This window comes from Salmo salar, chromosome ssa09 (assembly GCF_905237065.1).
Source record: "Salmo salar chromosome ssa09, Ssal_v3.1, whole genome shotgun sequence".
In the NCBI taxonomy this organism is placed as follows: Eukaryota; Metazoa; Chordata; class Actinopteri; order Salmoniformes; family Salmonidae; genus Salmo; species Salmo salar.
The window spans coordinates 58,541,024-58,613,112 of NC_059450.1; the positions used below are offsets into that span (position 1 = coordinate 58,541,024).

The window sequence follows — 72,089 nt, forward strand, 5'->3', positions numbered from 1 at the left end:
CAATGGCGTTCACTATGGTCCTTCTTCACTTCTACCGTGAGACCTGAATCAGAGCCAGCAACCTGTACACAGCATCCAGTCGAAGCTATCAACTGCCTTTTCTCTCATGCCTTTTCTCTCAGGAGTGCGACATGGGTCCATGTGGAGTGAGCATGGAGAGAGATCCCGTCCAAACTTCTCTCATGCTGCTGGTGTACTGGTAGGAAAATGGAAAATACATAATGGACTGTAAAACACAGCTGTGGCTCAGGTGAGAGAAATCGGGACATTATCAAGGGCCATCCACCTTGAACATGTGCCATTGGGAGGACGAACTGAAACGCCAGAAGAATGAATGCTGGGAGGGAGGAGGGTGGTCAACCATGCCCGTAATTAATTTAGGCTTATCCAAAATTGTTCATTTGGGGTATCAGGTTAATTGTGGAGGTCTGCACACTGCGAAATGTATATTACTTTAAACTAGAACTACATTGAGATACCAATCTTGCATTAATATGCCACTTGCGACAAAAGCTCCAGCTGAAATGTCATTGCCAGAATCCATAAATGAAATTGTGTAATGAAGCATATATGTAACTGTATGAAGTGAAGGTCTAAAGCCATGGTTTTACAAGAAGGATTGTACAACCCAGAATGGTTTGAAATAATGAAGTGTCTGGTTTTGTGTTGATTTCCCTTACTTTAATAAGCGTACAGAACCTTTTGATAGAAGCTATAATCTAATGTTTAACTTAAAATGTAATGATAATTATTACAGATTGAGTGATACATTTTATTTTTTTATGTTTGTGCTTTTCTAATAACCAATTTCTGTGTTCATGCAAGTGACTGATTGCAGATACCGATGGTGTGGATTCGTTCAATTTGGCAGTACGCCCATACCCTTGTTTTGAGAACGAAATATCTGTTTCAAGGGCTCAGCTTAGGGAGAAGAAGCCTTGTGCGGTATTGGTCTGTCATATGCATGAACTAGTATCGGTCGGTCACATGAATGAAGCAAACGTTAATGATGAATAAGCTAAATCATACAAATAATAACTTGTCTGCAGAATATAAGAGAACTAAAGGGACTGCCCCGGTAGAGCTTCTGACAGACGTTCAATGGTGCATCAAGTTTCTTGGAACCTCTCCAGTTAACTGTTAATAAAAAATGTATCATTTAAGATTGACTTTGAGTGTCCCATATGTAGAATTTCCACGACAGAACGTTCAAAACAATATTGTGACGAAACATGCAACCCATGAATAGGAGGACGGGCTCATTGTAATGGCTGGAATGGAATAAATGGAAGTATCAAACAAACATAGAAACCACTTTTGGCTCCGTTCCATCTATTCCATTCCAACCATTACAATGAGCCCATCCTGCTATAAATCCCCCCACCAGTCTCCACTGATGTATAGCCTACTTCACTGTGGAAAAGGGGCCACAATACATGTCATGTTATGATTTTCAGTTTGCTTCCTTCCATGACTGGTTTTTTCATTCTTCTCCAAGGATCATAAGGAAAAATCTAAAACAATTGCTATGTGTATTTACAATCCCCTTCTCCAAAAGGATCGCTCATTCACCTAGCGCTTATCAATTTATAAATTACAGTGCATGGATATTCTATCAGAAAATATAAAGTAGAAGCTTTTTCCACTTGGAACCGTAAGGTTCACTCGACCTTGGGCTCTATTCAATCTGCAAAGCTGCTTACAGATTCCACCATAGAAATGTAAAGGTCATTTCCGATTGAGCCGACATATGCAGTATTTACCGTGAATGCAGTCTCTGCTAAAGCAGGTACATTGCCATTAAATTTCAGCCCCTTATTCCTGGTTTCCTCACGCATAAAGGTGGTGGAATTATTAGGGAATTAAGTCCAGGTCAGAATATATCGTAGCTGTAGCCATACCTCTGCTACACCTTCATTTCTTAGATATCCACTCCAAACAAATGGCGGGTGAATAGTAACTGAGATAGGGACCAGAGGGTCAATCTTGCTGATGTCCTTGTCAAAGAATGTCTATTTATAGCCCTGGTTACACCTTGCATTAACATGTGGTTTTCATGATCTGATCAAGATGATCCAATTACTATCTGTTCAAGGTTCTGGGTCTACTCATGGTTGTTAAATGTCTCTTATCCCTCCACTGTGTCTGTATTGTGACCAGATTTCCTGGTCCCTCCATGTATGCAAATTATTTGACAGATATTATTTGGCAGTCAGCAGTCAAAATCCTTTCCATGCAATAATTCAGAGACAAGATGATTAATAACAATGACAATATCATTCAATTACCAGACATGTCAATCAATCATGTAAAAAGAAGTGAGAAATATCATGAAATATACATAATCACAATGTTATTACTAAACAAAGTGAACATAAATAGTATTCCATCAGTGGTATTGTATCTACTGTATACTGTATTATGTACGGTGTTATGTAGATCAGAGCATTCAGATCGGAGACCCTCGTCACGCACTTTTCACATTATAAATCAAAATCATACATCCAAACATTGAGAGAAAAAAAGTCCAAACTTCCCAAGTCATTGTATAGACTATTACTATATGCCCATAGCGATAACATTAATAGTACAAGGGTCCAATTCGTTCAATTATCTTTCAACCAGCTTAAACTTTAACATGAACATTCCCTTTTTCATTTGTTAATCACAAATCACCAATACGGTCACACTTTCCATTGACAGCAATGCAGCTGCACAGTTATCTACTGAGAGAGAATTTTTACAACTGGCTAGAACAGAATACTATTCAGGGGGAAAAAAACAAATCAACTTAAATTGATAGGTCTACCCTCAAACCAATCCTAACAACTGCTCCGAAAGACAAAAATAGATTAAAAAAGAAAATGAATACATTTCCTGAAAGGCCTTCTCAATACACACACATAAATTCAGGAAATACTGTACACCACTATTTGATTAAAACATCCATTTGTTGTCCATTTCACAAGGCGGCTTACATTCTCAGCAGCTCCGGGGTAAAACTTCCCCTAGGTACAGCTCTATAGTAGGATTGACTTCCCCTCCCCCAATCCTAACCTTAAAGGGATACTTTTGGGATTTTGTCAATGAAGACCTTTATCTACTTCCCTAGAGTCAGAAGAACTCATGGATAGCATTTGTGTGTCTCTGCGTGCAGTTTGAAGGAAGTTGCTAACTCTAGTTAGCATTGCTTAGCGAAACTACCTCCAACTTCATTCATACTGAACGCAGAGACCATTGGTGGGGAAAATTCTAAACCGACCCTGACCCAGACCAGCGTCTAGGGGCAACAGCACAAGTGTCCTTCCAGAATCTGTAGACTACGCAAGTGAATATGGATTTGGCTTTTATCTTTCCTTCCCTAAAATAATCCCTTCCATGACCTTCACTGGATTGTTTGATATTTTAAATCTGGAGTAGACTAAAGTGATAAAAACAGTGCAAGGGCCTAGATGGAAACAACTAGTAACTCCCCTACTCACATTTCCAATACAAATACACTTTTTCACTGGAAAGGAGAATCTTTGTGAAATGAAATCAACAAAAGTAGAAACACACCGCTTGGCCATAATACAGTAGCTCTGCAATCCTTTTCATTCATTAAATCTGATTATTTCAGTATCATTCTGTTCTGGTCATATATAAATAAGGCAATAGTAAACATGTTCCCCACGAATGATGCACTGCCCTCATTTGGGCCAATTGAGATCATGCGTGTGACTAAACACATTTTCACTTTGGGCCAATCAGTATGATTTAGTAAATACTGGATCTCTACGGCAAGATACATCATTCACCCAAGTTTCATCGAAATAGGGACAGTGCGGTCTGAGATATCGCGTGTGACTAACGTATGAATGAAAGGACGGAGACAGATCTACAGTCCCCTCTTCATCGTGGGGTACAATTATCTTGGGCATATGAAAAGGCTGAACGACACTGTCAACATTGTTATACTAATGTTTCTATACATCACAATTACTCTGCCTTGCATACAACACAAAGCGTAATACAAACTCTCTCCAACCAATATCAGTTTAACATATCACCCAACAGTCAAGCAAGCCAGTCTCACTGACTATCCCTTTGTGAATCCTGTCCCTTTGAGTTGTCTTGGGCTGAAGCACCTGAAGCACCACCTCTCACAAACCCCCATAATCCTCTGCTCCATTTGGTGTGAAATTAACAGAATGTGTAGAAAGGAGAAAGAGAGAGAAAGCAGCTTCAGTCTCTTGATTTTTCGGTTTGATAATGAGCCTGTCACGGATGGCTTTGGTCGTGACTCTGTTGCCTGGGGAACTGAATATCTTCCCCGGGAAAGATGGAGCGGAAGAAAGGAGGCGAAAGAGAGAGGCATGGAGGAGTGGAAACAATGAAAGCTTTCCTCATCAATGGATCATGACATGGAGCAAGGACACCAAGTTGACAGTGAAAGCTTTGACAGTGAAAGTTGCATGACTTGCAAGAAGCAGGACAGGCCTTCATACACAGGCAAATATCTAACACTGGACACATGCACTTTCCAAAAACAGAGACAATCTGGGTCTCTTCTCATCAGAAATAGATCCACATTTTTTTTTTTTTTTTTTTTTAAACACCTACATACGGTATGTACATTTAAACAATGGCTTTACTTCATCTTTTTTTGCAGTCTCATTGGTAACTATAAAAAGCGACGTTATTTCTCGTTGGACAGTCTGCATGTACGATTTGGAGTGCTGAGTCATGAACTGGAGTCTAAGGGTCTCTCTGTAGATAGACAACCTTATAGTTATAGTCGCATGTGATAGTGCAGCTTCTTGATAAGGCACTGTAACTAGTGTCTACTGTCAGCAACAATCAGGCCTTCTCTGTCACACACACACACACACACACACACGTTGGGTTTTCCAACATAAATTCAGAGGGTCAACTTTTTTTCCTTTTTTTTTTCTTGGATAATTTCTTTCATTTTACTTTCTGAATTGACTGAATTGAAATGCCCCCAACACTGACACACACGCCTACCCAGACACACTCTGGGACAGTGGCAAAGTGTCTATTTCTAACGCTAGATACAGGAAGTCTGAGCGTGCCCCTGCAAACGGTCCGCGGAAATGTGGATGTTCAACTATTCCAGAATATTTTACCTTTTGCTATAACAGTATAAAAAAGGAAGGACGGTAGCCGAGGCTGCACCTTCATCTCAACAAATCTAGTCAGAGATGTTAATTAGGATAGAACTAGATGCAGCAATATCAGTGGAAATCAGGTAGTGTAGTTTCACTTCCCGGAAGAGACAAAATGGTAGCTGAAATATTGCCTCCATCTCAACCATAAAGGATGGTGTTACCTTTCGCCACTATGTTTTACTGTTAAAACACACCCTAAACTAGTTGTCAGTCCTTATATTCTCATTATCCAAACTGCCAACTTTCCCATTAATTGCATAGGAGGCTGTTCGTGTGGTTCAGTAGAGAAGATGAGAACGGTCTAATAATGTGTATGTGTTAAGAGGATTTACAACACAAAAGCTAGTATGTTAGAACTGGCTTTTTCACATTTTAAAAGTCATCATCACAGCTACAAAACAAAAAAGACAGAAAAAGTAGAATTAACAAATCAGAGCGAGTCCACAGGCGCCTGGGTACGGTGCACATTTTAGGACACCCTCAGCCTCACACTACCCGGGGATATACAGTCATCTGCATCCAGTGATATCGCAGTTCTTCCCACAGTTTCACCATCCTCTGTGTTCTTCCACACAATGTTCAGGGGAACGAGAAAGGTGCTGAGCCACCAGCCCCCAATACCCAACCCCACCCTTCTGGAGTGTGAATGTCAATCAAGCAGTCCTGCAGTCACTGAGTTAGGGGGGAGGCAGGGTTTGGTGTGGGCACCAACTCTACATATCTGGTGGAATGAGCAGGGAGTCAGAGCCTTGCGGTCATTCCCCACTCATTACAGGCAGATAGATGCTTTTCACTCATACAGAGGTTGATTAAAGTGTCTCCTCACAGGTCCAGACAGAGCGTTTTATTGATAAACTGACTTTGGGCGGGGCAAGGAAGGAGTCTCCACCCCCACCGCGCAGCTAGAGCGCCTTCTCCTTGGCAATAATGATGGAGGCCTCCACGTCAGTTTCAGGTGAGGCCAGGGGCGGGACTTTGGCGGGAGTGGGCGGCTTCTCCTTGGGGGAGGGGCTTCTTTTCTCTGCGTGGGCGATGGCCGAGTCTGCGATGCTGGGCTTGGCGTCGTCAGGGGTGTGCTCGTTGGGGATGAGTGGAGCTGTAGTTTTCTACAGAGGGAACATGAAACAATAAGGATACTAATAGTAGCCAAAGACTAAACTATTGATAGCTGCCCTGTATTTGAATTCAGGGGATGTGAAAAGGCAAGACATTGCACCAGTAAAAATATACTGATAAAGTGAGGCATAAAATGGCTACAGACAAAGTGAGGTACAATACTGCAACAGTAGATGTCAACTGTAGACATCGCAATGTACAAAATGGCTATAGTAGGATAGACTAGACACCAGTACAAAATGGCATCTGTACAGACACAAATTGTCTACAGAACTGTGAGCTGCTGAGTACATTAATAGTATCTCTATAAAAAAAGGAAAACAGTTTCTGCTCTACAGTACATTGTTCACCCCGTTCACTTTCTTTGCTCTCCTCCCTCTATGTAATTGATTTAGGCTATATTTTATGCATGTTCACTATACTAATGCTTTGTGTCTGGCAAGCTGAAACCATTTTAGTGCCAAAGAGTAAATTTGTGTGTGTGCATGCGTTCGTGCGTGCGTGGCTTACTGTGGTCTGTAGCACTGGATTGCTCTGGGTGGCAGTGGATGCGGGAACAGGCAAATCATCCTGCGTCAGTCCTCTTCTGTCCAAGACACTGCCAAGGGGAGACAGACAGTCAGTCATCAACAACACCCTATTCACCACCGAACAGAAAGGAGAGAGCGAGAGAATGAGAGAAAGACAAAGGAGTGAGGTAGGGGGAGGAGGATAAAAGGGAGGCTACAGTATGAGAGAGGAATAATATTAGAGACTAAGCGAACAAGAAAGTAGTGAGAGTGAGACGAGGGAGGGTCGGAAAGGGCAGGAGGACCAGAGGGTGGCTATAGAGAAGAAGAATAGTAGAGGGAAGTTAGCAAGAGGAAGATAAAGATAGAAAGAGACCATGAGGAGAGAGGGTAAAACAATGAAAACCACAGCAGCAGAGTATTTTCTACACTAGTTAATCGTATGAGCACAGATAAGGCCGCTAGTGCGCCTACTGTACAGTACCTGGGGTATGCAGGCCCACATAACACTTCACAGCAGTTCTTGACGATGTTCTTGTGGCTGTAGGGGTTCTGCAGCCGGTTCTTTCCCGACCATGAGCCTTTGATCTGTAAAAAAACAATTACAGCCACCCGTAAAAAAAATAAAAAATTCATAAAGTATTCACGCCCCTTGACTTTTTCTTCTGTTACAAATTGGAATTAAAACCCATTTTATTTATTTTTACGATCTACACAAAATACTCTACTGTGAAAGTGGAAGAAAAATGCTAACATGTTTGAAAGATTAATGAAAAATAAAACACTAATATATCTTGATTAGATAAGTACTGAAACCCCTGAGTCAAAACATGTTAGAATCACCTTTGGCAGAGATTACAGCTGAGAGTCTTTCTGGGTAAATTTCTATGAGCTTGCACTCCTGGATTGTACAATATTTGCCCATTATTATTTTTAAACTCTTCAAGCTCTGTCAAGTTGATTGTTGCTAATTACTAGACTGCCATTTTTAAGTCTAGCCATAGATTTTCAAGACAATTTAAGTCAAAACTGTAACAAGGCCACTTTGGAACATCTAGTGTATATTTGGCCTTGTGTTTAAGGTTATTGTCCTGCTGAAAGGTGAATGCCTCCCAGTGTCTGTTGGAAAGCAGACTGAACCAGGTTTTCCTCTAGGATTTTGCTTGTGCTTGGCACCATTGCATTTTTTTTTTTTTATCTTGAAAAATTCAACAGTCCTTAAACAATTACAAGCATACCAATAACATGATGCAGCCACCACTATGCTTGAAAATATAGAGTGGCACTCAGTAATGTGTTGTGTAGGATTTTCCCCAAACATAATGCTTTCTATTCAGGACAAAAAGTGAATTGCTTTGCCAAATGCTTTGCAGTAATACTTTAGTGCCTTATTGCAAACATGATGCATGTTTTGGAATATTTTTATACAAACGTCCTTCTTTTCACTCGTCATTTGTCTCCTATCACAGACATTAAACTCTGTTCTAAAATCCCTGAGAATACTTTCTGAAGGCACTGTAGCAAGGAATACATTTCTTGTGCCATCTCTTCCACACAGGGTAAATTCCATTTCAATTCGGTGAACTGAAATCCAAGTCCATTCATTTCTTTTCAATTAGGAAAATTGTAATTTCAGTTCTGTAATTGACTGAATTGGAATGGAATAGACCCCAACCCTACTTCTGCTAAACGCAAACAACGCCCTTACAGACAGATCTCAGACACTGCCTGTCTGGTTACCATTTTAAAAAAATAGGGAATATTCAGTATTGCCTCCCCCTACTAAAATAATTTCCCTTTAGTTATACCTTATTCAAACGTACGGTTCCATTTTTAGATTGTAATCCCACAGGGTTACACTTGACCTACAAAAAATATTTGGTGAGGGATTTTATAAATTCCTGATCAAAGTATAAGATAGGTATGTTAATATGCATGTATACAGGGCATATTGTCATTAAAATGACCAAATTCTTTAACACAATTCTGTGTTGACGGGTAGTGATACTAGGATATATTTCTCCAAAATGGAAATAATTCTTCACACAAAGAGTTATCAATGCATGAAGTATCCAGCTGGTAGGGTTGCAAACCTACCCAAAATGTACCAAAGTTAGCGGAATCGTTGGTAATTAACAGGTAATCCACAGTAATTTAGGTAATTTCGACTTGGGAAAAAAAAGAGAGAAAAAAACACTAAATACATACAAAAGTATGTGGACACCCCTTCAAATTAGTGGATTCGGCAATTTCAGCCATACCCGTTTCTGACAGTTTTATGAAATCGAGCACACAGCCATGCAATCTCCATAGACAAACATTGGCAGTGGAATGGTCTTACTGAAGAGCTCAGTGACTTTCAACATGGCAACTTCATAGGATGCCACCTTTCCAACAAGTCAGTTCGACAAATTTCTGCCCTGCTAGAGCTGCCCCAGTCAACTGTAAGTGCGGTTATTGTGAAGTGGAAACGTCTAGGAGCAACAACGGGTCAGCCACGAAATGGTAGGCCACACAAACTCACAGAACGGGACCCCCCCCCGAGTGCTGAATCGCATAAAAATAGTCTATCCTCGGTTGCAACACTTACTACTGAGTTTCAAACTGCAACATCAGCACAATAACTTTGTCGGGAGGTTCATGAAATGGGTTTCCATGGCCAAGCAGCTGCACACAAGCCTAAGATCAAGTCCCCACAGCAATTTTCCAACATCTAGTGGAAAGCCTTCCTAGAAAGTGGAGGCTGTGTCCACATACTTTTGGTCATGTAGTGCACATATTGTCCAGGAGTTTCTAATGGACAGACCATATGGTTCAAGAGAAAATTGATTAATGACAAAAAGCATCTAATCAACAATGGCATTAATTCCAATGAACTCTCCAACTCTTCTGGCTATTGACTTTTTTCACAACTGCATCCAGATTGGCACCAAAACATTTACAACATGACCTATTGACATAGTAAAATAAATGTGTGTAAAAAATATATAAAGAATATTTCATGCTGAAAACCTCATATTAGACATCAATAGTATTTACTATGGTTATGGTTTATAGTTAGGATGATGTTTTACAGCTTTGTTATATTTTTATTTTGAAGTAATCTTATTTTATATATTTTACAGGTGATAAGGAAACACAGGGGGCCAGAGATAATTACAGACTGCTGTGATAACCTGAAGTACCCAAAAAGGCCACTAGATGTCATTGATAAAATTCCCCCAAAAACTACAAGTTACCAAAATTCTGGTTGTTTACTGGTAAACTTAGGTTTCCAGTAATATACCCTCCCTTTGAAACCCTACCTGCTGGTGAATGTAATGTAAACATAAATCCTTAAGGGTGTTCAGAAATATAATGGACACGTCCTTTCAGGAGGTTAGACCTCAGATATTTACTGAATGTACAAAAACATACAAATACCTCAATAACTAATGTGTCAAAAAAGGAGGAAATTAAATTTTTCTACCTTTGTGTACATATTCAGGATACATCAACGAACGCATCGCATATCCATCATGATGCATTTCTGTACAGTACAAATCAGGACCTATTCGTTTACAGTCATTCTGTTATCAGGTGTGAATTCACTTCACTTACCAAAATAGATTTTTTTCAAACTCAAGGTGTCATATCATAGCTTTTACATCTCATTATTTTTGCGGACATCTTTGAATCTTAATTCAGAATAGATATTTAACTGAGTTTTTTTTTACCATCATTCTGTTACAGAAATGTACATCTGCACAGTTGTTCAAGTAAATGTGTTTTTGTACAATTGTCATTGGAAATGGTTGAAAGTAGTCCTTGTGCATAGAGTTGTATGGTTTGTTCAACTTTTGTCATTATGTTACCATGGAATTGCCCTCACTATTCAATATGCTTTTGTAAACTTGATGATTTATTGTTTATGTAATACCAATGGATTTGAGTGTCTAAGACTGCTATTTAGTTATTAATCAAACTTGAAATTAGAATTAAATCACTTCTGCATTAGCCATATTTAGGCAGTAAAGCTTCCCCCCCCCCCCATGGTCATTAAAATCACACTGGTCTTGGGTACTGTATAAAAACCTACGACTAGTACAGGTAGACTTCCCTCACAGTCTTGCATTCATCCGAATAAGAAGTCTGTGTCTGCATTTGAAAACAAAGACACTGAGTAAATATTGCCATGGTGTATTTGATTGAATTCTAGCCCCCCCCCCACAAGGGTGTGCGGTTGCCAAGGTGACAGCTGACTGGAGAACTTTGGAGTGTTTATCACCACCCACCCTGAGTGCATATTTATCTTTCCAACCATGCCATGTTAGCACTCCACTTTCAGGACTTAAAACAGAACCCTGGAGTGAAGCAGCTAACAACTGACACAGGGTCAGGTCTAATTGCATTATGGTTACGGTTAGGATTAGCGTTAATCTGATCCCAGATCTGTGGTAATGTAAACACTTTAACTCGAGTACCGACTGTGTATGCCAATGTTCCAGCACGCACGCCTGTACTTAGACAACATCAGTTTGGCGTAGAGGAAAGGTGGGACATCCGGCTTTCTTACATCACTGCCTTATCCGCTTGTTGCCCCGGCGTAAACATCCCCCGGACACAAAATAGTATCTAGAATATTTGGAATAAGTGCATTTCGCAAGTGGCTAGTTTGCGTCAACCTTGAATAAAACGACTGCAAAGGTTTGGCCTGCAAACTCTGGTTTCAAATTGCAACGTTCTGTCATATCTGCCTACAGGCTACGGTAAGACTTCTTCATAAGCACAATTCCTGTCTGCATTTTAAGCCCCGCCTACCCTATCTCATGATTTGTTGGGAGAGTCGTCTGTCTGTGAAGGACCCTTCCTGGATTTATTTGTCCCTTTTCGAAGTTACCAAGAGAATCCCTCATGATTTCTGAGACTACCAGCTGTGTCAATAATCTACAACGTCCTTCCTTCCTTATCTCCATAATCACCCGTGCTGGATAAAAGAGGAGAGGCAGACAGTTTAAACTTTTGAGACACAGCTCCTGTAATAGGAGTAGTGAATGGTAGAGAACAGATATACTCACATCCTCATTGGTGGTCTGGTTGAGGGAGATAAGATAAGAATGGAAACCTGTCAGTCCCACTACTGACCACAAGGTGAAGAAGCACACCAACACTTCCAGCACAGTGGGATGGGGTTAAAGAAACAGGACAGATACAGTAAGAGTACTACAGTAAGAGTACTACAAGCTCTAACACGGAACCCAAACCGGCTGCGCACGTGCGCCATCGTGCATACATTTATTTTGTCCCCCTACACCAAAACGCGATCACGACACGCAGGTTAAAATATCAAAACAAACTCTGAACCAATTACATTAATTTGGGGACAGGTCGAAAAGCATTAAACATGTATGGCAATTAAGCTAGTTAGCTTGCACTTGCTAGCTAATTTGTCCTGGGATATAAACATTGAGTTGTTATTTTACCTGAAATCTGTCTATCTTATTATTATTATGAATGTTTGACTCTTTTACGTTTAAAAAGTAAACTACTACGGTGGCCCTAATAGTCAATAAACAGATGGTATTGTGAACTGTAGATTTATGTGGAACTGAAAGGATATGTCCCAGGTGTGTCTTGTAGTGTCTTCACAAACCCAGAGTCCACCGAGCCTGTAGAGAGAAGCACATAGTTAAAGAATATTCTGTGGAGCACATACAGTGCATTCGGAAAGTATTCAAACCCCTTGACTTTTTCCACTCACACAAATCCCCCATAATGACAAAATCAAAAAAAAGTATTTAGGCATTTTACTCAGTACTTTGTTGAAGCACCTTTGGCAGCGATTACAGCCTCAAGTCTTTTGGGTCTACAAGCTTGGCACACCTGTATTTGGGGAGTTTCTCCCATTCTTCTCTTCAGATCCTCTCAAGCTCTGTCAGGTTGGATGGGGAGCGTCGCTGCACAGCTATTTTCAGGTCTCTCCAGAGATGTTCGATCAGGCTCAAGTCCGGGCTCTGGCAGGGCCACTCAAAGACATTCAGGGATTTGTTTCAAAGCTACTCCTACGTTGTCTTGGATGAGTGCTTAAGGCCGTTGTCCTGTTGGAAGGTAAACCTTCTCCCCAGTCTGAGGTCTTGAGTGCTCTGGAGCAGGATTTCATCAAGGATCTCTATGTACTTTACTCCCTTCATCTTTGCCTCGATCCTGACTAGTCTCCCAGTACCTTCCACTGAAAAACATCCACACAGCATGATGCTGCCACCACCATGCTGCACCGTAGGGATGGTGCCAGGTTTCCTCCTGACATGACGCTTGGTAGTCAGGCCAAATAGCTCAATCTTGGTTTCATCAGACCAGAGCATCTTGTTTCTCATGGTATGAGAATCTTTAGGTGCCTTTATGCAAACTCCAAGCAGGCTTTTCTGTGATTTTACTGAGGAGTGGCTTCCGTCTGGCCACCGTACCACAAAGGCCTAATTGGTGGAAACCTGCAGAGATCGTTGTGCTTCTGGAAGGTTCTCCCATCTCCACAAATGAACTCCGGAGCTCTGTCAGAATGACCATCGATTCTTGCTCACCTCCCTGACCAAGGCCCTTCTCCCCAGATTGCTCAGTTTCGCCAGGTGGCCAGCTCTAGGAAGAGTCTTGGTGGTTCCAATTTTCTTCCATTTAAGAATGGAGGCCACTGCATTCTTGGGGACCTTCAATGCTGCAGAAATGTTTTGGTACACTTCCCCAGATCTGTCCTCTGACATGCACTGTCAACTGTGGGACCTTATATAGACAGGTGTGTGCCTTTCCAAATCATGTCCAATCAATTGAATTTACCACAGTTGGACTCCAAATCAAGTTGTAGAAACATCTCAAGGAAGACCAATGGAAACAGGATGGACCGGAGCTCAATTTCAAGTCTCATAGCAAAGTGTCAATACTTATGTACTTTTATAAATTAGCAAAAATGCCTAAAAACCTGTTTTTGCTTTGTCATTATGGGGTATTGAGTGTATATTGCTGAGGATTTATTTTTATTTAATTCATTTTAGAATATCATAAAATGTGAAAAAGTCAAAGGGTCTGAATACTTTCCAAAGGCACGGTATACGAGCGTGCACACACACACACACTCCTAACAAGCTCCAAGATGTACACTTACATGTTCCACTCACTCACTCACTCACTCGACCATTAAAAAAATTAACTATTCATTAAAATTAGGAATGACATTGAAAGTCCGCTGGCTGTGGCTTGAATTAAGATCACAAGCCTGGAGCCAATGATCCTGAATGTAAATGCTCTCTGCTTTTCCCTGCCATCTCGCTGTCTGTAAAGTCCCACATACAGGAACAGATCAAAGGGAAGTGTGTGTGTGAGTGGGTCATTCAGGCAGTTACTGTTGCATGTCACTTCACGCTCCAGTCAAGCCTCAGCTGAACTAGGTCTCTTTTTCATCACATTTAGTCCACATCCGTCACTGACCCTTCCAGATCGACTACATTCTCTCAACTGTCAAGAGTGACGGTTTCCCGCACACCTGTGAATGTCCTATCGCCCAATCTGTAAACGCAGTCCTTAAAGTACTGTCATGGTCTGAAACTGACCTGAATCTACATTTGCTTTTGTTATTATATTCTGCTCTGGTCTTGACTGACACATAAGGTTGCGAAACGATGAAGGAACAACCGTACTCACGCATCACCACATGTACGATGGCGAAGGTGAAGATGTAGATGGTAAGCAGGGACAGGGACAGAGTGAACAGGTAGAAGTAGCGGTAGTTCCTCTTGCCCACACAGTTGCCCACCCAGGGGCAGTGATGGTCAAAACGATCTGTAGAAAAGAGGAGCGGGAGGAGGTCAAAGATGGAGAGGAGAGGGAGGAGGCTTTGTGGCCACGGGATCAAATGCACATTTCAACGCAGACAAAAACAAACTAAGTTCAATTTAATTTGGAGATGTAAATGAGTGCGTTGGATAGACCCTTCCCCAAAGTTCTGCTGGTTAAAGGCTGAACAAAAATTTAAAAAAACAAAACAATTTCGCTAGGTAGTCATTGAAAACTAATTCTGACAATAACAACCAAGTTCAACAAAGGTAATGTAGCTATCAATGTCCTCTGCTACAATACGTCACAATCCCTCAAAGACAAGCACACAGTTTTGACAGGAAATAAGAGCCATTTCCCTATAGTTCCTTTTTCTCTGATCTAAATATAGTGACCACTGTTTCTTCATTACACTAGGACCAGAGCGAAGCTATCCAGGGTCAGACAGCTTTACAGAGGAAAAACATCTTGCTTTACACTTTTCTCCCTGTGGCAGACAACACGTACACATTAAAATATACACTGCTCAAAAAAATAAAGGGAACACAATGTAACTCCAAGTCAATCACACTTCTGTGAAATCAAACTGTCCACTTAGTAAGCAACACTGTGACAATAAATTGCACATGCTGTTGCGCAAATGGTGTACAGGTGGAAATTATAGGCAATTAGCAAGACACCCCCAATAAAGGAGTGGGTCTGTAGGTGGGGACCACAGACCACTTCTCAGTTCCTATGCTTCCTGGCTGATGTTTTGGTCACTTTTGAATGCTGGCGGTGCTTTCACTCTAGTGGTAGCATGAGACGGAGTCTACAAACCACACAAGTGGCTCAGGTAGCGCAGCTCATCCAGGATGGCACATCAATGCGAGCTGTGGCAAGAAGGTTTGCTGTGTCTGTCAGCGTAGTGTCCAGAGCATGGAGGCGCTACCAGGAGACAGGCCAGAACATCAGGAGACGTGGAGGAGGCCAACAACCCAGCAGCAGGACCGCTACCTCTGCCTTTGTGCAAGGAGGAGCACTGCCAGAGCCCTGAAAAATAACCTCCAGCGGGCCAAAAAATGTGCATGTGTCTGCTCAAACGGTCAGAAACAGACTCCATGAGGGTGGTATGAGGGCCTGACGTCCACAGGGGGGGGGTTGTGCTTACAGCCCAACACCGTGCAGGACGTTTGGCATTTGCCAGAGAACACCAAGATTGGCAAATTCGCCACTGGCGCCCTGTGCTCTTCACAGATGAAAGCAGGTTCACACTGAGCACATGTGACAGACGTGACAGAGTCTGGAGACGCCGTGGAGAACGTTCTGCTGCCTGCAACATCCTCCAGCATGACCGGTTTGGTGGTGGGTCAGTCATGGTGTGGGACATTACATCAAAGTTGGATCAGCCTGTAGTGTGGTTTTCTACTTTAATTTTCAGTGTGACTCCAAATCCAGACCTCCATGGGTTGATAAATTGGATTTCCATTGATTATTTTTGTGTGATTCTGTTGTCAGCACATTCAACTATGTAAAGAAAAAAGTATTTAATAAGATTATTTCATTCATTCAGAACAAGGATGTGTTATTTTAGTGTTCCCTTTATTTTTTTGAGCAGTGTATATGATGACAGCATGCAGGTGGGGCACTTCTGCATTGAAGCATATCTGGAATGAGGAAACACCATAAATATGATCTGTTGATGTACTGTATATAGAAAGGAGCCCAGTGTGTATAATCAACTACTAAATATTGTATGGCACACCGCACCACACACACAAGACAGGTTCATGAAAAACGCCTTCCTTCCAGCTATTAACCACACCCACTAGTTTTACTCAAATATGTGAAAAATCTATGTTTTTATTCACTACAATACTGCAACAGACCTGATTGCATTGAAGAAAGGTGATGTCTTTTGTTTTGTCCAACTCCTGTGCAAAGACAGATGACCATTAAACCCACAGCCTTTATTGATTCATTGATCATATTGAGCCCTTACTGCAGAGTGGAGGGGCCTGAGCCCCACCTTTCCCATAAGGAGGCTGGCGGGCTGTCCCAGGCTGCTGTGTCATGCTGGTTGTGTGTGACACAGACAGCAGCAGGTGCACTGGCCCCACACAGATTGGGTGGGGTGGGGGGGAAATCGTACACAATAACTGATGTTTAAAGGCCAAATGCATGGTTCAATCATGACTAGCCAAAATACTGTTATTCTGCAAACGCTTGACATGTTCATGTACACACATGAAAAACTATCCTCAAGCAACATTCCAAAGAGTGCTTTGTAGAAAACTGGGGAGAATGAATACAATACGCCAGCATTCCAAATCCCCACTGGAAACCCATTCAGCTATAGAATGTCCATCTCCGGATATAGAACTCATCAATAGAACTTTAGATTAAAACTATTTCCAATAAAATGTTCTAAAACACTGACAAATAAATGTAGGTAAGGTCAAGGCTTGAGCAAACGAATAAAAACTTGCATCAGCAGAATGTGGTCCTTCACACGCTGATAAAAAAAGCTAGTTCTCACACAATACCCAGTCTCTGAATGAATTGAAATGTACGTGTAAAACGTGTATGTTATTTTCAGACCGAGTCTCTTTCATGATAAGAACAAGATTAATTGACTGAAGGGAGAAGAGTGCTCGCTCTTACCCACACAGTTGTCACAGATACTGCAGTGTGAGGCGCGAGGCGGTCGGAAGATCTTGCAGGTGTAGCAATACTTCAGTTTGACGATCTGCCCGTTGATCTGGACGTTGCGGATCCGAGGTGGAGGCCGCTGCCCCGCCGGGACGTTCCCATTAGCCGCCTCTGAGACAACAAAAAGGTGGCCATTTTGGATTATACTCAGTTAACAATGGAGTCATATCTATTCATGTTCATACTGTGTAGTGCAAGTTTCACATACAGGTTAAGCCTAAATTGCCTTTGAACCAAGAATAATGATAATTTGGCTTCAGACATGTCTTAATCATGGATGATGATCCGCATTTAACAAGTTAGGAGTCACAGATCGACCACAGGCAAATTACATTAAGTCAACTAAATATACCAGATTTTAAACAGTTGACCCAGAGTGCCTCTACCACACACATAGTCATATAGTAGAGCATCAATTCTATTGCATTGCCTGTTGCTAGCTCCATCGCCACACTTCAAAGTATTGAATTCAAAGCTGGTGGAAATCGAGGTTCCAATTGGGTTGAATATCTACACAGTGGCGGTTAAAAATGAAGGGCTTTGGAAGCACACATACATGTGAATCGTTGAACCTTGAGAATGTCAGTGAATAACACAAAAAATCCACTTCTTCCTTTAAATTTACAGTGTTAAATAACACTTTTTTTGTGAACAAATGTTTCATTGTGGGGTTATGACGTTGGTAGCAACATGTGAAATAGCTGTGGGAATCTGTTGCAATGCTCTCTATATGGGCTGGCTGGCTAGCTAAGTAGCTAGCTACACACAATAACACCAAAGACAATATCCGCATGTAACGTGGCTGGTTAACTGTAAAATCGCCTAACCAAACTGCACTATCAACTTAGGAGTCTACAATCTCACCATGTTCAACCTGAATATCGATGTGCCTCAGAGTGGAGTCGAACATGCTCAACGGCATTACTTATATACTTTTGAGGAGATGGGTGATTGATCACCATGGTGATTGCCTACGGAGCTGTGAAGGGAACGGCACCTCCATACCTTCAGGCTCTGATCAGGCCCTACACCCAAACAAGGGCACTGCGTTCATCCACCTCTGGCCTGCTGGCCTCCCTACCTCTGAGGAAGCACAGTTCCCGCTCAGCCCAGTCAAAACTGTTCGCTGCTCTGGCACCCCAATGGTGGAACAAGCTCCCTCACGACGCCAGGACAGCGGAGTCAATCACCACCTTCCGGAGACACCTGAAACCCCACCTCTTTAATGAATACCTAGGATAGGATAAAGTAATCCTTCTACCCCCCCCCCCCTTAAAAGATTTAGATGCACTATTGTAAAGTGGTTGTTCCACTGGATATCATAAGGTGAATGCACCAATTTGTAAGTCGCTCTGGATAAGAGCGTCTGCTAAATTACTTAAATGTAAATGTATGGGAAAACGTTGCCGTGCTACGTCAATGGACCGCTCGGTGCATTCTGGACGATTCTGAGACAAGGAGCTCTCCCCTTCAATGTGAGTCCATTGGGCGCTAGCTCAAAACCCCCAACATTAACACGAATTTGGTCAACAATAAGTATAAAACATTAGATGTGAAATCATGAACTTGCTATCTGTAGTATCGTATACCTTTGGAATCGTGATAGGCACGTTTCTCGACATATACACGTTGAGAAGGGATTGCGTGACGAAGAGCTTAGCAACCGCGAGACGCAACATGACAACGTGAACGCGATTGGTCAGTCATGCCTGGTGGGGGCGTAACACCTTCCTCTGTTCATTGGATACCTATCTCCTTTCTATAATATCTCTGGCAACGGCACCATACAAGTCACTAGACTAAAGAGACAGAAAAATGTGCTATACCCTACGTTCAATAAAACATATGTATTGATAAATTGCTCATTCGAGAGAAGACATCCTCCCGAGTTATGAAAATCAGCCAGTATTGAAATCTGACATGTATTAGACGTTTTCGCGATCTAAAAGTCGTATTCCTATTAACATCCAGTGTGAGCGACTTTATCACGTTGCTACTTCAATAACTCAGATACACATGAACACATGAAATTATCCAGGGAATCGATAGATGAATCAGAAAATATAACATAATACATTCAAAATGGTTGAACCTTTACTTTATGGTTCATTTTAATAAATGGAATAACATGACTGAATACTGCCAGTAGGAATTACTGCTAGGATAAGTGAAGAGAGCACAACTTGAACCAAATCGAACATTTACAGTTCGAAAGCATTGAGGCCATCCACCTCATAACACTTTCAAAGTCTGCATGGTTAAAGCAGCAAGACGCTAGCAAGGAAGCAGAATATATTTAAGGATTTTGCTACCGCCATTGATGAAATAAAGTCAACACTTAACAGGCCAAATCAATAGTGTACAGCACACAAGATGGCGGTCAAATGACTTCTTCACATAGTGAACAAACACTTAAAGAAACACCAGGCTTTTAACAAAACGAACCACAAGTGAATCAAACCACTTTCTACTTAAAACCATTACTTTGTGAATTAATGTAGCTAACTAGTGTAACAGTATAGCTTCCGTCCCTCTCATCGCCCCTACCTGGGCTCGAACCAGGGACCCTCTGCACACATCGACAACAGCCACTCTCGAAGCATCGTTACCCATCGCTCAACTACTTCAACTACACCGATTGAAACGCTATTAGGGCGCACCCCGCTAACTAGCTAGTCATTTCACATCGGTTACACTAGCACAACAGTGGGGAATGAGACCATACATGCGGTCCCTTGGGAAAACCCGGTCTTCATCGGCCCAATTTCATTATGTACTCCAGGAGGATCTTATACTGTTAGCATTCCTCTAGGGCTAGCCACTAACGGGCCAAGCAAGTGACAGCACCGAAGCTGGCCATTGATCACAATATGACTGGCTTCTAGAGCTCAACCAATGATGTATATAAAACATTAGATTGCTAATACTATGTATTGGCCATTGAGAGGGTTTGAAGCCACTGGTCGGCAGTATTGACACTCACCAGCATTTTTATTTATTTTATTTAACTAGGCAAGTTCTTATTTACAAGGACGGCCTACCCTGTCAAACCCTAAAGACGCTGGGCCAATTGTGTGCCCTATAGGACTCCCAATCACGGCCGGTTATGATACAGCCCAGAATCGAACCAGGGTCTGTAGTGACACCTGCAGCACTGAGATCCGGTGCCTTAGATCGCTGCGCCACTCGGAAGCCCATGGAGCAGTCCTCCATGGAATTCTACAGCATTTCAATTAAATGTTTCAAGGACAAAATGACATGTATTTAACTATTTTATTGTTGTAGTGGGGACAGTAACATTAGTACTCTCAAAAAATGTATTGTATATATACAGTGCCTTCAAAGTATCCACAACCACATTTTTTGGTGTTACAGCCTGAATTTAAAATGGATTCAATTGAAATTTTTGTTGTCATTGGCCTACATATAATACCCATAATGTCAATGTTTTTATACATTTCTACAAATGTATTTAAAATAAAAAGATGAAATGTCTTGAGTCAATAAGTATTCAACCCCTTTGTTATGGCAAGCCTAAATACTGTATATTAGTGTTTTATTTAACATAATATTTTTACAAATGTACAACATTTTCCTCCACTTTGATATTACCAAGTATTTTGTGTAGATCGTTGACAAAAAAAGTCAAAATAATTTTAATCCCACTTTAACAACGAAGTGGAAAAACTCACAGGGTGTGAATACTTTATAAAGGCATATTTGTATTTATTTTTGCTCACATAATATAATTTAGAAGTATACATTAAGGTGTCTGTAGCCAGTGGCGTGTAGCCATCTTACAGCGCTCCCTGTCAGTCATCCAGGGTTTTATGCACGTCATTGAGCTCAAAACATCTGTGCCCATCTGCCTCCCATTAACACACCCCCATGTTCCATCACAAATGCCACCGCCTGCCACACTAGCGAAAGATAGCACATTAAACCACACACATTCTGGGGGGGGGGGGTGTAACGCAATCTCTATTGCACTCCACACTGACCTTTCCCACCTGGACAAAAGGAACACCTTTGTGAGAATGCTGTTCATGGACTAAAGCTCAGTGTTCAACACCATAGTGACGTCCAAGCTCATCACTAAGCTAAGGACCCTGAGACCGAACACCTCCCTCTGCAACTGGATCCTATACTTCCTGATGGACTGCCCCTAGGTGGTGAGGGTAGGCAACAACACACCCGCCACGCTGACCCTCAACACGGGGGCCCCTCAGGGGTGTGTGCATAGTCCCTGTTCACCCACGACTGCGTGGTCGCGGACGACTCCAAAACCATCATAATAAAAGTTTGCCGATGACACAACGATGGTAGGCCTGATCACCGACAATGACGAGACAGCCTATAGGGAGGTGATCAGAGATCTGGCAGTGTGGTGCCAGGACAACAACCTCTCTCACAACATGAGCAAGACAAAGAAGTGGATCGTGGACTACAGGAAAAGGAGGGCTCTTCCCCCTAAAGAGTGTGAAAAGATTTGGCATGGGCCCTCAGATCCTCTTAAAGTTCTACAGCTGCACCATTGAGAGCATCTTGCCTATCTGCATCACTGCTTGGTATGGAAACTGCTTGGCATCCAACTGTACAGCCCAGTACATCACTGGGGACGGTCCCTGCCATCCAGGACCTCTATACTAGACAGTATCAGAAGGCCCTAAAAATTGTCAAAGACTACAGCCACCCAAGCCACTCTCTGCTACAATGGTACCGGAGTGCAAGCATTGACCCTTTCATGCACACTCACTGGACTCTACCCACACACTCCAACACACACGTATATTGACACCACACACACACTGCTGCTACTCTGTTATCCATCCTGATTGCCTAGTCACTTTTACCCCTACCGACATGTACATATTACCTCAACTACCTCGTACCCGGTACCAGTACTTCTTGTACACTGAGTGTACAAATGACAGACTGACCATGTGAATCCAGTTGAAAGCTGGATGTCCCTTATTGATGTCACTTGTTATATCCACTTCAAATCAGTGTAGATGAAGGGGAGGAGACATCGATTGTGTATGTGTGCCATTCAGAGGGTGAATGGGCAAGACAAAATATTTAAGTGCCTTTGAACGGGCTATGGTAGTATGTGCCAGGGACAACGGTTTGAGTGTGTCAAGAACTGCAATGCTGCCAGGTTTTTCACGCTCGACAGTTTCCCCGTGCGTATCAATAATGGTCAAAGGACATCCAGCCAACTTGACAACTATGGGAAGCATTGGAGTCAACATGGGCCAGCATCCCTGTGGAATGCTTTCAAAAACCTTGTAGAGGCCATGCCTCGACAAATTGAGGCTGTTCTGAGGGCGAAAGGGGGACTTCAACTCAATATTAGGAAGGTGTTCGTAATGTTTTGTACACTCAGTGAGCACAGTTACATGCACACAATAATATGATTATGGTGGATAGTCAGATTAATGCAATAGTTTAAAATATTTACATGCTTTGCAAGATGAACAATTTCCCTAATAATCCTGTTTACATGGACACATCAAAAATCAGACTACTTGATGGGACTTTTGATAAATGCAGAAAATCACAGAAGAAAATAAACATTCTGCTACAGTGACCATATTATTGCGAAGTCTATTTGATTCTGAGTTCAGACATATAAAGTTTGGATGTGAAAACTATTTCTAAGATGCATTCTTTCAGTTTTTCTGAACTCACTTCACTCGCGCATAAGAGGGAGGCTACCACTGCTGGCACATGTGCAGATCGAATATACGACTGGAACGGTGATTAAGCTGTTTACATGTCCTAATAATTCAAAAGATTGCTCAGAAAACCAGGTGTTTTAATCAGCGTATGCTTACTTCAATTTTAAGATAAGCAGGGTAAGGTTTTTACATTGCCATTTCCTTTCTCTGCCTACTGCCATAAAATCAGTTTAATATTATTATTAGTGTGTATGAAAACATAGCCTCATTATTTTATTGTGTCCAAATCTTTCTTACTTATAACTCCGCATTGTTGGGAAAGGGCTCGTAAGTAAGCATTTCATGGTAAAGTCTACACCTGTTGTATTCGGCGCATGTGACAAATAAGATTTGATTTGTTAATTAAAGACAAGCTGAATTGAAGTTGGTGGTTTCTTTTTCTTGTACAAACACGTTTGAACAGCTTGATGAGGATGTGATTTATTTTGGGAATTTGAGCGATTCCTTTCGTCATTTTATGCGAAGGTGTGGTATGTGTGTGGGCTCTGTACTAGTTTACAATCAGGAAGACAAGTTTGGGAAGAGTGAAAAATCTTATCAGGGAAGGATCGATGCACGCCAACAAAACACAATCTGTGGCTCAACATACTCCATATGCTAAACAAGGTAATGTCACACAACCTGAACGGCCTCGCTGTTCTAAGTAGTGCCATTGCGGCCATTGTTAGCCCAAACATGAGAACCTTATCACAAATTCATTATCATGTTAGCCCAACAGTAAATAGCATGTTAGCCCAACAGTAGATAGCATGTTAGCTAAATATCCATTAGCATGTATCTCTATGGAGTCCGACTGGAAGGCCTGTGTCAGAGCCGTCACAAAGGGAGCATATTGTCCCACGCCTCTAGACTGTTACGAGAGAGAATGGGGACACGGAGGGCAATGTGAATCTTCACTGCCCAGACAGAGGCTGAACAGCAAGAGAGGGAGGGGAGGGTTGGGCTGTGGCATGGATATTGCAGAGCAGACAGGCCTTTTCCTTAAGAGATAGGAAAGAGAAGCTGGCTGAAATAATGGCAAAATTGTGGATAGTCCACAAGGGAGTAGTCAGGTAATCAAAACAAAAGCCATTACATGCATGTGCAGCAAGTTCATTCAGACCCACATCTTTTTTTTTTATATATATATATATTTTTTGTTGTCATTTAGCAGACGCTCTTATCCAGAGCGACTTACAGTAGTGAATGCATACATTTATTTTTCTCCATACTGGTCCCCCGTGGGAATCGAACACCATGCTCTACCAACTGAGCTACACGGGACCACGTCTGGCTAGGTTATACAACGTAAGAGGAACTGAACCATCTGGCTAGGTTATACAACGTAAGAGGAACTGAACCATCTGGCTAGGTTATACAAAGTAACAGGGACTGAACCATCTGGCTAGGTTATACAACGTAAGAGGAACTGAACCATCTGGCTAGGTTATACAAAGTAACAGGGACTGAACCATCTGGCTAGGTTATACAACGTAAGAGGAACTGAACCATCTGGCTAGGTTATACAAAGTAACAGGGACTGAACCATCTGGCTAGGTTATACAACGTAAGAGGAACTGAACCATCTGGCTAGGTTATACAAAGTAACAGGGACTGAACCATCTGTCTAGGTTATACAAAGTAACAGGAAGTGTGTCTGCAAAACCCTCCTATTTGGTTGTGCCTTCATAATTACTGCCTGTGCTACTGTTGTTTAGATAATGAGAATGTCAAAATGCGTCGCTGTAGGGCCAAAAGGATGAATTCAAACTACATCAAGGCTTGAAATAGTACACTTCAGAGAAAAAAAATCTGACTAGGGGATGAGCTCAGAACAGCATGGATGATGAACCTTTAGCAATATAAAGCATAACAAACATGAATTAAACAACAGGCTGAAGCTCTGGTCTCTACTAGATGTCGACCGACTATGATTTTTCAACGCCGATACCGATTATTGGAGGACCAAAAAAAGCCTGTGACAACAATTTTGGACCCCCCCCCTAAATGTGGAGTATGAAATAATTTTTACATAAAATGTTTGCTATTGTTCTTTTTTACATCCGTTATTAGACAGTGGCAACGATGATGATTATGAACATGGTCTTTTGCCTGCTAATGCCTGCAATGCAGTGAAGAAAACGATATGACAACAATAACGTCTAATGTAACTGGCCCATCTAACAGTATAACTGGCCCCAGCTTGGCCCCCCCAGTTGAAATGGTCTAGAACCACCACTGCATATACCCTGACTCTGCTTGCACAGAACACAAGAAGTGACAATTTCCCTAGTTAAAAAAAAATAATGTTAGCAGGCAATATTAACTAAATATGCAGGTTTAAAAATATATACTTGTGTATTGATTTTAAGAAAGGCATTGATGTTTATGGTTAGGTACACATTGGTGCAACGACAGTGCATTTTTGCGAATGCGCTTGTTAAATCACCCGTTTGGCGAAGTAGGCTGTGATTCAATGATAAATTAACAGGCACCGCATCGATTATATGCAACGCAGGACAAGCTAGATAAACTAGTAATATCATCAACCATGTGTAGTTAACTAGTTATTATGTTAAGATTGATTGTTTTTTATAAGATAAGTTTAATGCTAGCTAGCAACTTACCTTGGCTCCTTGCTGCACTCGCATAACAGATAGTCAGCCTGCCACGCAGTCTCCTCATGGAGTGCAATGTAATCGGCCATGATCGGTGTCCAAAAATGCCGATTACCGATTGTTATGAAAACTTGAAATCGGCCCTAATTAATCGGCCATTCCGATTAATCGGTCGACTTCTAGTCTCCACACTGCTGCTTGACACACACACACACACACACTTTATTCATGCACCTAGAAGGCTTTAGACCTCGCTTGGTTCCTAATTCACAGTCCTCCTTGGCCACCCAGTGACATTTGTTCCATATCCAGAAGTGACCTCGCTAGCCCTTAACCCTTAGGCATTTCATGTACATCAAAGGATTAGATAGGTATGGGCAGCATGATAGTAGCTCCACCTTGCCCTCTGATTGGCTAGATGGAATTATTTCAGAACTACGGAAGTGTCACACTACATTGATCCAGTTTAGGTTTTGAATATACACATTTAGGGGGGTTGGCCTAGGGCAGGGATCATCAGCCTGACTAACCAGTGTCTGTATATAGCCTCGCTACTGTATATAGCCTCTCTACTGTTATTTTCCAGTCTTTTTACTGTTGTTTTATTTATTTACCTACCTATTGTTCACCTAATACCTTTTTTGCACTATTGGTTAGAGCCTGTAAGTAAGCATTTCACTGTAAGGTCTACACCTGTTGTATTCGGCGCACATGACAAATAAACTTTGATTTGATTAACTAGATTCAGAAGAATATAATTTCGAATATTTTGTAGACTGCAATTTGATTGCAAGAAGCCCAAACAGATCATATTTGACTAAAACATAATCATGTCAAACCTTGCTTACATTTGTATACGATCACCTATATCTCTCTATTATGCGTAAGGATACTTTGGGACAGATTTCCAAAATTACAACCACTTGGAACTGATTTGCTGGTGTTTTTACAATAAATAAATCACCCGCCGGCCAAATACAGCCTGCGGGCCGCTAGTTGGGGAACCCTCGCCTAAGGGTTTTTTCTAGACAGGGCTTATGGGGGAATGAGGGATGCATGGGTGTGAATTATTATTATGATGACACAGGTATGGGTCAACTACTCACCAATTTCCATCTCAATGAAAGTGGCCTCCTCGGGGAGTGCGCGCGGCAACACGCCCGGGTCACTGAAGCTGGTCCTTAGCAGCAAGGCCATGACAAAGAGGAAGAGGACAATAGCGAAGACCGGGATGGCAGGGGACAGGTGAGTTGCCAGGTATGGGCATCTGCAGATGTGATGAGAGGACCATAGGTTAATAGCAATATTCAAGCAAACACAGAAGTACCACACAATGTTGTCTCTTGATACTCCTTACTGAGTGATTATAATGCGATTGACCCATAAAACATTAAGCTAAAAGCAGGATAGTTCGTGCCATGGTGATTATTCTGTTTATTTATGTTGATGCAAATTCTCATGAATTAAGTGGAAAATTACAATTTCTTGCCCTCAATTTCATACCAAAACTAAAATATGTGTTTACATGACCCAGGAGCTAATCTATTTTTCCTTTTATGGCAGCACAACAATATGGCTGCGACGATAACAACTACATCGGGGTGGAAGAATCCCTCTGCTTATACACGAGAGGTTATTAGCGTCCCATAATTGTCAACAAAAGCGCTGCACAGTCGGCACTGCGAAACAAGCCTGTACACATTCTTGTAGAGCAGTGTTCAGAAGGTCACTGTTGCAACGTGCCGTTAGGGCCGTCTGGTCTGCAACCCTTCCCCTAGGGCCACACACACGCGCATTGCAGCTATGGCCCAAGAATCAACAACAGCCGGAGACCGTGTTTACTCTTCTGAATGCTCACACACATTGTAGGGGGGAAAGGCTGCATTAACATAAGTCCAATTGGCACACATAAACTGACAATAGAGTCAGGATACCATTCTGCAGCCAGGATGCCCCTCTAAAAAAAGGCCTTTTTCCCTTCACGGTGGCGAAGGTGGTCTGTAAGCGCCACAGGCCACTGCATTGAGCTATTAATAGAAAAGCTGCACTTCTCTCCTTCTTCCCCATGTGAAGAGATCACACATCCATAATGCAAAAGTAATATATTATGATAACATTTCCCTCTTCATAATGAATTATCAGCACATTTATAATACCTTATGAGCTATACATGCCACATAGAATTCATTGTGAAGGGAGCATTGGAAAGAAGAGGTGGTCATACAGGGCAGAAATCCTGAGTATTGCATGTTAGACAGCACATTGGTGATGAGTGATCATGAGTGTTTTTATCAGTGCCAGTGAGCAAACTGTGTAATGCTTTTACACCTGCATTGCTTGCTGTTTGGGGTTTTAGGCTGGGTTTCTGTACAGCACTTTGTGATATCAGCTGATGTAAGAAGGGCTATATAAATAAATTTGATTTGATGCAGAGTTTCCCAAACTCGGTCCTCGGGATCCCCAAAGGGCACGTTTTGTTTTTTTGCCATAACACAACTTGATGATTAGTTGAAAAAAAATCATCTGTGTAGTGCTAGAGCAAAAACCAAAAATGTGCACACCTTGAGGTCCGAGTTTGCGAAACCCCGGTGTAACAGGATATAGGTTTCATTATGCAAGAGGTATGTAAAAAAGGAAATCATTTTTTCAAAACACCAGATTTCTAGTGGATCCAGATGTATAAAGACTGGATCTCCCTACAAAATCCCAAAACATGATCAATCCAAGAAAATACTTTCTAGTTCAAAACCAAACAAACATTCTCCCCACTCAGTCTGGTACAAATGCTGTTGTGATGTAAGCCCCAGACACCGACTGTCATTTTCAGTTCCCATTTAAAAATTTTCAATTTCCTCTTTTTGTTTGGGTGCCATTTTATGCTGACTCAAACACTGTCCTACACCACAGTGGAAACATACTGTAAGAGGGAGGAAGAGGTTAAGGGGAGGGGTATAGCTACAGTGTACAAGAGTGAGCCAACAAAAAAACAGGGTAACAATGGCCACCTGTTCCTTTCACATTATGCAGATTGACTTGATTTCAGGACTTATTCCTTTTAACTCTTAGTAGAGCAAAAGGCACTATGTAGATTCGACAGGTAAGTCTGCATACTGGTGCCATACTTGCAGGACAGGTCTGATAAGTTTCCCCCAGTACCTGGTTCCAGATCTGTCTTTGCAGTGTTTTCAACTCCTTTGCCTTGACAATGACCATATGAGTTGGCAATGCAGCACAAGCAGATCTGGGATCAGGCTACCTTTTCTACACTAATGGAAAAAAATGATAAAAAGGGAGAGATCCATCCAATCAATATAGATTTCCATTGGTTCAAGCCCCGAGACAGTTGCCTAGAGCTTGCTCAATTACTGCAGAGTCATCACAGACAACAGAGGACAGGAAGTGAATTAAGAGAACGGAGAGGCAGGCAGGGAAAGGAAGCTTGGTCTCAGCCCTCTCGCAGTCTGTCAATTATGTATAATTCCAGCACTGATGACTGGTTGAGCATTCTAGTCACACGGTCATGACCTGGAATTCCTGGACATTACCAGTAGCCAAAACCAGGGTGGTACCAGAGACATATATTTGGCTTTGGGTGGTTCTTAGAGCCCGACCGATTTAAAAATTGGTTGACTGATATTTGCCGATAATATTTGTATCAACGTTTAAGGACCGATATAAGATGCGGAGAAAAAGCTCCAAAAAAAGACCGGACATAATCCCCCAACATAACTACACCAGTCGGAGAAGAGAGTGAACTAGTTCAGTGGCTACAGCCCTACTATTGATTAAAACACCAATATATTGAAAATGTGTCCTATGTTGTTGTTGTTTTCCAGCTGGCTAGCATGAGGCAGCTCAGTCTTCAGAGCCTAGGCACATTTTTTTGCTGGAATCGGTGTGGATTAGCCTCCTTTCACTAGAGTAACAGTTTTTCAAAAAATAAAAAAGTATTTCTGGCGCTGCTAAATTTTATGTGGTGCTTACATTAAAATGTTCTTTCCTCACATGTCTGCTCATCTTTGTAGGGCTGTTTTAAGCACAATCCATAGTCCCCCCCCCCATTCCAGCTAGAATAATAAATCAACAGATATAAAATGGTTATCGGTAAATATTTCCACTCTAAAAATCGGATCCAAAAATCCCATATCTAGTGGTTATTTTTCCTTGTTGTGTCAATCATTAAAAAACGCTGCAATAAACCAGTCAAATTTAAGCATGGTCATGTATTTTTATTACATCAACAGCGTAGTCAAATCACGTTCAGACTCAACACTCATTATCAGATTCTGAGTTCAGTATTATTTGCCTCTGGGAAATCAAGATTATTTTATGTAATTCTTAATATATTCTCTTAATGCATTATTTTGTTTGTTCTTCCTCTCCCTCACTGGGACCCAAAAATATATAAAATCCTTGATTCTTACAGGCATTTGGGAACATCGCACTAAAACATACATTTGAATTAATCAAGTCATTGAGAACCACAATTAATTTAAGATACCGGTATCTAAATCTGTAATTTCGCTGATCTATCCCTTTAGAATTAGACCAAGAGCCCATCATGCATGCTACGGACCCTGTAAAAGTTATCAGACACTTTCCTAACATGAGGCTGTGCTTGTAACAGCCAATTCTTGAAAGCAGAGATAACATATCACCCCTGGAAATATTTGCAATGCAAAGGCACCACCCTTACCTGGTACCAATTATAATAGCTAACTGGTGCAGAGTGAGAAGTTCACTTCCAACTTTTAACTACTGGAGGGGAAGGGACATTTGTGTGAGGGCTCTCTAATCTAGACTTTGAACCATTGAACTTCACACACACACACACACACACACACACACACACACACACACACACACACACACACACACACACACACACACACACACACACACACACACACACACACACACACACACACACACACACACACACACACACACACCCTCTCCCGTGTGTGTGTGTGTGTGTGTGTATGTACAGGACTCGTTAAGTAACAAGAACTGTTTGAGACTTACAGTTGAAGTCGGAAGTTTGCATACACCTTACCAAATACATTTAAACTCAGTTTTTCGCAATTACATGACATTTAATCCTAGTAAGAATTCCCTGTCTTAGGTCAGTCAGGATCACTACTTTATTTTAAGAATGTTAAATGTCAGAATAATAGTAGAGAGAAGAGAGAATGATTCATTTCAGCTTTTATTTCTTTCATCACATTCACAGTGGGTCAGAGGTTTATATACACTCAATTAGTATTTGGTAGCATTGCCTTTAAATTGTTTAACTTGGGCCAAACGTTTTGGGTAGCCTTCCACAAGCTTCCCACAATAAGTTCGGTGAATTTTGGCCCATACCTCCTGACAGAGCTGGTGTAACTGAGTCAGGTTTGTAGGCCTCCTTGACTTTGTTGTTCTTAAGCCATTTTGAAACAACTTTGGAATTATGCTTGGGGTCATTGTCCATTTGGAAGACCCATTTGCGACCAAGCTTTAACTTCCTGACTGATATCTTGAGATGTTGCTTCAATATATCCACATAATTGTCCTGCCTCATGACGCCATCTATTTTGTGAAGTGTACCAGTCCCTCCTGCAGCAAAGCACCCCCACAACATGAGGCTGCCACCCCCATGCTTCACGTTTGGGATGGTGTTCTTCGACTTGCAAGCCTCCCCCTTTTTCCTCCAAACATAATGATGGTCATTATGGCCAAACCAGTTCTATTTTTGTTTCATCAGACCAGAGGACATTTCTCCAAAAATTACGATATTTTTCCCCATGTGCAGTTGCAAACCGTAGTCTGGCTTTTTTTATGGCGGTTTTGGAGCAGTGGCTTCTTTCTTGCTGGACAGCCTTTCAGGTTATGTCGATATAGGACTCGTTTTACTGTGGATATAGATACTTTTGTACCCGTTTCCTCCAGCATCTTCACAAGGTCCTTTGCTGTTGTTCTGGGATTGATTTGCACTTTTCGCACCAAAGTACGTTAATCTCTAGGAGACAGAATGCTTCTCCTTCCTGAGCGGTATGACGGCTGCGTGGTCCCATGGTGTTTATACTTGTGAACGTGGTACCTTCAGGCTTTTGGAAATTGCTCCCAAGGATGAACCAGACTTGTGAAGGTCTACAATTGTTTTTCTGAGGTCTTGTCTGATTTCTTTTGATTTTCCCCATGATTTCAAGCAAAGAGGCACTGAGTTTGAAGGTAGGCCTTGAAATACATCCACAGGTACACCTCCAATTGACTCAAATTATGTCAATTCGCCGATCAGAAGCTTCTAAAGCCATGACATCACATTTTCTGGATTTTTCCAAGCTGTTTAAAGGCACAGTCAACTTAGTGTATGTAAACTTCTGACCAATTGGAATTGTGATACAGTGAGTTATAAGTGAAATAATCTGTCTGTAAACAATTGTCATGCACAAAGTAGATGTCCTAGATGTCCTAACCGACTTGCCAAACCATAGTTTGTTAACAAGAAATTTGTGGAGTGGTTGAAAAACTCCAACCTAAGTGTTATGTAAACTTCCGACTTCAACTGGATCTGCCCCATTTCCTGAACATAGATTGAACCCACTCCTGGACACAACAACTATTTATCTCCATTGAGCATGCTTTTTAACCCAGGACTAGGGTAAATCTGTGTCTGGGACACCTGCCCATCATTTACTTCGCAAGTGGAACTCTCTAAAGTAGAGATGTTGCAGACTTCAAATATTAGTAGTCCTCATGCTGAGCAACACCACCGTGCCTGAGCATCAGAGGGAGTTGTCATGCCTAAGTACTTCCTACCCAGTCTCTTAACTTTACATCGGCGTTAGCCGTCCATTGGAGAGCAGACGTGAAATCACAATACCATTGAATTATGTACCGTAATGCTGCGCTAGCAGATCTGCAGTGGGACAGCTGTGTAACTTACATCTTTTGTAAGGATGTCTGCCTACAACTTTCTCCCTCTGTCCCTTTGTCTCACTCACTCTTTCTTGGGCACTGGCGAGAAACAGAGAGCCCACAAACGACATTTACTGCTTCTCTCTTTCAGATACCCACAGGAAATAGTTCCATAATAGAGGTCCCAGTGATCTCTCATTCACAGTCATCTCAACACATTCAGTAGTACACGATTCCATATTCTACATGTCATGTTTGTTCTAGATAGTATATTTCTATATGAATATTCCACAATGCGTGTGCCCTGTTATCCTCCTGACATATTTGCTTGAGACAGACTTTCAGCTATGGCCACAAGACAAAGTGCTGGCTGGAAACACCCCTTTAAACAATAAGAAATAATCCCAACCTACAGTAAAGGTGCAGTTTAGTGCCATAAATTACATTAAAGCCGAATAATGAACTTAAAACACTACAATTGTTCAGTAAACTTAAGGACAATCTTAATTTATGTTCGGTTGGAATTGAAAACGGTCTGATCTTAGTAGTCAAAAAAAGGTTGAATCAGCAACACAAAGTTGTAACACAGTGGAGCAGAACAAAGTGTTGAATTAAATCAGATAATAACGATTTGATTCCAGAAACATGAAATACCACACCAGTGACCTCTGACAGAGAGAGGAAAAAGGAACAGATTTTCCACAATACTAAAGGGCCCAACTAGCAACTGCAATACATTGGTTGTGTCCCAAATAGCACCCTATCCCCTACAGTGCACTACTTCTGACCATTTGGGATGTAATACACATTGATCTGCAAATTGGGAAGGGACTGAAACCTTAAGACTCAAAATGCTGCCTAAGTGGCTACGAGGCAGTACGCGCACCTGAGTCCAGGCCTTTAAAAGTTGACATCAGACAGAAGACATCTCTTGGGAGAATAGTGGCAGCTGTCATCCATTACACAGCACTTTGATGAGGAGGCAAATATGTATTAAGTGTGCGTCCCTAGCTCGCCTGCTTGTATTGAAGTACAGATACGAACAGGATCATTTCACTGAAATTCACTCAAATTCACATAAACCCAACACAACCTTTAACAAGCAAGCTTTTAGTCAACAAAGACTCCATTTCATTGTTATTGGAAGTAGATATAGTAGGTTTTCCCAGCTGAATAAAAATAAGGGCATTGACTGGGTTATGTTCATTAGGCAGAATAACCTTGACGAATCATTTTCATTTTCCGTTTTAGAAATGTTGTTACATTGCTGAATATAAATTAAGGATTTTACTTCATGGCTCGTGTTTATTAGGCAGGAAAGCAGACAAATGAATGAAAACAGCCAAATGGAGGGAAACCCCAGAAGGGTTACAATTAGAGGTTAGATTTAGTTTTTGGGCTTAAGGGAAAAATCCAATTTTGAACAGGAATACATTTTTTGGTCCCCACAAGGATGGTAAAACAAACAAGCATATATGAGCAAGCACACGAGCAGGAGAAAGAGAGAGAAAGAAAGAAATGGATGCCTGGGAGACCTTGGGGCCTGTTACTAGATCCTCTGGCCAGAGTCGGACTGCAAGGTCAGCACTTGGCAGTGCGCTTCTCTCTTGCCCTCCTTCCTCGTCACACACACACACAAAATATATGAGGGAGCTGACAAGCACTGCTCTGCTAGGCTAGGTACACACCCCGGACGCCATCCACCCCCCTTCACAGGACACACACATATGCTCTCTTTCTCAGTTACATGGGCAAACACAGATGATACACTGCCCTTGTGTGCCATGCTGCTGCGTCGTCACTCACACATGCACATACGCCCCCCAACCCCCCCCTCTGGAGAGCTGAGCCATGGAACATCACAGGCACAGTAAGCAGGTCCATGAGGTTACGTAGAGCCAGGCCTTCAGTTCAGAGAGCTAAATGACTAGCAAACTGGCATGTATTCATGGATGCCAAGGGAAGCCAGGCTTACCCCAAAAATGTACCAGAAAAATATTATTATTTTGTGTTTCATCTCTGTGTTTCACACATTTTCTTCAATTCGCAAGGGGCTGAATGTACACTACATGACCAAAAGTATGTGGACACCTGCTAGTCGAACATCTCATTCCAAACTGCCTTTGGAAGCAACTTCAGCACAATAACTGTTAGTCGGGAGCTTCACGAAACGGGTTTCCATGGCCGAGCAGCCGTACACAAGCCTAAGACCACCATGTGCAATGCCAAGCGTCGGCGGCAGTGGTGTAAATGCTCGCCGCCATTGGACTCTGGAGCAGTGGAAACGTTCTCTGGAGGAATGAATAACGCTTTCATCTGGCAGTCCGACGGACGAATCTATGTTTGGCGGATGCCAGGAGAATGCTACCTGCCATAATGCATAGTGCCAACTGTGAAGTTTGGTTAAGGAGGAATAATGGTCTGGGGCTGTTTTTTCATGGTTCGGACTAGGTCCCTTAGTTCCAGTAAAGGGAAATCTTAACGCTATAGCATAGAACATTCTAGACAATTCTGTGCTTCCAACTTTGTGGCAACAGTTTGGGGAAGGCCCTTTCCTGTTTCTGCATGGCAATGCCCTCGTGCACAAAGCGAGGTTGATACAGAAATATAGTCATGTAGTGCATCACGGTGTCAAGGCATATGTACTAACAGGTTATAGAGCAAACAACACAATTATCACAACACATAGTTATAATATGCCTTTTGTTTCCCATGGATTGGCTTCCCCCAGTGATTTTACTCACACATCACTACTGCTATCAAAGCCTGAGCCTGTTCATTCGGTACCAAATGGAAGAAAACAGACAAACTGAGGAACCAATAAGTCCAATAAGAAATGCTAATTTCCATTTTCTGCTGCAAAACATGCCCTAATAAACACAACCCTGCTCTCTGCCACAGAGGTAAGCTCCCATTCAAAGCACAAAACACCACTGAAATGCATGTCTGATATTCTATTATAACAAAATGGTGAAATGTTACTCAGCAGGGGCACCGAGGAAATAGTAAGCCCACATACAAAGACCACACAAGACATGAATCCTATTATATGAATCAACGCTGGAAAAAGACTGCTTCATCCTACCAATGGTTTCTACCAATTTGGCTCATCTGTTGTGTATTTGTTGCTCATTTCCACAGCTACTCTTCAGGGGGAGCGCCTCTCTCGCTGGACTGCTGATGGTTGGAGATTAGTTATAAGAGAGCTACCCGGTTGGTTGGTTGTTGTTGTTGTTGGACTGGGTCCAGCCCGCTCATGAGGACACTGCGTCTCTGTTCCCCTATCTATGCCTTGCTTCTTTCTAATCCTAAATCCACATTAAAAGAAGGGCCCTAATGCAGTGAATTGATTCCCAAGGGAAGGAAAGTTGGTGGGTGGAGAATGAAGATGGAGGTCAGAGAGCAATGCAAATCATAGAATTCCACTGAAGTTGTTGGCCTTGAGCTGTCAGAAGTAGTTTGTGTTTATTCGTAACCTGACTACCCATCCACATTGCTCCAGCCAAACTAGCGTTTTTTTCTCCACGATGAGTCTGGATTGGCTTTCCTCCCTGACATTTTCTAGAATGCAAACACATTGACTGTTCTGATTGGTCCTAGAAACAGAACACTCAATATGCTAAAATGGTTAGACTGTTTAGAGACTATCCAATCGCTGATTCATTTGTTTTGAATATTGCCCCTCATTTTGAGGTCTGCACAAACAACTTTTAGGATCGCAGTTACAGACAATGGCGTGATCGATAGAGCAGCGGAATTAAATTCAGGATGAGTGGTAAGGCAAGTTCATTAGGGTACACAAAGCAAAACTTTTTGAAAATGTTTTTGGAAAAAGAAAATGAGAATTTCTTAATGGACAAGTTCAGATAAGACCTCAGTTTCACACCGTCTTCTTCTGTTGTTGTCTAATAAATTAATGCAGGATTAGACCTGTCTCCTCTCTGAAAAAAGTATATGTATTCAGTGCAGAGAAGATGCTACATCAATGATGATTATACTGACCAGTCTCTTACTGGTGTAAACCATGAAAGCACAGCCACCAAAAGCAGCTTCCGTGAACGCTCTCTACTCCCGTTAGACTAGTTTATCCTACAGTAACATTCTTGCTAAATGAGGAATGTCAAACCTTCGCCAGACACCAACCAGAATCACAGAGACGCTCCCTGTTTCCAGCTGAAGAATCTGTCCAATAGATAATAATCCATGGCAGCCTTGTTCCATAATGTGCTAGCGCCAACTCCTCTATTGTCATGCCATACTGTACATGCACATACAGCACATGGGACAACACTAGATCCATGGGAATCTAAGTAGAGACATCTCTTTAGGTGAAGATTGACTTTTTTGGCCCTATGTTCGATGCCATTTTAAAAGATTTAGACATCCATGTTAGACATTTCTTAATCTCTTAAAATATATAGTATAGTGCAAGTGGAAAATCACAGGTATCACTTCTCAGTTTCTAATAGAGGAGCGCCTGTAGCTGTTGGTTAGTGGTAGTGAGCTACTCTCTCAAACATGACTCTTGAAAAGCATCAAAACCACTGTGCCTCTTTCATCAGCAAATTTCCATTAGCCCATCAAGGGGCTAGATTAGATACGTCTCAAATTGCTCCGTAATGGAGAGTTTTGAATTACAGCCCCTGTTCCCCAGCTCAATATTCAGGCGTCCCCCCATGAGGGACAATTGTAATATGAACGTAGCGTGCTAATCGCTAACAACCCTCTCGCCATTAGTCATTGTTGGGCCTGGTCCAACCTCAGGCGCTAAGCTAGTGGAATCGGTATCAGTCTCAACTCCGGCCCTGGGGCGGACAACGGTTCCCTCTGTGGGGACTCAGCTGAGAACTTGATCTGTTCATTAGGGCAAAATGTTTTAAAACATATTTTTTTTGCAACGTAAAATAGAATATTATTGGAGTCCAGAAAGTCCCTGCCAGTTTCAGTCCGTTTTCGTTCATGTGGTGCCTAATTAACACAACCCAAACTCCCAGTGAGTGCACACAGAGATGGAAAGGGCTTGGCACTCACAGTAGGCCCAGAGGCTTCAGGAAGCTGTAGTCTGCAGCCAGTACTGTAGCTCCTCAGCAGTCCACTGGATGATTACATTATGTCTAGTAGCTTAGCAGTAATGGTCCCTGTCTATGGAATTACATAGTGAAACTTGAGTCCATTAGCTAGAATATCATCAACATCAAATGTTATTTGTCCCTTGCTTCGTAAACAGGTGTAGACTAACAGTGAAATGCTTACTTACAGGCACTTCCCAACAGTGCAGAGAAAAGAATAATAACGAGGAATAAATACACAATGCGTAACGACAACTTGGCTATATACACAGGGTACCAGTACAGAGTCGCTGTGCAGGGGTACGAGGTAATTGAGGTAGATATGTACAGTATTCAGACAAATTTTCCACATTTTGTTACGTTACAGCCTTATTCTAAAACCGTCGCCCCAGTCTGAGGTCCTGAGCAGGTTTTCATCAAGGAGCTCGCTGTACTTTGCTCCGTTCATTTTTGCCTCGATCCCGGCTAGTCTCCTAGTACCTGCCACTGAAAAACATCCCCACAGCATGATGCTACCACCACCATGCTTCACCGTAGCTCTGACACAGGTGTTCGCCTTTCCAAATCATGTCTAATCAATCGAAATTACCACAGGTGGACTCCAATCAAGTTGTAGAAACATCAATGATGCTTAATGGAAACAGGATGCAACTGAGCTCAATTTCGAGTCTCATAGCAAAAGGGTTTAAATACTTATGTAAATAAGGTATCTGTTTTTTTTTTTTTTTTTTAAACCTGTTTTCGCTTCGTCATTATGGGGTAAAAAAAAAAAATCTTTAAACAATTTTAGAATAATCAAATCAAATTATATTTGTCACATGCGCCGTAATGCAGTAATGCTTACTCACAAGCCCTTAACCAACAATGCAGTTAAGAAAATACCCCCCCCCAAAAGATAAAAGTAACAAATAATTAAGGAGCAGCAGTAAAATAACAATAGTGAGGCTCTGTACCAGTACAGAGTCAATGTGCGGAGGCACCGGTGTCGAGGTAATTGAGGTAATATGAACAGCTGAAGTAGGAAGTTTACATACACTTAAGTTTGAGTTCAACCACTCCACAATTTCTTGTTAACAAACTATAGTTTTGGCATGTTGGTTAGGACATCTGTGTGCATGACACAAGTAATTTTTGCACTAATTATTTACCACAGTAAAACCAGTCCTATATCGACATAACCTGAAAGGCTGCTCAGCAAGAAAGAAGCCACTGCCCCAAAACCGCCATAAAAAAAGGGGATAAAGATAGTACTTTTTGGAGAAATGTCCTCTGGTCTGATGAAACAAAAATAGAACTGTTTGGCCATAATGACCATCGTTATGTTTGGAGGAAAAAGGGGGAGGCTTGCAAGCCAAAGAACACCATCCCAACCGTGATGCATTGGGGTGGCAGCATCATGTTGTGGGGGTGCTTTGCTGCAGGAGGGACTGGTGCACTTCACAAAATAGATGGCATCATGAGGCAGGACAATTATGTAGATATATTGAAGCAACATCTCAAGACATCAGTCAGGAAGTTAAAGCTTGGTCGCAAATGGGTCTTCCAAATGGACAATGACCCCAAGCATACTTCCAAAGTTGTGGCAAAATGGCTTAAGGACAACAAAGTCAAGGTATTGGAGTGGCCATCACAATGCCCTGACCTCAATCCAATAGAAAATGTGTGGACAGAACTGAAAAAGTGTGTGCAAGCAAGGCCTACAAATCTGACTCAGTTACACTAGCTCTGTCAGGGGGAATGGGCCAGGATTCACCCAACATACTGTGGGAAGCTTGTGGAAGGCTACCTGAAACGCTTGACCCAAGTTAAACAATTTAAAGGCAATGCTACCAAGTACTAATTGAGTGCATGTAAACTTCTGACCCACTGGGAATGTGATGAAAGAAATAAAAGCTGAAATAAAATCGCTACTATTATTCTGACATTTCACATTCTTAAAAAAAAGTTGCGATCCTAACTGACCTAAGACAGGGAATTCTTACTAGGATTAAATGTCAGGAATTGTGAAAAACTGAGTTTAAATGTATTTGGCTAAGGTGTATGTAAACTTCCGACTTCAACAGTAAATGTAGGTAGAGTTTAAGTGACTATGTATAGATAAGAAAGAGTAGCATCAGCGTCGAGGGGGGGGATGCAAATAGTCTGGGTTTGATTAGATGTTCAGGAGTCTTATGGCTTGGTGGTAGAAGCTGTTAACCTCTTACATCTAGATGTTCCGCTAGCGGAACACCTGCTCCAATATCCAATGATAGGCGTGGCACGAATGACAAATTCCTCAAAAATACAAAAACTTCAATTTTTCAAACATATTACTATTTCACAGCATTTTAAAGACAAGACTCTCCTTTATCTAACCACACTGTCCGATTTCAAAAAGGCTTTACAGCGAAAGCAAAACATTAGATTATGTCAGCAGAGTACCAAGCCAGAAATAATCAGACACCCATTTTTCAAGCTAGCATATAATGTCACAAAAACCCAGAAGACAGCTAAATGCAGCACTAACCTTTGATGATCTTCATCAGATGACACACCTAGGACATTATGTTATACAATACATGCATGTTTTGTTCAATCAAGTTCATATTTATATCAAAAACCAGCTTTTTACATTAGCATGTGACGTTCAGAACTAGCATACCCCCGCAAACTTCCGGGGAATTTACTAACAATTTACTAAATTACTCACGATAAACGTTCACAAAAAGCATAACAATTATTTTAAGAATTATAGATACAGAACTCCTCTATGCACTCGATATGTCCGATTTTAAAATAGCTTTTTGGTGAAAGCACATTTTGCAATATTCTAAGTACATAGCCCAGCCATCACGGGCTAGCTATTTAGACACCCGGCAAGTTTAGCCTTCACCAAAATCAGATTTACTATAACAAAAATGTTATTACCTTTGTTGTCTTCGTCAGAATGCACTCCCAGGACTGCTACTTCAATAACAAATGTTGGTTTGGTCCAAAATAATCCATCGTTATATCCGAATAGCGGCGTTTTGTCCGTACTTCGAAGCATGTCAACCGCTGTTTAAAATCAATTTTTATGCAATTTATCTCGTAAAAAAGCGATAATATTCCGACCGGGAATCTCCTTTTCGGCAAACAGAAGAAAAATCACAAAGACGGGGGCGGCCAGGGCACGCGCCTAAGCCCACAGTCCCTTGATCGGCCACTTGAGAAAGGCGATAATGTGTTTCAGCCTGGGGCTGGGATGACGACATTCAGGTTTTTCCCGGGCTCTGAGCGCCCATGGAAGACGTGGGAAGTGTCACGTTAGAGCAGAGATCCTTTGTAAAAGATAGAGATGGCAAAGAAGTTCAAGCAATGGTCAGACAGGCCACTTTCTGTAAAGGAATCTCTCAGGTTTTGACCTGCCATTTGAGTTCTGTTATACTCACAGACACCATTCAAACAGTTTTAGAAACTTTGGAGTGTTTTCTATCCAAAGCCAATAATTATATGCATATTCTAGTTACTGGGCAGGAGTAGTAACCAGATTAAATCGGGTACGTTTTTTATCCAGCCGTGAAAATACTGCCCCCTAGCCATAACAGGTTAACAAGCCTCTTGGACCTAGACTTGGCGCTCCGGTACCGCTTGCCGTGCGGTAGCAGAGAGAACAGTCTATGACTAGGGTGGCTGGAGTCTGACAATTTTTAGGGCCTTCCTCTGACACCGCCTGGTATACTGGTCCTGGATGGCAGGAAGCTTAGCTTGATGTACTGGGCCGTACGCACTACCCTCTGTAGTGCCTTGTGGTCGGAGGCCGAGCAGTTGCCATACCAGGCAGTGATGCAACCCGTCAGGATGCTCTCGATGGTGCAGCTGTAGAACTTTTGGAGGATATGAGGACCCAAGCCAAATCTTTTCACTCTCCTGAGGGGGAACAGGTTTTGTCGTGCCCTCTTCACGACTGTCTTGGTGTGCTTGGACCATGGTAGTTTGTTGGTCATGTGGACGCCAAGGAACTTGAAGCTCTCAACCTGCTCCACTACAGTCCTGTGGATGAGAAAGGGGACGTGCTCGGTCGTCCTTTTCCTGTAGTTCACAATCATCTCCTTTGTCTTGATCACATTGAGGGAGAGGTTGTTGTCCTCCACATGGTCAGGTCTCTGACCTCCTCCCTATAGGCTGCCATCATTATCGGTGATCAGGCCTACCACTGTTGTCATCAGCAAACTTGATGGTGTTAGAGTCGTGCCTGGCTTTGCAGTCATGAGTGAACAGGGAGTACAGGAGGGGGCTGAGCACGCACACCTGAGGGGCCCCCATGTTGAGGATCAGCTTGGCTGCCTTTAACACCTGGGGGTAGCCCGTCAGGAAGTCCAGGATCCAGTTGCAGAGGGAGGGGTTTAGTCCCAGGGTTCTTAGCTTAGTAATGAGCTTTGAGGGCACTATGGTGTTGAACGCTGAGCTGTAGTCAATGACCAGCATTCGTGTTCCTTTTGTCCAGGTGTGAAAGGGCAGTGTGGAGTGTAATAGAGATTGCATCATCTTTGGATCTGTTGGTGCGGTATGCACATTGGAGTGTGTCTAGGGTTTCTGGGATAATGGTGTTGATATGAGCCATGACCAACCTTTCAAAGCACATCATGGCTACAGAAGTGAGTGCTATGAGTCGGTAGTCATTTAGGCAGGTTGCCTTAGTGTTCTTGGGCACAGGGCCTATGGTGGTCTGCTTGAAACATGTTGGTATTACAGACTCGTACAGGGAGAGGTTGAAAATGTCAGTGAAGACACTTGCCGGTTGGGCAGTGCATGTTCGGAGTACACGTCCTGGTAATCCGTCTGGCCCTGCGGCCTTGTGAATGTTGACCTGTTTAAAGGTCTTACTCACATTGGCTGCGGAGAGCGTGATCACACAGTCGTCCGGAACAGCTGATGCTCTCATGCATCTTTCAGTGTTATTTTCCTGGAAGCAAGAATAGAAGCTGGTGGGCTTGTGTCACTGGGCAGCTCTTGGCTGTGCTTCCCTTTGTAGTCTGTAATAGTTTTCAAGCCCTGCCACATCCGACGAGCGTTGGAGCCGGTGTAGTACGATTCGATCTTAGTCCTGTATTGATGCTTTGCCTGTTTGCATGGCGGGATTTCTTAAAAGCTTCCCGGTTAGAGTCCCACTGCTTGAAAGCGGCATGTTCAGAATAAGGTTGTAACTTAACAAAACGTGGGAAAGTTCAAGAGGTCTGAATACTTTCCGAAGGCACTGTACATATAGGTTAGGGCCAGGAAAATATGTGACCCGATTCAGTAAACAGGAGAGCCATCATTACTTCGCAGTAGAGCCGTTTGAACGTAAACTTTTTTTGTTCTTATCAAAATGCATTTTTTGGCAGAAATGCCTTCTCGAATATGTGTACTTTCATGTGCCTTAATAACAAACTGCTATGCCATCTGTAAATACAAATAAAAAAAACTTAAGTTACGAGCCTAGTTGGTTTAGCCACATAAAAAGACAGCAACCTTCCCGCTAGCCATGATTGGTTGAGATAATGAGTGGGCTGGACATGCCAAGAGGAGTTCAAATTGGTCAGCCATATAGAAGGTTTCTGTCTATTTGAGTTAGTATGTCTAGGTAATCCTCTCTAACGCAGCTTTTTTTTAACTGCATAAGCCTAAATGTCAAGTGTTCTGTTAGCTAGCTAACGTTACGTGTATGCTCTCCACTTTCTGGAGGACCGAGTTTTGAAATCAATGGATTTCTAGTATGATAGCTAAGAAGATGGAGAAACCACCTGTCTCTGGATTACATCTTCAAACTAAGGGAAACCATGGCATCTGACAGGAGACGCATCCATTGATGATGTATATGTGTAAGATAGTCTAACTAGCTACATTTTCATATATTATACATTTATAACTTTGAAAGTTTCAATTTTAAAGTAAAAGTGTACTGTTAGCTAGCTAGCTGTTTCACCAGCTAACGTTGAGTATGATCTTATTTCTTGTATCTCAGACCCATTTGCTTGACTAGTTATAGCCTAATGTTAGCTAGCTAACATTGAACCTGGTTGGTTAGCTACCTGCAGATTCAAGCAGGGTAGTAACGTCATGGGATTACGGTTGGTGTTTACCTAGCTAGCTACATGTCTTAACAAAAGACTCTCGTCTGAGTGTGCTAGAGCGCAGAATAACTGATGAATTTACGAACGCTCAACGCCCATTGAATATGGCCGGTGCCAGTAAACGTCAACAAAAAAGCGTAATTAAATTGTTGCCAGCAGCACAGTTAGTCACCAACTCTCTGGATAACATAAAAACAGCCTAACCAGCTCTGCTAGGGTGAGTAAAATGGTCAGTGGGGTGTTCTCTCACTACGTGTCCAGAAGTAGCTAGCAAACTAGCCAATGTTAGCTTGGGTGCTTGACTGCCGTTGTGAGGTCAGAACGCTCAGATCAACCCTACTTTGCGGCCAGAGCTTCCAGTGTACGGTTGAACACTTTGAGAGCGAAACGCTCTGAATTTACGAACAGGCAATCTGACAGCACAGTTGCAGTCACCAACGCTCTGGATAACATAACAGCCTAACCAGCTCTGCTAGGGTGAGTAATGTTCAGTGAGCTGTTCTCCCATTTGTGTCTGGAAGAAGCTAGCAAGTTTGCTTACGTGCCCGACTGCTTTTTAATTTTTTTTTAATTATGAACAAAAATATAAAAACAAAAATACATAAACCTAACAGTATTACATAGAGATATATTTTCAAATTGTCAAAAAGTTATGGTACGTATTGCTTTTTTGTTTTTACATATACTGATCATTTCTAAATAATATTTAAATTCTCTCAAACAATGTAGAGGGGTTTGTTCTCCGCCCACTTTATTTTATTGGTAAAGGTTCTACCATGAAAAATAAACAATGAAAGTTAAATAAGGTCCATATAATGTGGATCAAAATAAAACAGAGTCTTTCAAATTAACATTAATAGTAGTTTATTTTTAAATAAAATATAACTCACTCCAATCTTCTGACATAAGAACAGTCCCAAAATAAATGGTCAAGAGTCTCGGTTACAACCTCAAAATACACATTTGTTATCAATAGCTATTTTGGATCTGTGTATTATAAAGGTCTTTACAGGGGTGCTTGACTGCTGTTAGTACAGAACGCTCGGGTCAACCCTTAAATAGATGGGGCTAAAGCTTAAGAGGGAGTGAACGACGCTGAATGGATGTAGACAAAGGGCTCTTGTCGTGGAAATGCAGTACTGAGAGAGAATTTCTTCAAACAATCAAATGTATTTAATATCGATTAATTATTGCAATAATGAAACCGTCAGCCCAACAGTCTTGACAGCTGGACAGAGAGTAACTGAAAAAAACTGATATTATATAGGACCTAAAAATGCATAGTCACAATGGTTCCATCTCCCATAAGCCACCTTGGTGATCTACACAAATTGGTGTTTTACCCCCAACCCGGCTAAGTTTCCCAGATGCCAGGAAGATGAGACAATGAGGCATTGTTCTAAACTCTTCCAGGCTATCTCGGGTCACACACACACACACACTTTGTCTATGGAATGCCAGCTTTTAATCACCAAGTCATTGTCAGCTCAAGCTATGTCTAGTAAAACCATACACCCAGATTAGCTGCAGGGTGCTAGAGTGGAGACCATAAAACACAGCATTAGCAGGACATAAATATCTTACTGTTTGTTAAGTAAATAACTGTTACATGTCCAACAAATAAGGAGAATACATCATTTTTCTATCATACTCTCCAGTAGTAGTACCAAAACATTCAAAGGCCATTTTCTCAAAAGTGAGTTTACAAGTTTATCAACTTTAAAAGCAAAATGTAGCAAAACTATAGAGTATGATATACCATTTTGTAGCTCTGAGTCTCTACTTCTATCCAATGTAAAAATTACATTTAAAATTTTGCTACATAAGACCTATTTGAGCTGGTCGGTCACATATCGCAATGTTTTTTTATATCGCAATATTTTTTCCATGGCAAAAATGAAAACATGAATCAGAAAAACTCTTCGGTCCTTTAAAAACCTGATTTATCTAACAGTGTGTTATAGCTTGGAAAATAAATGTGACTCGATGACAACATTACGATTTTTGTTTCCAACGTTAGGGCTGTTTTCCTAAAGCAGTTAATTCCGCTTCACGTTCTCTTTCTTTGCCACGATACTAACGAGTACCTTGATTTTGGTATCGTCCTGGCCCTAATATAGGTAGGGGTAAAGTGAGTATGCAACAGGATAGATAGATAGTAGCAGCAGCATATGTGATGAGTCAAAAGAGTTAGAGCAAAGAGGGTCAATGCAGAAACTCTGGGTAGCTATTTAGTAAAGCTGCAATATGTAGCTTTTTGGTCAACCTGACCAAATTCAAATTTGACAGAAATCTGAATTACAGATGTCATTCTCATTGAAAGCAAGTCTAAGAAGCGGTACATCTGTTCTATGCGCACTATTCCTACGCATCCCTTCAGTTTCGTTGCTGCGTCATTTACTTTTGTACACCAGCTTCAAACAGCTGAAATTACAATAATTTGGGTTATTGAAAATGTATTTAAGAAGGTTTCTCTTGCTTGTTTTGTTACAAATGGAAATTAGGTAAATAATTAATTTTTGCAACCAGGAAATGGCGGAGCGATTTCTGAATATTGTATCTTTAACTATTTAGTAGTCTTATGGCTTGGGGGTAGAAGCTGTTCAGGGTCCTGTTGGTTCCTGACATGATGCATCGGTACTGCTTGCAATGCGGTAGCAGAGAGAACAGTGTGTGACTTGGGTGGCTGTAGTCTGAATTTCTAGGGCCTTCCTCTGACACCGCCTGGTACAGAGGTCCTGGGTGGCAGGGAGCCTGCCCCAGTGAAGTACTGGGCTGTACGCACTACCTTGCGGTAGAATGTCAAGCAGTTGCCATACCCAACAGTGATGCAGCCAGTCAAGATGCTCTCAATGATGCAGCTGTAGAACGTTGAAGATCTGAAGGCCCATGCCAAATCTTCTTGGCCTCCTGAGAGGGAAGATACGTTGCAGTGCCTTCTTCACGACTGTGTTGGTGTGTGTGGACCATGTTTATTCCTTAGTGATGTGGACACAGAGGAACTTGAAGCTCTTGACCTGCTCCACTACAGACCCGTCAATGTGGATGGGTCGTATTTTTGAATCATATTTTCATATAACATACTTCCAAGAGTCTTGATGATCATCCAAGTACTTTTTGGAAAACTTGACTCAACTTTTTGGATGACATGGGTCCTAGTATGCCTGGCAAAAACCAAACACTGCATTTCACAGTAAGAACCTCATAGCAACGGTCAAAAATTGTGGTGTCAGCATTGATGGTTTGGGGATGCTTTGCTGCCTCAGGACCTGGACGATTTGCCTTAATAGAAGGAACCATGAAATCTGCTCTGCATTAGAGAATTCTACAGGAGAACGTCAGGCCATCCATCTGTGAGCTGAAGCGCAGCTGGGTCATGCAGCAAGACAATGATCCAACACACAATCAAGTCTACATGAAAATTTCTAATAAGCAACAAATTTGAAGTTTTTGAATGGCCTAGTCAAAGTCCAGACCTAATCCCAATAGAGATGTTGTGGCAGGACTTGAAACGAGCAGTTCATGCTTGAAAACCCACAAATGTCACTGAGTTAAAGCAGTTCTGCATGCAAGAGTGGGCCAAAATCCCTCCACAGCGATGTGAGAGACTGATAAACTACAGGAAGCATTCGGTTGCAGTCATTGCAGCTAAAGGTGGCACAACCAGTTATTGAATGTAAGGGGGCGATTACTTTTTTTTCACACAGGGGAATTCAGTGTTGCACAACTTCGTCAATTAAATTGTTTTGAACTCCAGTTCCCTTTAATATTAGATTTTGGTTGAAGATCTGATAACATTCAATACCAAAACTATGCAAAATAGAGAAAAATCAGAAAGGGGGCAAAAAGTTTATCTACAGCATCGTGATAAAGTATCTTGGTAAATATTATGGTCGGCAGCTTATCGTGAAGTATTCTAACTCAGGCTAGCAAAAACTCAATACTTTCTTAACTTTAGCTGTTAACACTAGAACCGCCTGGCCTTTCAGCCTATAAGTACCTGCCGGAAGTCCCCTTTATTTAGCATATGCATCAGATGCATATCAACCCACAAGGTGCACAAACATGAGCACCAACACTTGATAAATATTGCATAAACTATTGTAAAGGATAAATTGCATGAATAAATAGTGGAAATATATCAATTCGAGTCAAGGATATGTTCTGTATAATTCTACAAAGTCAGAGAAAAAAAAGAATAATATAGGCCTATTGCCAATTTTCATTTCCCTTACAATAAAAAAAAAAAACATTACAGTATAATCCATTTGATCAACTTTATTTCTATAGTCGATTAGTAATCGAGTTATAGTAATTCATAAAGTCCAGTTATAGCTTCTTTTGACAAAGTAGAAATGAAAAGATAATATAACCAGCCAGGTGCACAAGTGAAAATATCTCTAATTATTATTATTAAAAAGATGAATTGCATAAATAAATGTTGAAAAATATTAATTACAAGATATAAAAACGGTCAATTGTATCCGACACTGTACCATTATACGCATTAATCAATCTTGTCTTCATGCTCCACAGTCAGCACACAACTTCGTGTGAGCAAGCCCCAGAAACGAAACAAAATTCTCTCTCTCTCTCTCTCTCTCTCTCTCTCTCTCTCTCTCTCTCTCTCTCTCTCTCTCTCTCTCTCTCTCTCTCTCTCTCTCTCTCTCTCTCTCTCTCTCTCTCTCTCTCTCTCTCTCTCTCTCTCTCTCTCTCTCTCTCTCTCTCTCTCTCTCTCTCTCTCTCTCTCTCTCTCTCTCTCTCTCTCTCTCTCTCTCTCTCTCTCTCTCTCTCTCTCTCTCTCTCTCTCTCTCTCTCTCTCTCTCTCTCTCTCTCTCTCTCTCTCTCTCTCTCTCTCTCTCTCTCTCTCTCTCTCTCTCTCTCTCTCTCTCTCTCTCTCTCTCTCTCTCTCTCTCTCTCTCTCTCTCTCTCTCTCTCTCTCTCTCTCCGACACTGCAGAATATTCTATTTCTGATAGTATATAGAAATCTAAATGTTTTACCTGCATGTGACTCTGAAGGAGGATTTGATAAAGTGATTCTCCTTTCCTTGCATCTGTCAATTACAAGATGCACCCATCTCTTCATGTATAATTTGACAACTGATAGGGTTAACCCTGTCACTCATCAGATTGTCAATGTAATCTTGTCTATAGGCTAAATCGTGTGAAATTAGAGTCGGTATAGTTTTATGGGCCGGCTGTGCAAGCTGACTGGCATCGTTTGTTCCCCACTCATCATCATGGATAGAGTCAAAGGTATATTTTGCATTATCTTAAAGACCTACGACAACACATAGCATGTTTTCGTTTCCCTTACAATACATTTTTATTAGTAATAGAGTTACAGTAAATAAAAGTCTTGTAACAGATGCATTTTACAAAGTTAAAGAGAATGGTTTCAACTTGCAAGGCGCATGGTCAAATTATTAACATGATTGCCAACACTTATAAATAGACAAACTCATCATTACACTATTGTTGTTCTAAATTAAAATCAACCTCATCATACAGTTAGGCCTAATTTAAAATTAAATTGTGAAGTAACTTGCACAATTATCGTCAATTCGTCATTCCTTCAGTGGGCCGGCATAGTTTGCGTCACTGGATAGTCAAGGATACGTTTTGCATTATTCTAAAGCCCTACTGCAACATGTAGCATGTTTTCTTTTATTACTAATCAAATATATTGTAAGGGAGAGTTATAGTAAATCAAACAGTCCCATAACAGCTTCTTTTCACAAAGTAAAACGTAAAATCCACAAGGCGCGCAGTCAAATGGTTTGCTGCTGATAAAGAGGCATAACGCAAACTCATCATTACACTATTGTCTTTCTAAATTAAAATCAACCTCTTCACCCTCATCATTCAGTTATTCTCTCCCATTCACCCATTTGTCATTCAGTGAGTGACACGCATTAGCGCCTGATTGGGTATCAACATCCTACAGCACATGGTCTTGGCGGATTAAGTTGGGAATAGGTGTGAGAATTTTTTTTTTTTTTAAATGCAACTGGTAAAAGGGCTGTAAATACTTTGTTTGTGATTTAAAAATTCTGACAAATGAGCAGTGTAAAATACAAACATTTAGGAAAAGTAATGGAAGGCGTAGGACATAGCTTTTTGGGGGAAGATTTTTTTCTATTTACAAAATCAAATGACAGTGGTCATTTGCGGTTCTAGTGTTAACAAATACACACCCCTCCCCCTCTAAGCTTACTCGAAGCTGCTGTCCAATCTTGACGAAGCATGGAAAAGCCAGCGAGGTGTATATTATACAAGTCCTTGTTCAGCCACGATTTCGCTAAAAACATAGAATATTACAGTTCATCAGGTCCCGTTGTTAGGATAGTCTTGAACAGAGCTCATCCAATTTGTTCTCTAGTGATTGTACATTCGCCAACAAAATAGAGGGCAATGGTGGTCTAGATGCTCGCCAACGTAGTCAAATCATAATGCCACCTCGCTTGCCTCTCTTTCACCACCGCTTCCTCTTTAGAGTCCCAGGGATGAGGGCTTGGTCTGGCGTAAGCAAACAACCAGAGCTGCCTGACTCGTTGAAGTATTAATCTTCATCCAAATCAAGATTAGTGATTGCCGTTCTGATGTCCAGAAGCTGTTTTCAGTCATAGGAAATGATAGCGGAAACATTATGTACAAAAAGTTAAGATCAGCGTAAAAACCCCCGCAAAATAACAGAATTGGTCAGGAGCCCTTAAGATGGCAGCTATCCACTGCAGTGCAGTCTCCATCATGCCATACATTTCATGGAGGAAAATGTATTGTGGTTTCAGTGAGATTGCAAAACAACAAACCGGCCTGGTTATTTCTGACATGCCGGCCCAATTTTCCTTGAGGCCCCCCGTTTTTAGCTAAATAATGACAATTCTGCAAAAACCCACAATTCAGACAGGCCCTCAAACAAGGCATTTGGCTGAATTGCTCTTTGGTCAGCTTTGTTAGGCAGTTTTGCTTGATGTTGATGAAGTACAAGAAAGGAAATCTACAGTAGGCCTATGTTCTGAAAGGCAATGCTTAATTTTGAGCAAGAGCCCAGTAAGGGAATTAAAATGTTTAAATATGCAAGACTAGATATTAGTCAATAATGGTTCCCTTCTGATAGGCTATCACTCAGCCATTCATTTTTGTGAAGAAAATAAATCTCTATAAACAATACAAAAAAAATCTATATTTGAATATTTTATATGCCTTATTACTTGAGAGCAGCTGATAGACTAGTGGTTAGATAGGCTCTTTTAGAATCTGAGAGTAAAACACTTACACTTCTCTCTAAGATGTAGGCTTAGCCTTCCCAAACAGTCCTATTACAAGTCAGAATGTTGAACATACTTCATTTCAAATTACTTTACCGGTTGTCAGTAATCTGAGACAAAATATCCACAGGGAAGCGTTTTCAACCCTACCGTCAGTAGGGCCGAGCGTAACTGAACGTTGTCCCATGCAGTCAGCTGGCAAATAAAATAAAAAAAAAACTCCCAGCTAATTACGAGGAAACTGTCGGTCAACTGTTTGGTTAGATTCGGCTATAGTTTACATATTGTGCATCACGTGCAATACCTCAGGAGATCGAAAATACAAGTGACAGAACCTACTGGAGACAAAAAACAAACAAAATGTGGGTAAACAACACTTTCCCGTGGATACCGTATCTCCACCTCCTACCGCCAAAACAGCATGAACAACCGGTAAAGTACATATTTTATTCAACATTCTCGCTTGTAGAGACCCTTGTCTTTTTTAGGCAGACTTCTTTCAGACTGAATATCCATGGACTAACCATGGTAACAGTCTGATGTTTTAGGCAAGCGTTGGGCCAGCAACCTAAATGTCGCTAGTTTGAATCCTAATTGCTTCAGCGTCTCCATTGATAATGTCAGGCCCTGGCCGTGACCCGACTCACTGAGGGTGTCTCAGGGGAGTTGGGATATGCAAATGTTTTCAAATCAATTTCACAGATGCATATTAATACACACATGTGTGAAACATGACAAATATAAGCACCCATAAAATTATTATAATAATCATAAATTATTCAATCATAACTTGGTACAGTGTAAATATAACCTATATTTTAGGCATACTACAGGTTATTATTTGCATCTGACTTTCGGGCCTATAGGAAAAGTGCCTCATCTGTGCTCCAGGCATAAGCTGTCTTTTTTCCCCTCTTTACTCAGTCGGGGTCTCAACTTACTGTTGAGAGTAAGAATAGTAGAATACACAAGGTGCAAGTCGGAAATTTGGTTGTGCATCAGCAATTTTTCTCATGTTATGTCAGTCACTGACAGTCACTCAATTAGCCATGTCAGCTAACAATTTTTGGATTGGTAAGTTAGTCTAGCCAGCTATCTAAATTTATAGTAATCATGGCCAAATACCGACCAGGCCCTGAACTCCAGGGGGCCTCTATTGATTTTGCTAGTCACTCTCAATCAGATATCATTAGCATGGCATAAGTCATGGCAAAATGGGTAGAATTGCAGGGAATTAACTGTATAACTGAATTTTTCAAATGTGTAATAAAATTGCAAATACTGCTTCCCTCCCCGTGGCAAAATGTGTAGAATTGCAGGAAATGCACTTGTAAAGGGGGGGGGGCAACCAAATCTAGTTTAGGGCCCCCAAAAGGCTAGAGCAGGCCCTGTACCTCATCCTAGAAAACATTTTATGACACTTGCACTGATGGTGCATGTTCAGGATTTCTTGAGAAAACACGCCCTAATTATTTACATATTGTTTGATCATCGCCCAAATGAATAATGGAGATGTAACTATACTTACTCGAATGCGAAGAACAGGGAGCAGGTGCCGACGATGAGAAATACGGTTAGATAGAAGACGCCTTTCTGCCGGGCCATCATTACGCGTCCATCGCAGCAGAAAGTGTTTTTCCCCGGGAGCTTTTCCCATTTTCGTACCTTCCTTGCAATCATTACCGCCGACATACTGACAGATTACGTTCAACTCAGTATAGTGACATATGATGTGTAAAGGCCACAGTATGTAGCACAAATGGCAATATTTCCTTGCCTTTCAAAACGACAATGATACGGTAAAGTCAATTGCCTTGTAACTAACTGGCAGAATCACAACACCCGCGAGATGGTAATCTGAAACGGGCGATTCCAAATGATTCAGAAGCTCACAAATATGCCTATGATAAAAAAAAAAGTTTTGTTGATTTAAATCTGGTAGCCTAGTAAAGCGCCATCAATAAGCCTACAGTCCATTCAGTCTGATGCAACGAATTTCTTTCTTCAGCAATCCGCGTTACTCTCATTTCATTGCTCTGAAATGATTTGATTATGAATCACTTGTCGTTTGTGTCATACATTTTCACAAAATCCATGCATCCATATTTTCGGCAATGAAAGTTCTCTTTTCAGTGTGGCCACCTCCTTCCAGTGCCAGAGGGCTTCCATTATAGAATAGAACAGTAATCAGGTTCCCAAATGATCCCTTTAATAATGGAATCTGTTTAAATGTTATCCAAATGCTGGAGGCAGATTTTCTCGGCCCATAGGAAAGCAATCCAATCTTGGTCCTCGCATCGGGAGTGGACCTTGACCGAGTGACGTTCATACCATCTCGATAATACTGATCATACGCGCGCACCACACAGGTTTGGTTTATGATGGTTGCTATTCAATAAGTCTCATTATTAATTTAAAAAAAATAAACACCTACAATAGGCCTATCTTAAATAACATATACATAACCGTAGCCTAAAAATAAGGTGTGTTCGCTGTGCTTTACCGCAGGATGCGAGTTTGGCTCGTATCTAATCAATGGGAGCAGAGAACACGCCTAGATTGAAATGTTTTCTCTTAAAGGGGCAGTACAGGTACAGTGAAATAGAAATGAACAAAGGAGCGTGAGTGCCCTGAAACATTGGCGTTAGGCTACGGTATACGCGTTAAAACATCCTTAATGTTCGAATTAAGTAATGATGAAAATATTCCCAGCCACAAAATATTAGCAAGTTTTGTCTTCCAGGAATAATGAATTCTATTATTTTCATTTCTATTGTGTTACACTCCACTCTATTCTATCGTTTTCTAATGTGTTCTATTCTATTATCTAGTTTATTTTATAGGCTAGAGTATCTTTTATCATTGGCAATCAATAAAAAACAAAACATTTTGGGGCAATTATGACTGTAATATGCATTCTCCATAGAGAGCAAAGCACACATATGTTAGCATGAACATAATATCATAGGTAGAACATCTCTATCCTTTACAGTAAAATTAGTCCATGGAAACATAGTATCAAAGGTCAACAAATAGGGGAAAATTATTATTGATCAGCATTGGTTTAAAGTCCCCATTTTCACAAGTTGGGCAAAGGAGCAAATCCTTGCAGCACTTCCGGAGATCCACTGTGCAGGACATAATGCATGCTTAAAGAGCATCAGGAGCAACACCAGTGAGGTGTTGCTCCTGCAAGTAGAGGAAGAGATGGGAGGGAGGGGGTTGGGCAGACCCCACCCCCTTCCTCCGGAGGCAGTAAACAAGTAGAACCAGAACCACTCTGTATCCACCATCACCACCAGGGATTTGTCTATTTCAATCCACACAAGAGGATCATGGGTAATATATGACTCGTCAGAGGCTGCCATGGATGAGCGGTATACAACTCAGGTTAAATGTTTACAACGATATCATCATACACAGTTGTCATCTGATTCATAATCTATCTCTGGATGTCAGCTTGTGAGCTTTTGTTTTACCCTCTCTAAAACAGTGGGGTGAAAACAGGCATGAATATATCATGTTTCTGTTAATTGATGTAACACAAAACATACTCTGGAATAGGTTATGCCACGTACACTGAGTGTACAAAACATTAGGAACACCTGCTCTTTCCATGAGATAGACTGACCAGGTGAATCCAGGTGAAAGCTATGATCCCGTATGTATGTCACCTGTTAAATTCACTTCAGTCAGTATAGACCAGTGTAGACCAAACTTTTTATAGTCCTTTTTATACCCCTTCAAACATTCAACCTCCAGCTGCATACATCAGGGTCAGCGCACTCTGTTGTTTTTTGCCATCATTTTAAGCCTGCCAAACCCACACTATGCAATACAATTGTTAAACATAAGAATGAGTGTGAGTTTGTCACAACCCGGCTTGTGAGAAGTGACAAAGAGCTCTTATAGGACCAGGGCACAAATAATAATAATCAATAACTTTGCTCTTTATTTAGCCATCTTACATATAAAACCTTATTTGTTCATCAAAAATTGTGAATAACTCACAGGTCAATGAGAAGGGTGTGCTTGAAAGGATGCACATAACTGCAATGTTGGGTTGTATTGGAGAGAGTCTGTCTTTAAATCATTTTCCACACACAGTCTGTGTCTGTATTTAGGTTTCATGCTAGTGAGGGCCAAGAATCCACTCTCACATACTCTCACATATTCTGTCACGGTTGTTGGGATAGACAGACCAAGGCGCAGCGTGATTCGAGTTCCACATCTTTTATTAGTGAAACTTAAACAAAACAATAAACAAACAACGACCATGAAGTAACACCGTGCACATCAGCACTCAACAAAACAATATCCCACAAAGCAGGTGGGAGAAAGGGCTTCCAAAATATGATCCCCAATTAGAGGCAACGATTACCAGCTGCCTCTAATTGGGAACCATACAAACCACCAACATAGAAATACAATGACTAGAACACCCCCCCTAGTCATGCTCTGACCTAAACACCATAGAGAACCAAGGGCTCTCTATGGTCAGGGCGTGACACGCTTGTTCAGATATCGGTAAGTGGACTGGAGACAGGGCATGAAAGGGATAACGAATGCAGTTGTTTGTGTCGTCCGTTTTGGGAAAATAACTGCGTAATTGCGCACCCAGCTCACTCAGGTGCTTTGCTATATCACATTTGGCATTGTCCGTAAGCTTGAGTTCATTTGCACACAAAAAATCATACAATGATGGAAAGACCTGTGTATTGTCCTTGTTAATGCAGACAGAAAAGAGCTCCAACTTCTTAATCATAGCCTCAATTTTGTTCCGCACATTGAATATAGTTGCGGAGAGTCCCTGTAATCCTAGATTCAGGTCATTCAGGTGAGCAAAAACATCACTCAGAATAGTCCAGTCGTGTGAGAAACTCGTCATCATGCAAGCGATCAGACAAGTGAAAATTATGGTCAGTAAAGAAAACTTTAAGCTCGTCTCTCAATGAAAAAAAAACATGTCAATACTTTGCCCCTTGATAACCAGCGCACTTCTGTATGTTGTAAAAGAGTTACATGGTCGCTGCCCATATCATTGCATAATGCAGAAAATACACGAGAGTTCAGGGGCTTTGCTTTAACAAAGTTAACCATTTTCACTGTAGTGTCCAAAATGTCTTTCAAGCTGTCAGGCATTCCCTTGGCAGCAAGAGCCTCTCGGTGGATGCTGCAGTGTACCCAAGTGCTGTTGGGAGCAACTGCTTGCACGCGCGTCACCACTCCACTATGTCTCCCTGTCATGGCTTTTGCACCATCAGTACAGATACCAACACATCTTGACCACCAAAGTCCATTTGATGTCACAAAGCTGTCCAATACTTAAAATATATCCTCTCGTGTTGTCCTGGTTTCCAGTGGTTTGCAGAAGAGGATGTCTTCCTTAATTGACCCCCCATAAACGTAATGGACATATACCAGGAGCTGTGCCAGGCCCGCCACGTCTGTTGACTCATCCAGCTGTAATGCATAGAATTCACTGGCTTGTATGTTAAGCAGTAATTATTTCAAAACATCTCCTGGCCATGTCACTGATACGATGTGAAATAGTGTTGTTTGATGAAGACATTGTCTGTATAGTTTGTTGGGCCTTAGCCCCCAGCATTGTCCCAGCCATATCCGTGGCAGCAGGAAGAATTAAGTTCTCCACAATAGTATGGGGCTTGCCTGTCTTAGCCACTTGGTAGCTCACCATATAAGACGCTTCTAGCCCCTTTTTATCAATGGTATCTGTTGCTTTTATACATGTCTTACTACTCAAAAGTCGTCTTTTTTGTCGCTCAATAAACTCCCGTGTCTTATTTTTCAAATTGTCATATTTTGTTTCTAAATGTCTGTGCAAGAGTGAAGGTTTCCCGCAAGAGAGTAACGGTTAATGTGATTGGATGTTAATTATTTGACTAGGCTACCTGTATTTGACATTGTGTTGTTATTTTGCTGAACACTAGATGGTTTCATTTTATTTTTGGTAGTGAAACGAGGCTACTCAGGCGAGACAAAAACCTCACCCAAATGTATAGCCCCGTTGGAAAATATAAATGTACTGTTTGAAAATGTGAAGAATTAAAAAAATGTAAAATGTGAATCACATTTATATTTGCCGTACCCCCTATGGCATTGCACGTACGCCTGGTTTGGGAATGCCTGGTGTAGATGAAGGGGAGGAGACAAGTTAAAGAAGGATTTTTAAGCCTTGAGACAATTGACACATGGATTGTGTATGTGTGCCATTCAGAGGGCGAATGTAAGTGCCTTTGAATGGGGTAGTAGGTGCCAGGCACAGCGGTTTGAGTGTGTCAAGAACTGTAACGCTGCTGGGTTTTTAACGCTCAAAAGCTTCCCGTGTGTATCAAGAATGGTCCGAAACGACATCCAGCCAACTTCAAACAACTATGGGAAGCATTGGAGTCAACATGGGCCAGCATCCCTGTGGAACGCTTTAGACACCTTGTAGAGTCCATGCCTCAACGAATTGAATGAGGCTGTCCTGAGTGCATAAGGGGGTGCAATTAAATATTAGTAAGGTGTTCCTAATGTTTTGTACACTCAGTGTATATTCTTTGTACGTTCAATAATTTAGTGTATGATTACTGAACTACAATTTACATAAAACAACTCAATTTCCTGGGATATATCAATGGGGCTGGTTATTGATATACCCCTTAACCTGTCTGTTGAAAATGTTACCTCACATAGGATGCCAACATATCCATCTAATTGTGTCGACCTTTGTAACGACAATGACGTCGTCATAGGCTACACTCTAGGCTACCTAGAACCATAAGGGTTCTTCGGCTGTCCCTGTAGGAGAGCCCTTTTTGGTTCCAGGTAGAACCTTTTCACCCTTGGATGTACCATTGTACTGTCTTTAACTATGGGAGATTCTTAATTGGGGGGAAAAAATCTGTCCTCTCCTCGACTCCTACGTCCTCCTCTCCTCCGTGACCCTGAAACCGATAAGTGGTCAAGCTGTTGAGGAGAGTGTAAGTCCGTGAGTAGGTGAACAAGAGGAGTGTCCTCCTCTTCGCAGCTAGCGCATCAGTGTTTTAACATCCACCCCGCCCGCTCATAATCAGCCGTTGTTTTCTCAAAGGAGAAAAGCATGCACCCGTTTAAAAGTGATACACTACTTATACCTTGTATCTATCAAATGTCTTCCACACCTAGTTCCATTAGTTTTGAACAATTTAGACATTGATTTTGGGATTGCACCTCTGTAAATGTCGTTTGCCCGATGAAGCGGGAGTGGAGAAGAATTTCTCATAAAAGCGCATTTGTTTCTACTTTCCCTCTCCTTGCCGCTTCTCCTCGAAGGAGAGGACGGAGGAGAGGAGACGGAAGGCGATCAAAATACAATTGAGATTCTCCCGTGTGTGTGGGTGTGAGGCTGGAATCTGATGACCGTGCGTTTCCAATTTTGACCTGTGGGAGGCAACTATGTCTAAAAGTGTCGACCGCTCGTGTGGCCTTGTCAGGTGGCTCCCTCTAGTGGTTAGATAGAATTCTAACAATTCAGGACCCAGAAAAAAAACAACTTAACATTCTCACTTCTTGTCCAAATGATCTTAAAATGTTAGGATTTTCTTTCAGGTTTGAGTTTCATGTGACTAAGTCCAGGTTCTCTGATGGTAACATCACAGGGAAGCTCAGGATATCATCACTGAACTCCAGTTGGAAGACTGGGGGGTTTATATGCTGGTTAACATTGCGTGTAATAATTCTTAATGCATTGTATGTGTTACAGGAAGGCTTTAAAGTCTTTCAAGTATCCCATCCCTATGGGCAGCAGAAGCTGGGTGCCAGGTGCTTGATAGCTCAAGTGTGAGGGATTGGTGGGAAATCAGTTAAATGAGAGTGAGAGATGGATTGAGTAGCCTAGTCTCTTGACATGGCGAGGTTTGCCCGCGTCCGTTTGAACCCTTTCTTTTGGCATGCCTATTTGTATATTCATATTGGTATAATATTATTTGTCACCATCAACTGAACATAGTCTAACTTGCTTGGGCTGGGCTGGGCGACACAGGAGTCAGAACAGCGCTCAAGTTGGACCCCATTAAGGAGGCCTACTCTGTCTCTGAAGTAGCCTACAGTACATGTAGGCATACACAGACATCACCGGTCCGCTTACTCTTACTTTCATGCTAAAAACAGACAGGCCTAACTAGGACCCACAGACAGTGAAATTAGGTTCATCAATAAGCTGGCTAGTCAGTTCTGTAATGTAGGTCAACTATGATCAAATTGAACTCGATGGGCGGATTGATACTGTCTGAAAACGCCGATCTCTCTGTCTCGAAACGAAGAGCAGTCATTGTATTTTGGTCAGCAGTCTCTCCTCAACTTACATCTTGCTTTATTAAAGCAATATGTCAAAACAATTCCATCCAACCTATCAGAAGGTATTGTGACTCAATTACAAAATTGCTTAAATCTATAGATCTTCTCAGATTTAGACTACAGGAGGGTGATGGGCTATATGAATTAGGGGCGATGATGTTATTTTGAATTGATTGTGCACATTGTTATGTTATTATGCAACATGGACTCAGGGGTAGACGTAACATATTAAATGTACATACAACACTCCAATTAGAATTATATGTTATGTTTCGTATGGTATGTATTAATCGTAGATATCCATCATCCATTTTGTATGATATGTTACAAATTACAATTTGTGGCTATCTAACTATACCAAACGTAATATATCATACTCATTTGAGTGTTTCGGATTTACATTTCCTATGTTATGTCTAGTCTATGAGACCAGGCTGTATTATGTGTAGGCCTACAGATGTGTTTTGGTTAATGATTTTTATAGTAGGTGGCAGAATTGTACTCAAATAACATACTGCATGCATGTAATCCAAAATTAGTATCTCTGTGTGAGATGGTCATCTGGATTTGTCAAACAGCACCCAGCTAATCTTCATTTGTGCCTTTGCTTCATATATGTAACAATTCTGAAAATATAGATATTTTTTGTTATGAAATATATATATTTTGCCGTTGCATAGAATCCATATTTAGCACATGCACAGCTGTATCTAACAAACAATGCTACAGAGCTCGCTGGGGTCTATGATCAAAAAGACAAAAACTATGACCTAATGAAAGAAAACTGTAAGGACCGACGCTGGAGTAGAGAAGCAGGTATGGGGAGTCAACGTTTAATAAGGAACAGACATGGAACGAGACAGGACCAGTGTCAGCACACGGGTAACACAACAAAGTACGACAATTCATCCTGAAGCGGGGAATAGAGCTTGGGAACAGACAGATATAGGGGAGGTAATGACACAGGTGATTGAGTCCAGGTGAGTCCAATAATTGTTGATGCGTGTGACGGGGGAAGGCAGGTGTGCGTAATGATGGTGGCAGGAGTGCGTAATGCTGGGGAGCCTGGCGCCCGGTAGCAGGCCTGACAAAAACAACATAGATCACTGAGACAAAAGTAATAGGCTATACACTGAGTATACCAAACATTAGGAACACCTTCCTAATATCCCACAGCTATGCTGGCCCATGTTGATTCCAATGCTTCCTACAGTTGTGTCAAGTTGTCTGGATGTCCTTTGGGTGGTGGACCATTCTTGATACACACAGGAAACTGATGAGTGTGAAAAATCCAGCAGCGTTGCAGTTCTTGACACAAACCGATGCGCCTGCCACCTACTACCATACCCCGTTGTCTTGCCCATTCACCCTCTGAATGGCACACACACAATCCATGTCTCAATTGTCTCAAGGTTTAAAAATCCTGTCTCCTCCCATTGATATACACTGATTGAAGTGGATTTAACAAGTGACGTCAATAAGGGATCATAGCTTTCACATGGATTCACCAGGGCAGTCTATGTCATGGAAAGAACAGATATTCTTAATGTTTTGTGTTCTCAAGTGTATTTCTTCCAGCAAATATTTGACAACAAAAATGTCGCTATGACTTTTGTTTGTATGTTTTCAAAAATGCTTGCGTTGATTTATGGGCCAATTAATACATGAACACATGAATCTTGGAACGATTCATAAATGAATGAGTAATGTAGCATTTTATGAAGCTCACTGCATTTTTTTAACGCATTGCAAAAGTGAACGTGGTCGCGATCATAATGCTCTCTCTTTTCTGTTTCTTATCTCTAGAACTGACTATCTTCAGGCAGTGTTTTATGACATCTATGTTGATAGTAATTAGCTAAAGATCACAAAGTAGCAATATAAGTCAAAAGTCATACTTTATTGTGTGTATTGACAAACCAAAGGGCTGAGAGAAATTGCTTCTCCATCCTACATCTTTGGCATTAGTTCAGTGACTTCTGGAAACACGCTTCACTTAGGCCACTAGATGTCTCTAGACACTGCTTTTATACTTATGGCAAAGTGACAAGCATAATATTATCTCTGTGGCTTATTCAGTTCATAGCCTGTCCAATTATTTTTGTTATTCAGTCATATTTTTACAATTGACTTGTCAACTTGTGTGCGTGTCCTGTCAATTTCAGATGACAGCCCTGTGTTTACGCCACAGGAGGCTGCTGAGGGAAGGACGGCTTATAATGTCCAGAACGGAACAAATGGAATGGCATCAAACACCTGGAAACCATGTTCGATGTATTTGATACCATTCCACTAATGCCGCTCCAGCCATTACCACGAGCCCGTCCTCTCCAATTAAGGTGGCACCAAACTCCTGTGGTCTCCTCCCTCTGCACTATTTTTTGTTACTCAGATGCACACCTGGGTCGTGTTCATTAGGGCACACTGTAGCAAAATGTTTTGCAACGGAAAACGAAAATGAACGTTCCTTTTTGGACAAGTCCAAGTAGTCCCTCCATGTTGCAGTCAGTTTTCTTCTATTTGGTGGCTAATGAACACATCCCTGATACTGCTCACCTGGTGAATGCAGGCATGTGCTCCCAGACACAAGAAGGTGCTTCACAAGTTTTGAAAAAGAGCTATGTTGAAATGCTTCAGCGTATCTACTTACCTTCCAGACAACCAGCACTCAAGTCTGTTTTAAAGAGCTTCATCTACATTATTTGATGATTTTATGGAAATAATGTACACAGGGTCCCGTGTGGCTCAGTTGGTAGAGCATGGTGTTTGCAACGCCAGGGTTGTGGGTTCGATTCCCACAGGGGACCGGTACGGGAAAAAAATAAGAAAAAAAAATCTATGAAATGTATGCGTTCACCACTGTAAGTCGCTCTGGATAAGAGTGTCTGCTAAATGACTTAAATGTTGATGTTATCAAGTGATTGATAGTGTAATTACCCAGTATAAAAATGGCGTAAGAAATCACAGGAGGTTGGTTGCACCTTAATTGGGGAGAATGGGCTTGTGGTAATGGCTGGAGTGGAATCAGTGGAATGGTATCAAATACAGCAATGACATGGTTTCCAGAAGTTTGATGCCATTCTATTTGCCCTGTTCTGGCTCATTTATTATGAGCCATTCTCCCCTCAGCAGCCTCCTGTGTAAGAAATGCTGATTTAGCTGATGAATGGTTGCTATTTCTGGATGGCAGCTATGAGCTCTAGTGTGAGAATCCTTGCCACAACCAAACTGCATGATGATAACTTAGTTGGAGCTGAAAAATTCAATGGAAAACAATGGTTGTGTTTCAAATGGTACCTTATTCCCTATAGTGCACGACTTTTCACTAATCAAATCAAATCAAATCAAATTAATTTTTATATAGCCCTTCGTACATCAGCTGATATTCTCAAAGTGCTGTACAGAAACCCAGCCTAAAACCCCAAACAGCAAGCAAAGCATGTGAAAGAAGCACGGTGGCTAGGAAAAACTCCCTAGGAAAAACTCCCTAGAAACGGTGGCTAGGAAAAACTCCCTAGAAAGGCCAAAACCTAGGAAGAAACCTAGAGAGGAACCAGGCTATGAGGGGTGGCCAGTCCTCTTCTGGCTGTGCCGGGTGGAGATTATAACAGCACATGGCCAGATGTTCAAATATTCATAAATGACCAGCATTGTCAAATAATAATAATCATAGTAGTTGTCGAGGGTGCAACAAGTCAGTAACACAAGAGTAAGTGTCAGTTGGCTTTTTCATAGCCGATCTTTGAGAGTATCTCTACCGCTCCTGCTGTCTCTAGAGAGTTGAAAACAGCAGGTCTGGGACAGGTAGCACGTCCGGTGAATAGGTCAGGGTTCCAGCAGGTCTGGGACAACAGGTCTGGGACAGGTAGCACGTCCGGTGAACAGGTCAGGGTTCCATAGCTGCAGGCAGAACAGTTGGAACTGGAGCAGCAGCACGGCCAGGTGAACTGGGGACAGCAAGGAGTCATCAAGCCAGGTAGTCCTGAGGCATGGTCCTAGGGCTCAGGTCCTCCGAGAGAGAGAAAGAAAGAAAGAGAAAGAGAGAATTAGAGAGAGCATATTTAAATTCACACAGGACACCGGAAAAGACAAGAGAAATACTCCAGATGTGACAGACTGACCCTAGCCCCCGACACATAAACTACTGCAGCATAAATACTGGAGGCTGAGACAGGAGGGGTCAGGAGACACTGTGGCCCCATCCGATGAAACCCCGGACAGGGCCAAACAGGTAGGATATAACCCCACCCACTTTGCCAAAGCACAGCCTCCACACCACTGGAGGGATATCTCCAACCACCAACATACCATCCCGGGACAAGGCCGAGTATAGCCCACAAAGATCTCCGCCACGGCACAGCCCAAGGCGGGGCGCCAACCCAGACAGGAAGACCACGTCAGTGACTCAACCCACTCAAGTGACGCACCCCTCCCAGGGACGGCATGGAAGAACACCAGTAAGCCAGTGACTTAGCCCCCGTAATAGGGGTAGAGGCAGAGAATCCCAGTGGAAAGAGGGGAAACCGGCCAGGCAGAGACAGCAAGGGCGGTTCGTTGCTCCAGCCTTTCCGTTCACCTTCACACCCCTGGGCCAGACTACACTTAATCATAGGACCTACAGAAGAGATATGTCTTCAGTAAAGACTTAAAGGTTGAGACTGAGTCTGCGTCTCTCACATGGGTAGGCAGACTATTCCATAAAAATGGAGCTCTATAGGAGAAAGCCCTGCCTCCAGCCCTGCCTCCAGGGAAAGAGAAGGGGCATGTGTTCGTGGACCCTGTCAGGGCCGTAACCAGGATCTGAGTTTTAATGAGGTCCGGACCTAAAATGATATTTGGAGAACAGCAAAACCAAGGTAAAATGACCCCAGCCATTATCACATTGGTAGCTATAGCTTCATTCACCTCAGTTGATCTACAAACACATTGCTTATTAGCTACAGTGGGGGGAAAAAGTATTTGATCCCCTGCTGATTTTGTATGTTTGCCCACTGACAAAGAAAGGATCAGTCTATAATTTTAATGGTAGGTTTATTTGAACAGTGAGAGACAGAATAACAACAAAAATATCCAGAAAAACGCATGTCAGAAATGTTATAAATTGATTTGCATTTTAATGAGGGAAATAAGTATTTGACCCCCTCTCAATCAGAAAGATTTCTGGCTCCCAGGTGTCTTTTTATACAGGTAACGAGCTGAGATTTGAGCACACTCTTAAAGGGAGTGCTCCTAACCGCAGCTTGTTACCTGTAAAAAAGACACCTGTCCACAGAAGCAATCAATCAGATTCCAAACGCTCCACCATGGCCAAGAGCTCTCCAACGATGTCAGGGACAAGACTGTAGACCTACACAAGGCTGGAATGGGCTACAAGACCATCGCCAAGCAGCTTGGTGAGAAGGTGACAACATTTGGTGCGATTATTCGCAAATGGAAGAAACACAAAAGAACTGTCAATATGCCTCGGCCTGGGGCTCCATGCAAGATCTCACCTCGTGGAGTTGCAATGATCATGAGAACGGTGAGGAATCAGCCCAGAACTACACGGGAGGATCTTGTCAATGATCTCAAGGCAGCTGGGACCATAGTCACCAAGAAAACAATTGGTAACACACCACGCCGTGAAGGACTGAAAACCTGCAGCGCCCGCAAGGTCCCCCTGCTCAAGAATACATATACATGCCCGTCTGAAGTTTGCCAATGAACATCTGAATGACTCAGAGGACAACTGGTGAAAGTGTTGTGGTCAGATGAGACCAAAATGTAGCTCTTTGACATCAACTCAACTCGCCGTGTTTGGAGGAGGAAGAATGCTGCCTATGACCCCAAGAACACCATCTCCACCGTCAAACATTGAGGTGGAAACATTATGCTTGGGGGTGTTTTTCTGCTAAGGGGACAGGACAACTTCACCGCATCAAAGGGACGATGGACGGGGCCATGTACCGTCAAATCTTGGGTGAGAACCTCCTTCCCTCAGCCAGGGCATTGAAAATGGGTCGTGGATGGGTATTCCAGCATGACAATTATCCAAAACACACGGCCAAGGCAACAAAGGAGTGGCTCAAGAAGAAGCACATTAAGGTCCTGGAGTGGCCTAGCCAGTCTCCAGACCTTAATCCCATAGAAAATCTGTGGAGGGAGCTGAAGGTTCGAGTTGCCAAATGTCAGCCACGAAACCTTAATGACTTGGAGAAGATCTGCAAAGAGGAGTGGGACAAAATCCCTCCTGAGATGTGTGCAAACCTGGTGGCCAACTTGTGTGCCAACTTGTGTACAAGAAACGTCTGACCACTGTGATTGCCAACAACGGTTTTGCCACCAAGTACTAAGTCATGTTTTGCAGAGGGGTCAAATACTTATTTCCCCCATTAAAATGCAAATAATTTTCAAAATTTTTTGAAATGCGTTTTTCTGGATTCTTTTGTTGTTATTCTTGTCTCTCACTGTTCAAATAAACCTACTATTACAATTATAGACTGATCATTTCTTTGTAAGTGGGCAAACGTACAAAATCAGCAGGGGATCAAATACGTTTTTCCCCCACTGTATATACAATTAGCCGCTACACATTAACTCACATTAATTTAGCCCTGGGATTAAAAACAGTAACTTAATAAGCACAGAGTGATCAGTGTAGGAAATAAACTATTTTATTAACAAAAAGTAAACAAATGAGTTTGCTTTACAGATTTTTGTTGTGTGCAGTTGTATAGCTAATTTCCTGCCATTCTACACATTTTGCAATGTGGTGGGGAGGAATGTTTACAGTTTACAAGCTAATGCCATGACTTATGTCATGTTGACATGATATCTGAGTGAGAGTGACTAACAAAATCAATGGAGGCCCCCTGGAGGTTGGGGCCCCTGGGCATGTCCCCTGTGTGCCCGGTTAGTATGATAGCTGGTTAGACTAACAAGAAATTGAGACGCCATCTGAGTTCCCAAAAACCAAATTATATATAAAACAAAATATATAAAATACTCTAAAATGTATTGTCCACCAGAGCTGTTGCCAGAGAATTGAATGTTAATTTCTCCACTAACGCCGTTTTAGAGAATTTGAAAGAACGTCCAACCGGCCTCACACATACATTTATTTCGGAAAGTATTCAGACCCCTTGACTTTTTCCATATTTTGTAAATTTACAGCCTTTTTCTAAAGCCTTTTTCATCAATCTACACCCAGTCATAAGGTCGAAGGAATTGTCCGTAAAGCTCTGAGACAGGATTGTGTCGAGTCACCGATCTCGGGAAGGGTACCAAGAAATGTATGCAGTATTGAAGGTCCCCAAGAAAACAGTGGCCTCCATCATTCTTAAATGGAAGAATTTTGTAACCACCAAGACTCTTCCTAGAGCTGGCCACCCAGCCAAACTGAGCAATCGGGGGAGAAGGGCCTTGGTCAGGGAGGAAACCTGGCACCATCCCTACGGTGAAGCATGCTGGTGGCAGCATCATGCTGTGGGGATGTTTAACAGCGGCAGGGACTGGGATATTTGTCAGGATCGAGGCAAAGATAAACGGAGCAAAGTATAGAGAAATCCTTGATGAAAACTTGCTCAGGACCTCAGACTGGGGCCAAGGTTCACCTTCCAACAGAACAACGACCCCAAGCACACAGACAAGACAACGTAAGAATGGCTTCGGGACAAGTCTCTGAATGTCTTTGAGTGGCCCAGAATAATAGTGAAGACATCAAAACTATGAAATAACACATATGGAATCATGTAGTAACCAAAAAAGTGTTAAACAAATCAAAATAGATTTTAGATTTTAGATTCTTCAAATTAGCCACCCTTTCCCTTGATGACAGCTTTGCACACTCTTGGAATTCTCTCAACCAGCTTAACCTTGAATGCTTTTCCAACAGTCTTGCAGAAGTTCCCACATTTTCTGAGCACTTGTTGACTGCTTGTCCTTCACTCTGCGGTCCAACTCATCTCAAACCATCTCAATTTGGTTGAGGTCGGGTGATTGTGGAGGCCAGGTCATCTGATGCAGCACTCCATCACTCTCCTTGGTCAAATAGCCCTTACACAGCCTGGAGGTGTGATGGGTCATTGTCCTGTTGAAAAACAAAAGATAGTCCCACTAAGCGTAAACGAGATGGGACGGAGTATCGCTGCAGAATGCTGTGGTAGCCATGCTGGTTAAGTGTGCCTTGAATTCTAAATAAATAACTGACAGTGTCACCAGCAAAGAACCCCCACAACCATCACACCTCCTCCTCCATGCTTCACGGTGTGAACCACACATGCGGAGATACATACATTCACCTACTCTGCATCTCACCAAGACACAGCGGTTGGAACCAAAAATTGCAAATTTGGACTCATTAGACCAAAGGACAGATTTCCACCAGTCTAATGTCCATTGCTCATGTTTCTTGGACCAAGCAAGTCTCTTCGTCTTATTGGTGTCCTTTAGTAGTGGTTTCTTTGCAGCAATTCAACCATGAAGGTCTGATTCACGTAGTATCCTCTGACGGTTGAGATGTGTCTGTTACTTGAACTCTGTGAAGCATTTATTTGGGCTGCAATTTGTGAGACTGGTAACTCTAATAAACTTATCCTCTGCAGCAGAGGTAACTTTGGGTCTTCCTCTCCTCTGGCGGTCCTCATGAGAGCCAGTTTCATCATAGCGCTTGAAGGTTTTTGCGACATCACCTGAAGAAACTTTCAAAGTGCTTGAAATGTTCTGCATTGACTGACCTTCATGTCTTAAAGTAATGATGGACTGTTGTTTCTCTTTGCTTATTTGAGCTTTTCCTTAATATGGACTTGGTCTTTTACCAAATAGGGCTATCTTCTGAATACCACCCCTACCTTGTCACAACAAAACTGATAGAAATTCCACAAATTAACTTTTAAGAAGGCACACCTGTTAATTGAAATGCATTCCAGGTGACTACCTCATGAAGCTGGTTGAGAGAATTCCAAGAGTGTGCAAAGCTGTCATCAATGCGAGTGGCTACTTTGAAGAATCTAAGATCACTTTTTTGGTTACTACATGATTCCACATGTGTTATTTCAAAGTGTTGATGTCTTCACTATTATTCTACAAAGTAGAAAATAGTAAAAATAAAGAAAAACCCTTGAATGAGTAGGTATGTCCAAACTTTTGACTGGTACTGTGTGTGTGTGTGTGTGTGTGTGTGTGTGTGTGTGTGTGTGTGTGTGTGTGTGTGTGTGTGTGTGTGTGTGTGTGTGTGTGTGTGTGTGTGTGTGTGTGTATATATATATATATTTTTTGTGTACGTATATCTATATATGTGAGTATATTTATAAATATATATATATATGTATACTGCTCAAAAAAATTAAGGGAACACTTAAACAACACATTCTAGATCTGAATTGTCACAGCTGTCTTCAGAAATGGACCAAAATGCAGCAGAGTTAGTATTCATCCTTCAATTTAATCAGAACGAACACTATACAAGAAAAAAACAAGGAAACTGACAGCCAACAGTCCTGTCAGGTGCAACCACACTAAACAAGAAACAATTACCCACAACCCCAAAGAAAAACACACACTCCTATATAGGACTCCCAATCAAAGGCAACTCAACACACCTGCCTTCAATTGGGAGTCCTAATCACCAACAACCATTCACACACACACACAAAAACCCTGCCACATCCTGACCAAAACTAATCCAATTGCTCCCTCTGCTGGTCAGGATGTGACATGAATGAAATAAATAATCTTATTAAATACTTTTTTCTTTACATAGTTGAATGTGCTGACAACAAAATCACACAAAAATAATCAATGGAAATCCAATTTATCAACCCATGGAGGTCTGGATTTGTAGTCACACTCAAAATTAAAGTGGAAAACCACACTACAGGCTGATCCAACTTTGATGTAATGTCCTTAAAACAAGTCAAAATGAGGCTCAGTAGTGTGTGTGGCCTCCACGTGCCTGTATGACCTTCCGACAACGCCTGGGCATGCTCCTGATGAGGTGGCGGATGGTCTCCTGAGGGATCTCCTCCCAGACCTGGACTAAAGCATCTGCCAACTCCTGGACAGTCTGTGGTGCAACGTGGTGTTGGTGAATGGAGCGAGACATGATGTCCCAGATGTGCTCAATTGGATTCAGGTCTGGGGAACGGGCGGGCCAGTCCATAGCATCAATGCCTTCCTCTTGCAGGAACTGCTGACACACTCCAGCCACATGAGGTATAGCATTGTCTTGCATTAGGAGGAACCCAGGGCCAACCGCACCAGCATATGGTCTCACAAGGGGTCTGAGGATCTCATCTCGGTACCTAATAGCAGTCAGGCTACCTCTGGCAAGCACATGGAGGGCTGTGCGGCCCCCCAAAGAAATGCCACCCCACACCATGACTGACCCACCGCCAAACCGGTCATGCTGGAGGATGTTGCAGGCAGCAGAACGTTCTCCACGGCATCTCCAGACTCTGTCACGTCTGTCACATGTGCTCAGTGTGAACCTGCTTTCATCTGTGAAGAGCACAGGGCGCCAGTGGCGAATTTGCCAATCTTGGTGTTCTCTGGCAAATGCCAAACATTTGGGCTGTAAGCACAACCCCCACCTGTGGACGTCGGGCCCTCATACCACCCTCATGGAGTCTGTTTCTGACAGTTTGAGCAGACACATGCACATTTGTGGCCTGCTGGAGGTCATTTTGCAGGGCTCTGGCAGTGCTCGTCCTGCTCCTCCTTGCACAAAGGCGGAGGTAGCGATCCTGCTGCTGGGTTGTTGCCCTCCTACGACCTCCTCCATGTCTCCTGATATACTGGCCTGTCTCCTGGTAGCGCCTCCATGCTCTGGACACTACGCTGACAGACACAGCAAACCTTCTTGCCACAGTTCGCATTGATGTGCCATCCTGGATGAGCTGCACTACCTGAGCCACTTGTGTGGGTTGTAGACTCCGTCTCATGCTACCACTAGAGTGAAAGCACCACCAGCATTCAAAAGTGACCAAAACATCAGCCAGGAAGCATAGGAACTGAGAAGTGGTCTGTGGTCCCCACCTGCAGAACCACTCCTTTATTGGGGGTGTCTTGCTAATTGCCTATAATTTCCACCTGTTGTCTATTCCATTTGCAAAACAGCATGTGAAATTTACTGTCAATCAGTGTTGCTTCCTAAGTGGACAGTTTGATTTCACAGAAGTGTGATTGACTTGGAGTTACACTGTGTTGTTTAAGTGTTCCCTTTATTTTTTTGAGCAGTGTTTATATATACATTAGAAGTCGGAAGTTCATATACAATTAAGTTGGATTCATTAAAACTCGTTTTTCAACCCCTCTACAATTGTCTTGTTAATAAAACTATAGTTTTGGCTAGTCGGTTAGGACGTCTACTTTGTGCATGACACAAGTCATTTTTCCAACAATTGTTTACAGACAGATTATTTCACTTATAATTCACTGTATCACAATTCCAGTAGGTCAGAAGTTTACATACACTAAGTTGACTGTGCCTTAAACAGCTTGGGAAAATCCAGAAAATGATGTCATGGCTTTAGAAGCTTCTGATAGGCTAATTGACATCATTTGAGTCAATTGGAGGTGTACCTGTGGATGTATTTCAAGGCCTACCTTCAAACTCAGTGCCTCTTTGCTTGACATCATGGGAAAATCAAAAGAAATCAGAAGAGACCTCAGAAAATAAATTGTAGACCTCCACAAGTCTGGTTCATCCTTGGGAGCAATTTCCAAAAGCCTGAAGGTACCACGTTCATCTGTATAAATAGTACGCAAGTATAAACACTATGGGACCATGCAACCGTCATACTGCTCAGGAAGGAGATGCATTCTGTCTCCTAGAGATGAATGTAATTTGGTGCAAAAAGTACAAATCAATCCCAGAACAACAGCAAAGGACCTTGTGAAGATGCTGGAGGAAAAAGGTACACAAGTATCTATATCCACAGTAAAATGAGTCCTATATCGACATAACCTGAAAGGCCACTCAGCAAGAAAGAAGCCACTGCTCCAAAACCGCCATAAAAAAGCCAGACTATTGTTTGCAACTGCACATGGGTCAAAGATCAGACTTTTTGGAGAAATGTCCTCTGATCTGATGAAACAAAAATAGAACTGTTTGGCCATAATTACCATCGTCATGTTTGGAGGAAAAAGGGGGAGACTTGCAAGCCGAAGAACACCATCCCAACCGTGAAGCACAGGGGTGGCAGCATCATGTTGTGGGGGTGCTTTGCTGCAGGAGGGACTGGTGCACTTCACAAAATAGATGGCATCATGAGGCAGGAAAATTATGTGGATATATTGAAGCAACATCTCAAGACATCAGTCAGGAAGTTAAAGCTTGATCGCAAATGGGTCTTCCAAATGGACAATGAACCACAAGCATACTTCCAAAGTTGTGGCAAAATGGCTTAACATCTAGACATTCCGCTAGCGGAACACCTGCTCCAATATCCAATGATAGGCGTGGCGCGAATTACAAATTCCTCAAAAATACAAAAACTTCAATTTTTCAAATATATGACTATTTCACAGCATTTTAAAGACAAGACTCTCCTTTATCTAACCACACTGTCCGATTTCAAAAAGGCTTTACAGCGAAAGCAAAACATTAGATTATGTCAGCAGAGTACCAAGCCAGAAATAATCAGACACCCATTTTTCAAGCTAGCATATAATGTCACAAAAACCCAGAAGACAGCTAAATGCAGCACTAACCTTTGATGATCTTCATCAGATGACACACCTAGGACATTATGTTATACAATACATGCATGTTTTGTTCAATCAAGTTCATATTTATATCAAAAAACAGCTTTTTACATTAGCATGTGACG

General features: G+C 41.9%; 1 protein-coding gene across 1 annotated transcript; it reads right to left on the reverse strand.

The window, feature by feature from the left end:
• Positions 1 to 2,258: 2,258 nt before the first annotated feature.
• zdhhc9 (zDHHC palmitoyltransferase 9) lies at positions 2,259 to 53,479 on the reverse strand. Its single transcript, XM_014211823.2, has 9 exons — positions 52,469 to 53,479; positions 26,732 to 26,892; positions 17,240 to 17,398; positions 14,465 to 14,602; positions 12,396 to 12,444; positions 11,854 to 11,956; positions 7,281 to 7,384; positions 6,798 to 6,885; positions 2,259 to 6,277 (listed from the first exon to the last, which is right to left on the reverse strand). Exons 1-9 carry the CDS (start codon positions 52,630 to 52,632, stop codon positions 6,074 to 6,076), a joined length of 1,170 nt encoding a protein of 389 aa, XP_014067298.1. The 5' UTR covers positions 52,633 to 53,479; the 3' UTR covers positions 2,259 to 6,073.
• Positions 53,480 to 72,089: the final 18,610 nt, after the last annotated feature.

Excerpts from the sequence above, each read along its gene's own strand:
- zdhhc9 (XM_014211823.2), bottom strand. The coding sequence starts at position 52,632 with ATGTCGGCGGTAATGATTGCAAGGAAGGTACGAAAATGGGAAAAGCTC. Across the intron at positions 12,445-14,464 it reads CATCGTACATGTGGTGATGC|GCTCGGTGGACTCTGGGTTT; the intron begins GTGAGTACGGTT and ends TTCTCTCTACAG. Across the intron at positions 6,886-7,280 it reads TGTGGGCCTGCATACCCCAG|TGTCTTGGACAGAAGAGGAC; the intron begins GTACTGTACAGT and ends TCCCCTTGGCAG.